The following is a 72,089-nucleotide window of genomic DNA, read 5'->3' as shown; positions in this document are numbered from 1 at the left end:
TGAAATAGGCAGTGATACGTCTCCAATGTATCAATAATTTTTTATTTCCATGCTATTATATTATCAATCTTGGATGTTTTATATACATTTAATAGCAACTTTGTATCATTTTTGGGACTAACCTATTAACTTAGTGCCCAGAGCCAGTTGCTAGTTTTGCTTTTTTTTTACTTTGCAGAATATCAATACCAACAAAGTCCAAATGCCACGGAACTTTTTTGGAGATTTTTTCTGGCAAGAAGAGATCATGGAAGCTTCTGGAGGCCACGAGAAGAGGCATGTGGGGCCCACTAGGCACCAGGGCGCACCAGGGGCCTCTAGCATGCCCAGGTGAGTAGTGGGGCCCACGGGCACCGCCTTGACCTACCTCCGCCTCTATAAATACTCTAAAATTCCCAAAACCCTAGGGGAGTCGACGGAATAATTTTTTCGCCGTCGCAAGTTCCATAACCATGCGATCCAATCTAGAGGTTTTTTTTGACACTCTACCAGAGGGGGCAACGATCATGGAAGGGTTTTCATCATCCTTGCTGCCCCTCTGATGATGCGTGAGTAGTTTATCAAAGACCTATGAGTTCGTAGTTAGTAACAAGATGGCTTCTTCTCTCTTTTTGATCTTCAATACAATGTTCCCCTTAATGTTCTTGGAGATCTATTTGATGTAACTCTTTCTGCGGTGTGTTTGTTGGGATCCAATGAATTGTGAGTTTATGATCAGATCTATCCATGAATATTATTTGGATTTTCTATGAACTCATTTATGCATGATTGCTATAGCCTCGTATTTCTTCTTCGATTAATTGGTTTGGTTTGGCCAACTAGATTGATTTATCTTGCCATGGGAAGAGGTGCTTTGTGATGGGTTCGATCTTGCAGTGCTCAATCTCAGTGATAAAGAAACATGACACGCATGTATCGTTGCTATTAAGGGTAACAAGATGGGGTTTATTCATATGTGATTTTTTCTTGTCTACATCATGTCATCTTTCTTAATGCATTACTCCGTTTTTCCATGAAGTTAACACACTAGATGCATGCTGGATAGCGGTCGATGTGTAGAGTAATAGTAGTAGATGCAAAATCGTTTCGGTCTACTAATCTTGGACGTGATGCCTATATACACGATCATTGCCTTGGATATCGTCATAATTATTTTCTTTTCTATCAATTTCCCAACAGTAATTGTTTTACCCACCGTATGCTATTTTCTCGAGACAAGCCTCTAGTGAAAACTATGGCCCCCGGGTCTATTTCCTATCATATATTAAAACTAAAAATACCTTGCTGCAATTTTATTATATTTTATATTTTTTTAGATCTATTTATCAAAACCTATAAAATTTAATCTATCTCAATACCGTTGAGGGATTGACAACCCCTTTACACGTTGGGTTGCAAGTATTTGTTGTTTGTGTGCAGGTGTTGTTTACATGGTGTTGCTTGGTTCTCCTACTGGATTGATAACCTTGGTTTGATAACTGAGGGAAATACTTACCTTTGCTGTGATGCATCATTCTCTTCTCTTCAGGGAAATACCAACGTAGATTACAAGTAGAAGGAAGAATTTCTTGCGCCGTTGCCGGGGAGACATCATCAACATCTATCAAGTACCTACGCATAAACTCTCATCTCCTTGCAATAACTTTATTTGCCATTTGCCTCTCGTTTTCATCTCTCCCACTTCTAAAAAGTTTTTACAAAAATACAAAAATATTTTTTTCCGTTTCCCTTTTTACGTGTTTTGTGTGTTTGCTTGCTTGCCCGCTTTATCTCTATGGCTAGTTCTTCCCATGCTATGTGCACCCTTGATAATGAAGTTCTCAATTTTAGGCAAAGAGGAGGAGAGAATTTAAAAGATGCATGGTATAGGATTTTCAATGCTCATAATAGATCAACTCATAAGCAATCTACTACTGTTCTTCTTCGGAAATTTTATGTGGAAATTACTACTTGGTATAGATTTGTGCTTGACACTATTACCGAAGAGAATTTCCCGACGTGTCCCTCTATGGATGCTTTCAATGCTATGGGAAATTTAGTGGGTTCACCACCTATTATTGTTAATGAAACGATTTTAACTTTGGAGCATGTTATGCAAAGGTCGGATGCTATTGAAAAGATGATGCCTACCATAGAACATTGATAATATGGACGCTCAAATTGGATCAAAGGTAGGAATTACTCTAAAGATGCTAAAGGATAAAGAACCAATAATTAATAAAAGAGGAGAACAAAGTCAGAGTAGGATCAATAAGTTGGAACAAATTATTAATAATTTGGGTGCTGCTTTTTCTTCCGTTAAAAATATTGAAAAAACTCCTAGCAAGAAGTACAAGTTCATTCATGTTCCTAAAGACAAGGGTGCCACGACTAGCAATAATAACGAAGATCTTAAAATGATTAGTGTTCACCCCAATTTTGTTGATCTAATAAAGGAACCAATATATAAAACAAAGTCTCTTGAGTTTGTTTCTAGGGGTGTGATTATTAAAAATATATATTCCAGAACTCCTAGGAATTATGGTTGTGTAATTGAGGAAATGGAAACCAAAGATGACAATACTTGAATTTATGCATTATGCCTAGCTAGGGGCGTAAAACAATAGCGCTAGTTGGGAGGCAACCCAATAGTTATATTTTATTTTTTTGCTTTCCTTTCTATTTTGCAATAATTATGCAGTTATACTACTGTTATGATTGTGTTTTAATATTTTAATTAGTGTTTGTGCCAAGTAAATCCTTTAGGATTATGTTGGATGACAGTTGATTTGATCTTGTTGAAAAACAGAAACTTTTGCGCCCAGTTCAGGAATTTTGTAAATTCACAGAAACGTGCTTTTGCTCTGAAGTTTTTTTTACATATGATTGATATACAAATTGCACACGTTGTCCTATTTTTTCAGAATTTTTGGAGTTACATAAGTATGGTGAAAGTTCATATTACTACAGATTGTTCTGTTTTTGACAGATTCTGTTTTCATTGCATTGTGTGCTTATTTTGATGACTCTATGGATTGTATCGGGGGGTATAAGCCATGGTACAGTTAGAATATAGTAGGTATAACGCAATAATAATATATGAATGGGTTTGCCATAGTACGTAAAGTAGTGATTTGCTTTATTATACTAACGGTTCTCACGAAGGTTTTTGTTAAGTTTTGTGTGATTGAAGTTTTCAAATTTTGCGTGAGATCACGATGGATGAAGGAATAAGGAGTGGCAAAAGCCTAAGCTTGAGGATGCCCAAGGCACCCCAAGGTAATATTCAAGGATTCACAAAAAACTAAGCTTAGGAATGCCCCAGAAGGCATCCCCTCTTTCTTCTAACTACCATCGGCAATTTTACTTGGAGCTATATTTTTATTCATCACATATCATGAGTTTTTCTTGGAGCATCTCATATTATATGAGTCTTTGCTTGTTTTGCTTTTTAGTTTGTCACAATCATCCTTTCTGAACACACCTATTTGAGAGAGCCATAATGATATTATGATTTGTTAGAATTGCTCTATGTGCTTCACTTAAAAATTTTGAGCTAGGGAATTGCTCTAGTACTTCACTTATATATTTTTGAGCATGGTTGTGGTTTAATTTTTGAAGAAATACTCTCATGCTTCACTCAGACTATTTTGAGAGTTACTAAAATTTTAAAGAAATATGCTCTCATGCTTCCCTTATACCATTTTGAGAGTTGGAAATTTTGAGGAAATATTTATGCTCTCGTGCTTCACTTAAATCTTTTTGAGAGTTAAAAAATAGTAATGCTAATTTGCAAAAGATGTGAATTTTGTCCCGAAGTGATAGATATCCAAAAGGGATATAATAAAAACTTTCATGAAGATCATTCGATATTATGAACTTGATTCCTTGCAGCAGTTTTCCGATATGGAGATAGTCATATGTGAGTCATGTTGGTGAGTAATTATGCTTTAGTAAGAATATTGGTGTTAAGGTTTGTGATTCCCTATACAAGCACGAAGTCAGTAATTATGCAACAAAGTTACATCCTACTTGTGGTGCATTATTAATTGTCTGTTATGTTTAATGCTCGTTTATGATCGTTTGTGTTTATTGGTTGGTCACCTCTCAATCTATTTGTTAGCCTTTCTAACATACCAAATTTTCAATTTGGAATGATTTAAAATTATTAGCTAAGCATCTATGCATTTTGTTTGAATTGAGTGGCATTTAGAAATTTCATAGGCATTTGAGTTTTATTTGAATTTGAATTCAACTTGGCATTTTAAATTCCTTCCAAATATCCCTAACAAATACTTGAGCAAAAGTATGAGAGGAGCTCAAATGACACTCCAAAAATGTCAGAAGAAAATAATGCCAAAAGCTTGAATTCAAATATGGATTTATTTGGATTTTTCAAAAAAAATTATAAAGTTTTTATTTTGCCTCTGAAAATAGTTCATCTTATAGGGTTTATTTTTATGATAATTGTGATATATATATATATGTGTGTGTGTGTGTGTGTGTGTGTTATATAAAACTATATTTTATTTCTCTATATATTTATTTTTCCTCTGTCTTATTTCAAAAAAAGGAAAACCCCGGCGCACCAGGCGCTAGGCCAGCAGGCCCAGCCGCCCGAGCCGCGGCCCGCAGCGCGCCCAGCTAGCCGAGACGACCTGCCCTAGCGCGCCCGCACCCGACCTCCTCTCGTCTTGGTCGCCCGCTCCCTCCTTCCCCTTTTTCCCTCACCGCTAGGTGGACCCCTCCCCCTCTCTTTCCTCTTGCCCACATCTCGCCAAGCCGTAGCACGCCCAGAGCGCCGCCGCGGTTCCGATCTTCTCGGGATCATGATCCCGAGTCGCCCCCTTCTCCACGAACATGCCCTATAAAAATCCCTGCCTCTCCTCCCTCGACCCCCTTAAACCCCGACTCCAAAACCCTACCCACACCTCGCTACCTCCGTTCGGATCTCGTCTTCACCGCCGCCGTCCGCCGCCAGTTCCGACGCTGGCGAGCCACTTCCCATCCTCCCAGCTCCGCCATCCAAATCCCTCTCCCTCCTGTACCTTGCTGACATCACCTCGCCACCCAGGACCTACCGATGCGTCGACCCCAAGCTTGTCCGCTGCCCGCCGGAGCTGCAGAGCACGGGACTCTGCACCTCCTCGCCCTCGTCGTCTCCGAGTTCCACCAACAACACCCCGACGACCCCCTCGCTGATCCCCCTCGCCCCGACGTCTTCGCCGTCTTCCTCGACGACCGGAGCCGCCGCACAGCCGTCACCAAGCCTCCCGCCATCGTCGAACCCCGCTGTAAGCCGCCGGCCTCCTCCCCATCGTTGGGTCCCTAATCTACGGTTTAGATTAGAACTAGTGAAGAGTTAGGTTTTTTAGTACATCGGTTTAGTTACGGTTTATTCTCGGTTGAGTTAATTTAGATCAAACCCATCGGTTTATTTGTTAGCCCGTATGCATTTTATTTGTTTTCCGCCTGAGCATAAATTGCTACAGATCGCACACCCCTAAGCCCAGTAGCGCATGTCTGTTTTTTAGTATTTTCGTTTTTGCTTCTAAAAGAGTTTTGTTTTTATAAAATTCATATCTCTTAGGTTATTTAGAGTTTGTGATTGATTCTTTTTTCTCTAGTTGGGAAATTTCCTGAAGTTTCTGTAGATATAACTTTTGTCCAAGTTTGAACTTCTAAAAATTGCTTTGCATGAATTTCGTTCAAACCACTATTTTTGCAATAACTAGAGCTAGAGTTCATTTTTTAGGCGATTATTTTTGCTACTGTTTTCTTGTGACCTTAGCTATCAGTAGGTTTAGTTTGGGAATTTTAGAAATAATTAAAATTAGTTTAGCAACGAAAACAATACTGTTTTGTTATTTATTGACTTTTGCACTATTTCCTTTGCTTTAAATTGTTTTAAATTAGTTTCTTTAGTTATTTTTGTTTTGTTCAGATTAGTTTCTGTAGAATTAACAGTGGGACTTTTATTTGTAAAAAATAAATAAAATGATTTATTTGTTTATTTCCTTTCTTACAAAAAACTTGTTTTAGGCATAAAAGGAGTTTTATAATAGCTTTGAATGCGATTCTTTTTGCATCAAATTTATTTGCTGTTTTCTTTTCTGTTGTTTAACAAGAACCTTATTTTAGTTATGTTAAAGAAAGTATTAATGGTAGAAAACTATTTTTGTAGTTGGTTTCACTTATAGTAAAAACTTGGTATTGCTTTTGTGAATTTCTTTATTTTTCTCCTTGGATTTCATTGTGTGTTATGTTGTTTGTCATTTACTAAGTTACTTGCTGTTATGTTAGTATATTGTATGATGTATGCTTATTATGCTTTGTTTGTTTCGATAGAACTCCCGGAGTGTGAGGCTTGTTACTGTGAGTCGCTAGCTTTCGAAGATCGTCAGCAAGGCAAGTCTTGATCATGAATTTTAATACCTATGTTTCATTGCATTAGTAGTATTTCCTCCCCATCATGCATGTAGTAGGAGAATTGAATCAAGTCTTGACTAGTATCATGTGGTAGGTTTACCCAAGACCCCTTTGTTACCATTGCCCGGGACGTTGTAGTATTTATGCTATGCTCGTAGACGGGGTTGGTTGAGTGATTCATATGGGAGATGTGAGAGTCATGGTGATGACAACCCCATGATTTCAAGATGCTCAAGATGGACTTCAAACTCACTACTGGGTGGAGGACGGATTGATGGGCACCCTGGAGCAACCAGCGGATGGCCGGGATGCATGGAGAAGCGCCATGACATCTTGCGGAAAGCTTCACCCAGCCACGAAGAGACGGATGGATACCCCTTTACCGGAAGCTTACCTGTGCAGCCACAAGCCATTATGGGCTCTGGCTTGGTCGACCCTAGGCGTGACTCTGGACGGACGGTGCCATCAGATGTAGAAGAACAGTAGGAAATGGATGGGCACCGGCAGTGGCCCATAGGAACTCTATGGAAGACCCTGTTTCATTCGTCCCGTCTTCAAACACCAAACAGTGCGAGGACATAAAGGAGGGCACGATTCTTGCGGGTAAAGTGTACAAACCTCTGTAGAGTGAAAACCTAATATATTAGCCGTGTCCCTGATTACGGACAACTGAGCCTCTAGAATTGGAGTATTTCAAAAATCTCAATACCGAACACAATTAATTAATTGATGGGTTATTATTGATTTCCGGTATGAGACACTGGTTGGCGGAACCATCTCCATAACAACCAACATTTTGTAGTAATTTCAAGCAAGTCCTTTTTGTTGTAGGAAAAAATTGGCTTTTTCGCAAAAACTTAAACTTAGAGCCCCACAGCCAAATTGCATATAGTGTTAGCATTATTATTATTGTTTTCTCTATGAATTGCCGGCATATTCAAAATGCTGGCCTACACGGCTGCAACATCTCATGTTGCAGAGGAGTTTTCCGACCAGGAGTGGCTACGATCTACGCTCGGTGATTGCCCTATGGAGTCAGATGGACTCGCTTATCGTCTACGCTTCCGCAACATTTCATTTTTCTCATGAGTTTGCCTTCGGCCGAATTTATTCTATTGTAATAAAGACTATATGAGAATTGTGTAATAAATCAGGTGTGATTGAACTTTGATTTTTTTCATCAATGTACTGTGTGTGCCAGCATGATCTTGGGATGGTACAGATACACAGAGACTTGACCGATTTCGGGCCGGGTCGCTACAACCTTCACTTGTACTAAGCGGAAATACTACTTGTGGATCCAACTCCATAAACCAAAGTTGTGCCAAATGAGTCCACCATACCTACCTATATATAGTATTTCCATGCCATTCCAAGTACATTTGTATGTGCCAACTCTAATTTTCAAAATGAATTTCCATTTTGTGTACCCGTACCGCTCATGAAGCGGTAAGGGGTGGCCAATATTTCCATGCTAGGTATGTTATTATCAAGAAGAGTGTTTATTCACTTGTCATTGCACGAGAGTGTGGTAGGTAATAGGGATGCTGATACGTCTCCAACGTATCTATAATTTTTGATTGCTCCATGCTATTATATATTCTATTTTGGATGTTTAATGGGCTTATTTATACACTTTTATATTATTTTTGGGACTAACCTACTAACCCAAGGCCGAGTGCAAATTGCTATTTTTTTTGCCTATTTCAGTGTTTCGCAGAAAAGGAATATCAAACGGAGTCCAAACGGAATGAATCCTTCGGGAGAGTTATTTTTGGAACAAACATGATCCAAAGGACTTGGAGTGGACGTCAAGAAACGAACGAGGAGGCCACGAGGCAGGGAGGCGCGCCTGCCCCCTAGGCGCGCCCCCACCCTTGTGGGCCCCTCGTGGCTCCACTGACCTACTTCTTCCTCCTATATATACCTACGTACCCCGAAACCATCCAGGAGCACCACTAAACCCTATTTCCACTGCCGCAACCTTCTGTACCCGTGAGATCCCATCTTGGGGCCTATTCCGGCGCTCCGCCGGAGGGGGCAATGATCACGGAGGGCTTCTACATCAACAGCATAGCCTCTCCGATGATGTGTGAGTAGTTTACCACAGACCTTCGGGTCCATAGTTATTAGCTAGATGACTTCTTCTCTCTCTTTGGATCTCAATACAAAGTTCTCCTCGATCTTCTTTGAGATCTATTCGATGTAACTCTTTTTTGCGGTGTGTTTGTCGAGATCCGATGAATTGTGGGTTTATTGTCAACATTATCTATGAACAATATTTGAATCTTCTCTGAATTCTTTTACGTATGATTGGTTATCTTTGCAAGTCTCTTTGAATTATCAGTTTTGTTTGGCCTACTAGATTGATCTTTCTTGCAATGGGAGAAGTGCTTAGCTTTGGGTTCAATCTTGCGTTGCTCGATCCCAGTGACAGTAGGGGAAATGACATGTATTGTATTGTTGCCATCGAGGATAAAAAGATGGGGTTTATATCATATTGCTTGAGTTTATCCCTCTACATCATGTCATCTTGCCTAATGTGTTACTCTGTTCTTATGAACTTAATACGCTAGATGCATGCTGGATAGCGGTCGATGTGTGGAGTAATAGTCGTAGATGCAGGCAGGAGTCGGTCTACTTGTTGCGGACGTGATGCCTATATACATGATTATGCCTAGATATTCTCATAACTATGCTCAATTCTATCAATTGCTCGACAGTAATTTGTTCACCCACCGTAATACTTATGCTCTTGAGAGAAGCCACTAGTGAAACCTATGGCCCCCGGGTCTATTTTCCATCATATAAGTTTCCAATCTATTTTTACTTTGCAATCTTTACTTTCAATATTTATCATCAAAATACCGAAAATATTATCATCTCTATCAGATCTCACTTTTGCAAGTGGCCGTGAAGGGATTGACAAACCCTTTATCGCGTTGGTTGCAAGGTTCTTATTTGTTTGTGTAGGTACGAGGGACTTGCGTGTGGCCTCCTACTGGATTGATAGAGTCTACGCACAAGTCAAGACATACCAAGTACCCATCACAAACTCTTATCCCTCGCATTACATTATTTGCCATTTGCCTCTCGTTTTCCTCTCCCCCACTTCACCCTTGCCGTTTTATTCGCCCTCTTTTTCCGTTCGCGTTTTCTTTCGCTTGCTTCTTGTTTGCTTGTGTGTTGGGTTGCTTGCTTGTCACGATGGCTCAAGATAATACGAAATTGTGTGACTTTGCCAATACCAACAACAATGATTTTCTTTGCACTCCGACTGCTCCTCTTACCAATGCTGAATCTTGTGAAATTAATGCTGCTTTGCTGAATCTTGTCATGAAAGATCAATTCGCCGGCCTTCCTAGTGAAGATGCCGCTACCCATCTAAATAGCTTTGTTGATTTGTGTGATATGCAAAAGAAGAAAGATGTGGACAATGATATTGTTAAACTGAAGCTATTCCGTTTTCACTTAGAGATCGTGCTAAAACTTGGTTTTCATCTTTGCCTAAAAATAGTATTGATTCTTGGAATAAGTGCAAAGATGCTTTTATCTCTAAGTATTTTCCTCCCGCTAAGATCATCTCTCTTAGAAACGATATTATGAATTTTAAGCAACTTGATCATGAACATGTTGCACAAGCTTGGGAGAGGATGAAATTAATGATACGTAATTTCCCTACACATGGTTTGAATTTATGGATGATTATACAAAAAATTTATGCCGGATTGAATTTTGCTTCTAGAAATCTTTTAGATTCGGCCGCGGGAGGCACTTTTATGGAAATCACTTTAGGAGAAGCTACTAAACTCCTGGATAATATTATGGTTGATTATTCTCAATGGCACACTGAAAGATCTACTAGTAAAAAGGTGCGTGCAATTGAAGAGATTAATGTTTTGAGTGGAAAGATGGATGAACTTATGAAATTGTTTGCTAATAAGAATGTTTCTTCTGATCCCAATGATATGCCTTTGTCTACTTTTATTGAGAGTAGTAATGAATCTATGGATGTGAATTTTGTTGGTAGGAACAATTTTGGTAACAACACTTATAGAGGAAATTTTAATCCTAGGCCGTATCCTAGTAATTCCTCTAATAATTATGGTAATTCCTACAACAACTCTTATGGAAATTTTAATAATATGCTCTCTGATTTTGAGACTAGTGTTAAAGAATTTACGATTTCTCAAATGAATTTCAATGCTTTGCTTGAAGAAAAATTGCCCAAGATTGATGAGTTGGCTAGGAACATGGATAGAATTTCTCTTGATGTTGATTCTTTGAAACTTAGATCTATTCCACCTAAGCATGATATCAATGAGTCTCTCAAATCTATGAGAATTTCCATTGATGAGTGCAAAGAAAGAACCGCTAGGATGCGTGCAAAAAAAGATTGCTTTGTGAAAGCGTGTTCTTCTAGTTTTCATGATAATAAAGATGAAGATCTAAAAGTGATTGATGTGTCCCCTATTAAATCTTTGTTTTGCAGTATGAACCTTGATAATGATGGGACTGGATATGAGTCAACTTTAGTTAAAAGGCGTCCCAATGATTCGGAGTTTTAGATCTTGATGCAAAATTTGGTAAAAGTGGGTTGGAAGAGGTCAAAACTTTAGATAGCAATGAACCCACTATCTTGGATTTCAAGGAATTTAATTATGATAATTGTTCTTTAATAGATTGTATTTCCTTCTTGCAATCCGTGCTAAATTCTCCGCATGCTTATAGTCAAAATAAGGCTTTTACTAAACATATCGTTGATGCTTTAATGCAATCTTATGAAGAAAAGCTTGAATTGGAAGTTTCTATCCCTAGAAAACTTTATGATGAGTGGGAACCTACTATTAAAATTAAAATTAAAGATCATGAATGCTATGCTTTGTGTGATTTGGGTGCTAGTGTTTCCACGATCCCAAAAACTTTGTGTGATTTGCTAGGTTTTCGTGAATTTGATGATTGTTCTTTAAACTCGCACCTTGTGGATTCCACCATTAAGAAACCTATGGGAAGAATTAATGATGTTCTTATTGTTGCAAATAGGAAGTATGTGCCCATTGATTTTATTGTCCTTGATATAGATTGCAATCCTTCATGTCCTATTATTCTTGGTAGACCTTTGCTTAGAACGATTGGTGCAATTATTGATATGAAAGAAGGGAATATTAGATTCCAATTTCCGTTAAGGAAAGGCATGGAACACTTTCCTAGAAATAAAATTAAATTACCTTATGAATCTATTATGAGAGCCACTTATGGATTGCATGCCAAAGATGGCAATACCTAGATCTATCCTTGCCTTTATGCCTAGCTAGGGGCGTTAAACAATAACGCTTGTTGGGAGGCAATCCAATTTTATTTTTGTTTCCTGCTTTTTGGTTCTGTTTAGGAATAAATATTTCATATAGCCTCTGGTTAGATATGTTTTTGTGTTTTAGTTAGTGTTTGTGCCAAGTATAACCTTTGGGAAGACTTGGGTGAAGTCTTTTTGATCTTGCTGTAAAAAACAGAAACTTTAGCGCTCACGAGATTAGCTACAACTTTTTGCTGGAGAGTGATATTTAGTTGATAATTTTTGCAGAATTTTATTAGATAAATTACTCACGTCCAGCAATTTATTTTAGAATTTTTGGAGTTCCAGAAGTTTGCGTTAGATACAGATTACTACAGACTGTTATGTTTTTGACAGATTCTGTTTTTCGTGTGTTGTTTGCTTATTTTGATGAATCTATGGCTAGTAATGGAGTTTATGAACCATAGAGAAGTTGGAATACATTAGGTTTAACACCAATATAAATAAATAATGAGTTCATTACAGTACCTTAAAGTGGTGTTTTGTTTTCTTTCGCTAACGGAGCTCACCAGATTTTCTGTTAAGTTTTGTGTTGTGAAGTTTTCAAGTTTTGGGTAAAGATTTGATGGATTATGGAACAAGGAGTGGCAAGAGCCTAAGTTTGGGGATGAACAAGGCACCCCAAGGTAAAATCCAAGGACAACCAAAAATCCTAAGCTTGGGGATGCCCCGGAAGGCATCCCCTCTTTCGTCTTCGTCCAACGGTAACTTTACTTGGAGCTATATTTTTATTCACCACATGATATGTGTTTTGCTTGGAGCATCTTGTATGATTTGAGTCTTTGATTTTTAGTTTACCATAATCATCCTTGCTGTACACACCTTTTGAGAGAGACACACATGAATCAGAATTCATTAGAATACTCTATGAGCTTCACTTATATCTTTTGAGTTAGATAATTTTGCTCTAGTGCTTCGCTTATATCTTTTTAGAACACGGTGGTGGTTTTATTTTATAGAAATAATTGATCTCTCATGCTTCACTTATATTATTTTGAGAGTCCTTTAGAACAGCATGGTAATTTTCTTTGGTTATAAAATTAGTCCTAATATGATAGGCATCCAAGATAAAAACTTTAAAGTGCATTGAATACTAAGAGAAGTTTGATACTTGATAGTTGTTTTGAGATATAAAGGTGGTAATATTAGAGGTGTGCTAGTTGAGTGATTGTGAAATTGAGAAATACTTGTGTTGAAGTTTGCAAGTCCCGTAGCATGCCCGTATGGTATACGTTGTGTGACAAATTTGAAGCATGGGGTGTTCTTTGATTGCTTTCCTTATGAGTGGCGATCGGGGACGAGCGATGGTCTTTTCCTACCAATCTATCCCCCTAGGAGCATGCGCGTAGTGCTTGGTTTTGATGACTTGTAGATTTTTGCAATAAGTATGTGAGTTCTTTATGACTAATGTTGAGTCCACGGATTATACGCACTCTCACCCTTCCATCATTGCTAGCCTCTTCGGTACCGTGCATTGCCCTTTCTCACCTTGAGAGTTGGTGCAAACTTCGCGGGTGCATCCAAACCCCGTGATATGATACGCTCTATCACACATAAGCCTCCTTATATCTTCCTCAAAACAGCCACCATACCTACCTATATGACATTTCCATAGCCATTCCGAGATATATTGCCATGCAACTTTCCACCGTTCCATTTATTATGACACGCATCATCATTGTCATATTGCCTTGCATGATCATGTAGTTGACATCGTATTTGTGGCAAAGCCACCATGCTTAATTTTTCATACATGTCACTCTTGATTCATTGCATATCCCGGTACACCGCCGGAGGCATTCACATAGAGTCATATTTTGTTCTAAGTATCGAGTTGTAATTCTTGAGTTGTAAGTAAATAAAAGCGTGATGATCATCATTAGAGCATTGTACCATGTGAGGAAAGGATGATGGAGACTATGATTTCCCCATAAGTCGGGATGATACTCCGGACGAAAGAAAAAAAAGAAAAAAAAAGAAAAAAAGGAGGCCAAAAAAAAGAGAAGGCCCAAATAAAAAAAATGAGAGAAAAAGAGAGAAGGGACAATGTTACTATCCTTTTTCCACACTTGTGCTTCAAAGTAGCACCATGATCTTCATGATAGAGAGTCTCTTATTTTGTCACTTTCATATACTAGTGGGAATTTTTTATTATAGAACTTGGCTTGTATATTCCAATGATGGGCTTCCTCAAATGCCCTAGGTCTTCGTGAGCAAGCAAGTTGGATGCACACCCACTTAGTTTCTTTTCTTGAGCTTTCATATATTTATAGCTCTAGTGCATCCGTTGCATGGCAATCCCTACTCCTTGCATTGACATCAATCGGTGGGCTCTCCATAGCCCGTTGTATAGCCGCGTCAATGTGAGACTTTCTCCCTTTTTTGTCTCCTCACACAACCTCAATCATTATATTCTATTCCACCCATAGTGCTATGTCCATGGCTCGCGCTCATATATTGCGTACAAGTTGAAAGAGTTTGAAAAGGCTAAGTATGAAACAATTGCTTGGCTTGTCATCGTGGTTGTGCAAGATGAGAGCACCTTGTGTGACAAAAATGAAGCATGGCCAAATTATATGATTTTGTAGGGATGAGCTTTCTTTGGCTATGTTATTTTGAGAAGACATAATTGCTTGGTTAGTATGCTTGAAGTATTATTATTTTTCTGTCAATATTAAACTTTTATCTTGAATATTTCAGATCTGAACATTCATGCCACAATAAAGAGAATTACATTGAAGAATATGCTAAGTAGCATTCCACATCAAAAATTCTATTTTTATCATTTACCTACTCGAGGACGAGCAGGAATTAAGCTTGGGGATGCTTGATACGTCTTATTTATACACTTTTATATTGTTTTTGGGACTAACCTACTAACCCAAGGCCCAGTGCAAATTGCTGTTTTTTTCCCTATTTCAGTGTTTCACAGAAAACGAATATCAAACGGAGTCCAAACGGAATGAAACCTTCGGTAGAGTTATTTTTGGAACAAACGTGATCCAGAGGACTTGGAGTGGACATCAAGAAACGAACGAGGAGGCCATGAGGCAGGGAGGTGCGCGTGCCCCCTAGGCGCGCCCCCCACCCTCGTGGGCCCCTCGTGGCTCCACCGATCTACTTCGTCCTCCTATATATACCTACGTACCCGAAACCATCCACGAGCACCACGAAACCCTATTTCCACCTCCGCAACCTTCTGTACCCGTGAGATCCCATCTTGGGGCCTTTTCCGGCGCTCCGCCAGAGGGGGCAATGATCACGGAGGGCTTCTACATCAACACCATAGCCTCTCCGATGATGTGTGAGTAGTTTACCACAGACCTTCGGGTCCATAGTTATTAGCTAGATGGCTTCTTCTCTCTCTTTGGATCTCAATACAAAGTTCTCCTCGATCTTCTTGGAGATCTATTCGATGTAACTCTTTTTTGCGGTGTGTTTGTCGAGATCCGATGAATTGTGGGTTTATGATCAAGATTATCTATGAACAATATTTGAATCTTCTCTGAATTCTTTTATGTATGATTGGTTATCTTTGCAAGTCTCTTCAAATTATTAGTTTGGTTTGGCCTACTAGATTGATCTTTCTTGCAATGGGAGAAGTGCTTAGCTTTGGGTTCAATCTTGCATTGCTCGATCCCAGTGACAGTAGGGGACACGACACGTATTGTATTGTTGCCATCGAGGATAAAAAGATGGGGTTTATATCATATTGCTTGAGTTTATCCCTCTACATCATGTCATCTTGCCTAATGCGTTACTCTGTTCTTATGAACTTAATACTCTAGATGCATGCTGGATAGCGGTTGATGTGTGGAGTAATAGTAGTAGATGCAGGCAGGAGTCGGTCTACTTGTTGCGGACGTGATGCCTATATACATGATCATGCCTAGATATTCTCATAACTATGCTCAATTCTATCAATTGCTCGACAGTAATTTGTTCACCCACCGTAATACTTATGCTATCTTGAGAGAAGCCACTAGTGAAACCTATGGCCCCCGGGTCTATTTTCCATCATATAAGTTTCCAATATATTTTTACTTTGCAATCTTTACTTTCAATCTTTATCATAGAAATACCAAAAGTATTATCATCTCTATCAGATCTCACATTTGCAAGTGGCCGTGAAGGGATTGACAACCCCTTTATCGCGCTGGTTGCAAGGTTCTTATTTGTTTGTGTAGGTACGAAGGACTTGCGTGTGGCCTCCTACTGGATTGATACCTTGGTTCTCAAAAACTGAGGGAAATACTTACGCTACTTTGTTGCATCACCCTTTCCTCTTCAAGGGAAAACCAAAGCATGCTCAAGAGGTAGCAGATGCCCAGTCCCGAAATGATTTTTTTACTTATATGTTGCCAATAATAAATTCCTTGGAACGTGTTGGTATGGAAGGCACCGGTGGATACGACTAGCCATGGATTGTGAAAGAATGGTGGAAAGGAAATAAAATTTATTTTATGTTTGGGAACCGCCTATGATTTATCTAGCATGGAAGATATTCAGAATTCTCGGTCGTTTTCATTGATAGGAAAATCATGCCTCCCATAGAAATTTTATCTCTCAATTTTAGCTATGAGCTCTGGCACCTCTACAAATCTCTGCTTCCGTCTGCGAAGAGCCTTTCTATTTACTTTTATGCAATTTTTATTTTTATTGAGTCTCCATCTTCTCTTATAAGGAACCAACTAGGGAACACTATTATCATACTTGTGCATTGGATGTAGCTAATATGTGAGTGTGTTTCATTAATGGATCAATGATTGAGCATAATGAGCTAGGGATAGCTTTCTTTAGCATTGATATTTTGAAAGACATGGTTGCTTGTTGATATGCTTGAGTATTGATGTCTTCACGTCAAATTATAGACTATTTCTTTGAATCATCTAGAGTCCTAATGTCCATACTACAAAAGAAAAGAATATGTGATGAACATGATAGGCAGCATTCCACATCAAAAGTTCTGTTTTTCCCATTTACCTACTCGAGGACGGGCAGGAATTAGGCTTGGGGATGCTTGATACGTCTCCAACGTATCTATAATTTTTTATTGTTCCATGCTGTTATATTATCAATCTTGGATGTTTTATATACATTTACTACCAACTTTATATCATTTTTTGGGACTAACCTATTAACTTAGTGCCTAGTGCCAGTTGTTTTTGCTTGTTTTTTACTTAGCGGAATATCAATACCACACAAATTCCAAATGCCACAAAACTTTTTGGAGATTTTTTTCTAGCAAGAAGAGACCCTGGAAGCTTCTCGAGGCCATGAGAAGAGGCCCGTGGGTCCCACTAGGCACCAGGGTGCGCTAGGGGCCTCTGGCGCGCCCTGGTGGGTAGTGGGTCCCACTAGCACCGCCTTGACCTACCTCCGCCTCTATAAATACTCTAAAATCCCCAAAACCCTAGGGGAGTCGAGAAATACTTTTTCCACCGCCGCAAGTTCCAGAACCATGAGATCCAATCTAGAGGCCTTTTCCAGCACTCTGCCGGAAGGGGCAACAATCACGGAGGGGTTCTTCATCATCCTTGCTGCCCCTCCGATGATGCGTGAGTAGACCTACGGGTCCGTACTTAGTAGCTAGATGGCTTCTTATCTCTTTTTGATCTTCAATACAATGTTCTCCTTGATGTTCTTGGAGATCTATTTGATGTAACTCTTTTTGTGGTGTATTTGTTGGGATCCGGTGAATTGTGAGTTTATGATATGATCTATCCATGAATATTATTTGGGTTTGCTCCAAACTCTTCTATGCATGATTGTTATAGCCCCGTATTTCTTCTTCGATTTATTGGTTTGGTTTGGCCAACTAGATTGATTTATCTTGCCATGGGGAGATGTGCCTTGTGATGGGTTCGATCTTGTAGTGCTCAATCTCAGTGATAGAAAGAGACACGACACACATGTATCGTTGCTATTAAGGGTAACAAGATGGGGTTTATTCATATGTGAGTTTATCTTGTCTCCATCATGTCATCTTTCTGAATGCATTACTCCGTTTTCCATGAACTTAATACACTAGATGCATGCTGGATAGCGGTCGATGTGTGGACTAATAGTAGTAGAAGCAGAATCGTTTTGGTCTACTAATCTTGGACGTGATGCCTATATACATGATCATTGGCTTGGATATCATCATGATTATTTGCTTTCTATCAATTGCCCAACAATAATTTGTTTATCCACCGTATGCTATTTTCTCGAGAGAAGCCTCTAGTGAAAACTATGGCCCCCGGGTCTATTTCCTATCATATACTAAAACCAAAAATACCTTGCTGCAATTTTATTTTCTTTATTTTATTTTGTATGTTAGATCTATTTATCAAAACCTATACAATTTAATCTATCTCAATACCGTTGAGCGATTGACAACCCCTTTACGCGTTGGGTTGCAAGTATTTGTTGTTTGTGTGCAGGTGTTGTTTACATAGTGTTGCTTGGTTCTCCTACCGAATTGATAACCTTGGTATCATAACTGAGGGAAATACTTACCTCTGCTGTGTTGCATCATCCTCTCCTCTTCGGGGAAATACGAACGCTGATTATAAGTAGAAGATGATACGTCTCCAATGTATCTATAATTTTCTATTGTTCCATGCTATTATATTATTTGTTTTGGATGTTTTATATGCATTAATATGCTATTTTATATGATTTTTGGGACTAACCTTGTCGGTGCAACAAACTCTGGGTCTGTTGCCCAGACTGTGCACAGGCACGGGAACAAGATTACGGCACCAAACCAAGTCAAAGCACAAGAAACCAAGACCTTCGAAGAACCAACATGCAGCTCCAGAGGACCAAGATCAAGCCAGAGAAGCAAACGCCACCAGGAGAAAAGCCTCACTTTCCGGGCAGGCGAGCTCGACGAGGGCGGGGTAACCCCCGGAAGAAGATGCCCAAGGCGTCCCGGCAGGGCCTACCGGGACTTGCAGAGACAAAACCACCTCACCCAACTACTCCACCACGACCCACGTCGTCGATCGATGCGGTGTCAAGCCGCAAAGTGACTGAGTGGCAGCCATTCGCCACATGGCGGCCTTTCTCTACAGGGCACGGAGCAAGCAAAACAGCCCGGCAAGGCTTGCCGGGCAAGCGACGACATGACGTTAAGCGGTGCATTTAATGCACCCTGTCAGCCTGCAGAGTTAGGTATGATAGCACTGTTTGCTATCTTATCAGTGTATAATGACTACTTTGCCATTGTGGTGACCCCTTAACCTATAGAAGGAGGCCCATGGCAACCGTAGAAAGGGTTCGAAGGTTGGATACGCACACACCTATACGTAGGGATGAAAACGGAGCGGAAACGGACGGAACCGAGTGCTATCATATTTGTTTTCACATTTTTTGTAGAAGCGGAAACGAATAAAAAAACCCCGAAAATGAATATGGAAACAGATACTACCGGAAACAGACACGGGGCAAATGCAAAGCGGATACGGAAACAGAAATAGGTATTGATGGGAACTTAAAAACCCCTTGAATCATAGAGAAATACACACAAAAACAAACAAATTTAATGATTGTTAACATGGTTACAAAATAATATCATTATGTTAGCAACTTAGCGTAGTATTGTAGTAGTGCCGGACAATTGCATATAGGGTCAAACTGAGTACATGTGTGGTAGTAGAAGTCCGGCCTCAGATCCATTCTACTAATTGTGTCATTGTGTTCTCTTTGGTGGTTGGGCTACAAAGCAGCTATAGGTCTATAGTAAAAACACAAATTCCATATTCACGGAAACGGAAAGTTCAGTTTCCATGCATGTTCCACCGGAAAACACCGTTCCGTTTTGTTTCCATTTCCGCATAAAAAATTTCATTTCCACTTCCGTTTTGCAAATTTCTGTTTCCGTTTTCATATTTCCTCTCCGTTTTCATTTTTCCTCCGGAAAAACGGAAAGTTTCCACTCCATTTTCATCCCTACCCATACGTGAGTAGCCACTGGTGCCTTGAGGTGACCCTGTCGGGCAAAGTGTACTATGCACCACCACCATTCTTCCACCATCAATCCACCAAAGCAGGAGTACGGTTTTACGCCTCACGCGGCCCGAACCTGGGTAAAATTGCTTGTGTGATCTCTGTCGTGATGCCCCACACTCTTCTACTCTTTGTGCAACGTGACACCCCCCCCTGCCGAACCAGCAAGGGAACCTTGGTCCCATAGGTGGCCATGGTTTCCCACGACAAACCTATTAACCTAGAGCCCAGTGACAGTTTCTATTTTTTTCCTTGTTTTAGAGTTTCGCAGAAAAAGAATACCAAACGGAGTCCAAACGGTATGAAACTTTCGCGAAGATTTTTCTTGGACCAGAAGACATCCACAGGACTTGGAGTACACGGCAGGAAAGCCACGAGGCGGCGACAGGGACGGAGGGCGCGCCCAGGGGGTAGGGTGCGCCCCCACCCTTGTGGGCCCCTCGTGACTCCACCGACCTATTTCTTCCGCCTATATATTCTCAAATATTCCAAAAACCTACTAGGAGAGCCACGAAAACACTTTTCCACCGCCGCAACCTTTTGTACCCGTGAGATCCCATCTAGGGGCCTTTTCTGGTGTCATGCCGAAGGGGGGGTCGATCACGGAGGGCTTCTACATCAACACCATTGCCTCTCCGATGAAGCGTGAGTAGTTTACCACAGACCTACGGGTCCATAGCTAGTAGCTAGATGGCTTCTTCCCTCTCTTTGATTCTCAATACCATGTTCTCCTCGATGTTCTTGGAGATCTATTCGATGTAATACCTTTTTGCGGTGTGTTTGCCGAGATCCGATGAATTGTGGATTTATGATCAGCTTATCTATGAATATTATTTGAATCTTCTCTGAATTCTTATATGCATGATTTGATATCTTTGAAAGTCTCTTCGAACTATCGATTTGGTTTTGCCAACTAGAGGTTTTTCTTGCAATAGGAGAAGTGCTTAGCTTTGGGTTCAACCTTGTGGTGCTTGATCCCAGTGATAGAAGGGGAACCGACACGTATTGTATTGTTGCCTTCGAGGATAACAAGATGGGGTTTTCATCATATTGCTTGAGTTTATCCCGCTACCTCATGTCATCTTGCTTAAAGCGTTACTGTGTTCTTATGAACTTAATACTCTAGATGCAGGCAGGAGTCGGTCGATGTGTGGAGTAATAGTAGTAGAGGCAGGCAGGAGTCGGTCTACTTGATACGGACGTGATGCCTATATTCATGATCATTGCCTTAGATATCGTCATAACTTTGCGCTTTTCTATCAATTACTCGGCAGTAATTTATTTACCCACCATAATATTTTCTATCTTGAGAGAAGCCTCTAGTGAAACCTATGGCCCCCGGGTCTACTTTCCATCATATAAGTTTCCAATCTAAAATTTTAGTTTCCTTTTTACTTTCTTTGCAATCTTTTACTTTCCATTCCATAAACCAAAAATACCAAAAACATTACTTTACCGTTTATCCATATCTATCAGATCTCACTTTGCAAATAACCGTGAAGGGATTGACTACCCCTTTATCGCGTTGGGTGCAAGTTGGTGTTTGTTTGTGCAGGTATTCGGTGACTTGTGCGTTGTCTCCTACTGGATTGATACCTTGGTTCTCAAAACTGAGGGAAATACTTACTCTACTTTGCTGCATCGCCCTTTCGTCTTTAAGGGAAAAACCAACGCAAGCTCAAGAAGTAGGAGGAAGAATTTCTGGCGCCATTGCCGGGGAGATCTGTGCCAAGCCAAGACATACCAAGTACCCATCATAATCTCTCATCTCTCGCATTGCATTATTTTCCATTCACCTCTCATTTTCCTCTCCCCCACTTCTAAAATTATTTTTGAAAAGATTTGCCTTTTCTTCGCCCCTCTTCTGTTCGTCTTCTCCGCTGGCTTTTTGTGTGCTCGTGTGTTGGATTGCTTGATTTGTCACGATGACTCAAGAGAATACCAAATTGTGTGACTTTTCCAACACCAATAATAATGATTTTGTTAGTACTCCGATTGCTCCCGCAACTAATGCGGAATCTTGTGAAATCAACACCGCTTTGCTGAATCTTGTTATGAAAGATCAATTTTCCGGCCTTCGCAATGAAGATGCCGCATCCCATCTTAATAATTTCGTTGATTTGTGTGATATGCAAAAGAAAAAATATGTGGATAATGATATTGTTAAATTGAAGCTATTTCCGTTCTCGCTGTGAGATTATGTTAAAACTTGGTTTTCATCTTTGCCTAAAAATATTATTGATTCATGGATTCCAAGTATTTTCCTCCCACTAAGATCATCTCCCTTAGGAACGATATTATGAATCTTAAACAACTAGATCATGAACAAGTTGCACAATGATATGAAATTAATGATACAAAATTGCCCTACGCATGGTTTGAATTTGTGGATGATTATACAAAAAAATTATGCCGGGTTGAATTTTGCTTCTAGAAATCTTTTAGATTCAGCCGCGGGAGGTAATTTTGTGGAAATTACTTTAGGAGAAACTATCAAACTCCTAGATAGTATTATGGTTAATTATTCTCAATGGCATACCGAAAGATCTTCCACTAGTAAAAAAGTGCATGCAATTGCAGAGATTAATGTTTTGAGTGGAAAGATGGATGAGCTTATGAAATTATTTGCTAGCAAGAGTGCTCCTATTGATCCTAATGATATGCCTTGTCTACTTTGATTGAGAATAATAATGAATCTATGGATGTGAATTTTGTTGGTAGGAACAATTTTGGTAATAATGCGTATAGAGGTAATTTTAATCCTTGGACGATTCCTAGTAATTCCTCTAATAATTATGGTAATTCCTACAACAATTCTTATGGAAATTATAATAAGATGCCCTCTGAATTTGAGAATAGTGTTAAAGAATTTATGAGTTCACAAAAGAATTTCAATGCTTTGATTGAAGAAAAAATTGCTTAAGATTGATGATTTGGCTAGGAACATGGATATAATTTCTCTTGATGTTGATTATTTGAAACTTAGATCTATTCAACCCAAGTGTGATATCAATGAGTCTCTCAAAGCCATGAGAATTTCCATTGATGAGTGCAAAGAAAGAACCGCTAAGATGCGTGCTAAAAAAGATTGGTTTATAAAAAGCGTGTTCTTCTAGTTTCTGTGAGATTAATGATGAAGATCTTAAAGTGATTGATGTGACTCCTATTGAATCTTTGTTTTCCAATATAAATTTTGATAAATATGGGACTGGAGATGAGTCAACTTTATTTAAAAGGCGTCCCAATGATTCAGAGTTTTTAGATCTTGATGCAAAAATTGATAAAAGTGGGATTGCTGAGGTCAAAACTTTAGGTAGTAATGAACCCACTCCTCTGGATTTCAAGGAATTTAATTATGACAATTGTTCTTTCATAGATTGTATTTCCTTGTTGCAATCCATGTTGAATTCTCCTCATGCTTATAATCAAAAGAAAGCTTTTACTAAACATATCGTTGATGCTATGATGAAATCCTTTGAAGAAAAGCTTGAATTAGAAGTTTCTATCCATAGAAAACTCTATGATGAGTGGGTACCTACTATTAAGATTAAGATTAAAGATTATGAGTATCATGCTTTGTGTGATTTGGGTGCTAGTGTTTCCACGATTCCAAAAACTCTTTGTGATGTGCTAGGTTTCCGTGAATTTGATCATTGTTCCTTAAATTTGCATCTTGCGGATTCCACTATTAAGAAACCTATGGGAAGGATTAATGATGTTCCTATTGTTGCAAATAGGAATTATGTGCCTGTAGATTTCATTGTTCTTGACATAGATTGCAGTCCTACATGTCCTATTATTCTTGGTTGAACTTTCCTTAGAATGATTGGTGCAATTATTGATATGAAAGAAGGAAACATTAGATTTCAATTTCCGTTCAGGAACTGCATGGAACACTTTCCAAGAAATACAATTAAATTTCCTTATGAATCTATTATGAGAGCCACTTATGGATTGCATACCAAAGATGATAATACTTAGATCTATTCATGTTTTATGCCTAGCTAAGGGCGCTAAACAATAGCGCTTGTTGGGAGGCAACCCAATTTTATTTTTGTTTTCGCTTTTTAGGTTATTTTTTTGCATTAAATAATTCATCTATCCTCTGGTTATATGTGGTTTTGTGTTTTAGTTAGTGTTTGTGCCAAGTAAGACCTTTGGGATAGCTTACGATGATAGTTGATTTGATCTTACTGAAAAACAGAAACTTTTGCGCTCAGGAAAATAATTCTCATTTTAACAGAATAGTGCTTTTGAGTTGATTCATTTTTCAGAAGATTAATAAACAAATTGCTTAGGTCATCCTAATTATTTAGAATTTTTGGAGTTACAGAAGTATTCGAAATATCCAGATTACTACAGACTGTTCTGTTTTTGACAGATTCTGTTTTCTATGTGTTGTTAGCTTATTTCGATGGATGTATGGCTAGTATCGGGGGGTATGAACCATGGAAAATTTAGAATACAGTAGATATTACTCCAATATAAATAAAGAATGAGTTCACAACAGTACCAGCAGTGGTGATTTATTTTCTTATACTAACGGAGCTTATGAGATTTTTTTTTGAGTTTTTTGTTGTGAAGTTTTCAAGTTTTGGGTAAGGAATAAGGAGCGGCAAGAGCCTAAGCTTGGGGATGCCCAAGGCACCCGAAGTTAATATTCAAAGATAACCAAGAGCCTAAGCTTGGGGATGCCCCGAAGGCATCCCCTCTTTCGTCTTCGTCTATCGGTAACTTTACTTGAGGCTATATTTTTATTCACCACATGATATGTATTTTTCTTGGAGCGTCTTGTATGATTTGAGTCTTTTCTTTTTAGTTTGGCACAATCATCCTTGATGTACACATCCTTTGAGATACACACGCATGAATCGTGATTTATTATAATACTCTATGTGTTTCACTTATATCGTTTGAGCTAGGCAATATTGCTCTAGTGCTTCACTTATATCTTTTTAGAGCACGGCGGTGGTTTTATTTTATAGAAATTGATGAACTCTCATGCTTCACTTATATTATTTTGAGAGTCTTTAAAACAGCATTGTAATTTGCTTTGGTTATAAATTTAGTCCTAATATAATAGGTATCCAAGAGGGATATAATAAAAACTTTCATATAAAGTGCATTGAATACTATGAGAAGTTTGATTCCTTATGATTGTTTTTAGATATGAAGATGGTAATATTAGAGTCATGCTAGTGAGTAATTGTGAATTTGATAAATACTTATGTTAAAGTTTGTGACTCCCGTAGCATGCACATATGATGAACCGTTATGTGATGAAGTCGGAGCATGATTTATTTATTGATTGTCTTCCTTATGAGTGGCGGTCGGGACGAGCGATGGTCTTTTCCTACCAATCTATCCCCCTAGGAGCATGCGCGTAGTACTTCGTTTCGATAACTAATAGATTTTTGCAATAAGTATGTGAGTTCTTTATGACCAATGTTGAGTCCATGGATAATACGCACTCTCACCCTTCCACCATTGCTAGCCTCTCTAGTATCGCACAACTTTTTCCGGTACCATAAACCCACCATATACCTTCCTCAAAACAGCCACCATACCTACCTATTATGGCATTTCCATAGCCATTCTGAGATATATTTCCATGCAACTTTCCACCATTCCGTTTATTATGACACGCTTCATCATTGCCATATTGCTTTGCATGATCACGTAGTTGACATCTTATTTGTGGCAAAGCCACCATTCATAATTCTTTCATACATGTCTCTCTTGAGTCATTGCACATCCCGGTACACCGCCGGAGGCATTCATATAGCGTCATATGTTTGTTCTAGTATCGAGTTGGAATTCTTGGGTTGTAAGTAAATAAAAGTGTGATGATCATGATTATTGGAGCATTGTTCCAGTGAGGAAAGGATTATGGAGACTATGATTCCCCCACAAGTCGGGATGAGACTCCAGACGAAAAAAGAGACCAAAAAAAGAGAGGGTCCAAAAAAATGAGATAAAAAGAGAGAAGGGGCAATGCTACTATCCTTTTACCACACTTGTGCTTCAAAGTAGCACCATGATCTTCATGATAAGAGAGTCTCCTATATTGTCACTTTCATATACTAGTGGGAATTTGTCATTATAGAACTTGGCTTGTATATTCCAATGACGGGCTTCCTCATATTGCCCTAGGTCTTCGTGAGCAAGCAAGTTGGATGCACACCCACTTAGTTTCTTTTTGAGCTTTCTTATACTTATAGATCTAGTGCATCTGTTGCATGGCAATCCCTACTCACTAACTTTGATATCTATTAATGGGCATCTCCATAACCCGTTGATACGCCTAGTTGATGTGAGACTGTCTCCTTCTTTTTGTCTTCTCCACAACCACCTTCTATTCCACCTATAGTGCTATGTCCATGGCTCACGCTCATGTATTGCGTGAAAGTTGAAAAAGTTTGAGAAGATCAAAAGTATGAAACAATTGCTTGGCTTGTCATCGGGGTTGTGCATGATTTGAATATTTTGTGTGATGAAGATGGAGTATAGCCGGACTATATGATTTTGTAGGGACACGCTTTCTTTGGCCATGTTATTTCGAGAAGACATAATTTCCTTGTTAGTATGCTTGAAGTACTATTATTTTTATGTCAATATTAAGCTTTTGTTTTGAATCACACGGATCTAAACATTCATGCCACAATAAAGAAAATTACATGGATAAATATGTTAGGTAGCATTCCACATCAATAATTCTATTTTTATCATTTACCTACTCTAGGACGAGCAGGAATTAAGCTTTGGGGTGCTTGATACGTCTCCAACGCATCTATAATTTTTTATTGTTCCATGCTATTACATTATCTGTTTTGGATGTTTTATATGCTATTTTATATGATTTTTGGGACTAACCTATTAATCTAGAGCCCAGTGCCCGTTTATGTCTTTTTCCTTGTTTTAGAGTTTCGCAGAAAAGGAATACCAAACGGAGTCCAAACGGAATGAAACTTTCGCGATGATTTTTCTTGGACCAGAAGACATCCAGAGGACTTAGAGTACACGTCAGGAAAGCCACGAGGCGGCCACAAGGATGGAGGGCGCGCCCAGAGGGGTAGGGCGCGCCCCCACCCTTGTGGGCCCCTCGTGACTCCACTGACCTATTTCTTCCGCCTATATATTCTCAAATATTCCAAAAACCTACTAGGAGAGCCACGAAAACACTTCTCCACCACCGCAACCTTATGTACCCATGAGATCCCATCTAGGGGCCTTTTCCGATGTCCTACCGGAGGGGGAATCGATCACGGAGGGCTTCTACATCAACACCATTGCCTCTCCGATGAAGCGTGAGTAGTTTACCACAGACCTACGGGTCCATAGCTAGTAGCTAGATGGCTTCTTCTCTCTCTTTGATTCTCAATACCATGTTCTCCTCGATGTTCTTGGAGATCTACCCGATGTAATACTCTTTTGCGGTGTGTTTGCCGAGATCCAATGAATTGTGGATTTATGATCAGTTATCTATGAATATTATTTGAATATTCTCTGAATTCTTATATGCATGATTTGATACCTTTGCAAGTCTCTTCGAACTATCGGTTTGGTTTGGCCAACTAGATTGGTTTGTCTTGCAATAGGAGAAGTGCTTAGCTTTGGGTTCAATCTTGCGGTGCTTGATCCCAGTGACAGAAGGGGAACCGACACGTATTGTATTGTTGCCATCGAGGATAACAAGATGGGGTTTTCATCATATTGCTTGAGTTTATCCCGCTACATCATGTCATCTTCCTTAAAGCGTTACTGTGTTCTTTTGTACTTAATACTCTAGATGCAGGCAGGAGTCGGTCGATGTGTGGAGTAATAGTACTAGATGCAGGCAGGAGTCAGTCTACTTGATACGGACGTGATGCCTATATTCATGATCATTGCCTTAGATATCGTCATAACTTTGCGCTTTTCTATCAATTGCTCGGCAGTAATTTGTTTACCCACCGTAATATTTTCTATCTTGGGAGAAGCCTCTAGTGAAACCTATGGCCCCCGGGTCTACTTTCCATCATATAAGTTTCCGATCTACAATTTTAGTTTCCTTTTTACTTTCTTTGCAATATTTTACTTTCCGTTTCATAAAGTAAAAATACCAAAAACATTACTTTACCGTTTATCCATCTCTATCAGATCGCACTTTGCAAATAACCGTGAAGGGATTGACAACCCCTTTATCACGCTGGGTGCAAGTTGATGTTTGTTTGTGCAGGTATTCGGTGAGTTGTGCGTTTCTCCTACTGGATTGATACCTTGGTTCTCAAAACTGAGGGAAATACTTACTCTACTTTGCTCCATCACCCTTTCCTCTTCAAGGGAAAAACCAACGCAAGCTCTAGAAGTAGCAGCAGGCAGTAAAACAGGTTTCCACAGAAGAAATTCATATAAATTTCTTATTTCACATTTTGAGAAAAGCTCATGATAAAGGAATAAGAATATTTGCAACCAGAGAAAGCCTACATGCTGAATTTCATGACGCCATACTGAACTCTCAAATAGTAGTTGAATTTGAAACAAAATGGCCACAAGTGATACAGAAATATGAAGTACAGAATGCGAAGTATTTCAAATCAATGTGGAAGAATAGAAGAAGATGCATACCTGTGTACTACAAGATGAAGTTTTTCCTTGATTCAGACAACTTTAAGAAGTGATGGAAGAAACTCAGTTTTTAAGGCGAATGTAGGATCAACATTCAATATCACAAGCTTCACGACAAAATTCAATAGAGTTTGTGTCAACAGAGTTTCTGAAACAATAGAAGAAAAGAGAAGGCAAAATGATTGCATTATAAAGAACACAGATCCAACATGGTAGATTGATCGGGCATTAAACGACAAGCAGACAAATTCTATAACAGAAGCATGTTCTACAAATTTCAAGACGAACTGATGCTATCAAGGAAATTCCACATGGTTGAAATTGAAAGGCTGATGGCATATAATGTATACAAGGCTCCACTACATTCGCAATATGATTGCAATACTTGAAGCTTCGTAGTGCTGATTGAACCAGAAGAACGAAACATAGGATGCATTTGCTGCAAATTCCAGAAAGATGACATGCTAGGCTGCCACATACTGAAGGTACTACAAGGAATAAACATTGATTAATTATCAGACAAGTATTTCATTGACACATGGAGACCTAAAGAAAAAAGAGTAAATCAAAGTATTATTGAAACAACCAATGGACAATCAAGTACACAAGGAGATTCTTATCGTTGTCAAGAAGGTTGATAGAATTAGCATCAGAGGCTGCAAAGAACATTCAGAGGTATGATGTTCTTGATGTTGAAATTGATAGGGTAGAAAAGCTGGTGCTAGAAACACCTCATGATGAAGCTTCTGAAAAATGAAACAACACTCTCTCAAAGCAATATGAAGGACAACTTGAAAGAACAATAATCCTTGATCCAGAATATATAAAACCTAAAGGCAGAGCAAAGAAGATGGGAAGGCAGAAAGGATTAGTATAAGAAATAATAACGAAGTCAATAGAACTTGCTCAGGCTGTCAGCTTAAAGGTCACAATATACAAACTTGCACAACTATCAAGGAAGGGACTCGACCAGGTAGGCCTATCATAAAAAAGACTCATGCATATAGTAATATTATTTGAATATTAATATATATATAGGGTGGGTCTATTATGATAACACCCCTTAAGAGTCTTATTCTAATAACACCAGCCTTATTCTGCACATCCCCCACCAAATCGCCGCCGCCCCTCCCCTCCCGACCTTCTACTGCGACAATGGCCTGGGAGCGCCGCCGCCCCTCCCAACCTTCTACCGCGGCAGCGGCCTGGGAGCGCCGCCGCCCTCCCCTCCCGGCCCTCTTCCGCGGCAGGGGCCTGGAAGCGCCGTCGCCCCTCCCCTCCCGGCCTTCTTCCGCGACGGCGGCCTGGCAGCGATGCCGCCCCTCCCCGCCCTGCTTTCTCCCGCGGCGGCGGCCTGGGAGCGCCACCGCCCCTCCCCTCCCGGCCTTCTTCCACGGCAACGGCCGGCAGCGACGCTGGCCCTCCCCTCCAGGCCTTCTTCCGCGGCAGCGGCCAAGCAGCGCCGCCGCCCATCGCCGCTCGGCCTTCTTCTGCGGCAGCAACCGAGCAACGCCTCCCCCACCAGCATATCGACCTTCTTCCACGGCAGCAGGTCGGTAGCGCCGTCGCCGAACTCCTCTGGGCCTGCAATTAGCTGTACTTCATCAGATGTGGATTGGTGTTGCCTCGACATCAAACCAATTCGAGCAAGGAGGATTGTGCGCAAGGTTCCTTCATCCATGACAGCTTCTTGGATTAAGTCTGCAACGACCTTCAGAGCAAATCCTCCGTCTCCGTTCACCTTGAGCAACGTCCAGACCGCTCATGAACTTCTGAAGGGCAAGTGGACTGCACGGGCGAACGCGAAAGTTGTGCAGACGGACGAGAAGAGAACTTCCTCCTGCAAACGCAAGAAATCACTGCAACACGAGGTAAGCAGTACACTTCCTCAACCATATCAGTTTAGTTATTCTAGACAAAGCAGTACACGCAGTCCACTACGCCTACATAAACGATGCAGTGCGGTTGCTTCGGTTCGTTGTGGGGGAAAATGCAGTGAACTTGCTCGGTTATGCAGTACGCTTGTGTAGGTTCATTACGGACAACGATGCAGTGCGGTTACTTCAGTTCACATTGCAGGGTGATGCAGTCAGCATGCATTAGTTTCGCAGTACCATTTGTAACACATTGCAGTTCGCATGATTCAGTTCATTTTGCCTGACAATGCAGCTCGGTCATTTTGTGTGCAGGAAATGACGTTCAGCAGATACAAAATGCCGCGCATAATTGACAACCCAGGGAACAACAACTTTCAGAAGAGTAAAGCTTCTTCTGAAAGAGATACTGGCTGGGTTATCCGTGAGATTCCTCGAGGATTCTTCATGACAACAAACAGGGTGCACTACTCTCCGGAAGAGGAATTTTTCCAGGGAGAAGAGGTAGTCGAGGATGACGATGATGTCACCTTTATTTGGGAGGGCACTCACCGATAGGAGGATGAAGATGACGACGATCAAGATGAACCAATAACAGTTCTCAACCCAGAGTATAAGCACAAGTTCACTACATTTGGACAGCATGTCCGAATAGACAATGATGATGCAGTTGAACACGATGTTGCAGCAGATGATGAATATGATTATGTCTATGATGATGTGCCACCGCTCCAAAATTTTCAAACCAATCCACTGAGACATCGTCACAACACTGGATTACCACCACGTCCACCTGCTGCACCCCAAAACAGAGCTCAGCGTCCACCTGCTGCACCGAAAAACAGAGCTCCAAGCAGAGCTGCTGCATCAACTTCGACACTGCGACCACCAACGGTGCCTCGGTCAAAAGTCAACAGCAGGTACAAATCCTCCTCACTATTGCCGCCGTGAGATCCTCAACTACACAGATCTGCTATAACCCCGCCATGTGCAATACAACCCGGCGAGCTGCAAACACCACCGGGTGAATGACTCTACACACATGTAAGTTTATGTTCTGAAAAATAATAATAATAGTTGCAGTCCATTCAGATAACATTGCAGTGCACACTGATATTTCTTGTGAGGTTTGACCTAGCATTTAATACATTGGATTCTTCTGAAAACTTAGGAACATTGCAATGCTTTATTAAACTCGTATGCACTCCTCGTATTTAAAAAACAGAACATAACAAATTATCTCATAGAGCATTGCACTTAATGCAGGATAAAAACATGCCGCTGAACCTCATACCTGTCGTTGGAATGAAGTTCACCACGTACGACAAGGCATGGGACTTTTACAACAATTATGCAAGATGTGCAGGGTTTGGCATACGCAAGAGGGCAAAACACAGGACAAATGACATTGTCTGCTCAAGAGAAGGGACGCACAAGCAGACTGTGTCAGATTATCACCGGAAACGTCAGAAGACATCAAAAAGGATTGACTGCAAGGCAAAGATTAGAGTCAAAAGAGGAAGGATGGAAAATTTGTGATAGAAATGGTTGAACTCAACCACAATCACAAGATGCTGGAAAGCCCCGGGATGCTTTTGCACATGCGATCGCACAAAAAAGACGATCCTTTGATAGACCAGTTACTGAAAGACATGCAACTGGACAACCACACACACGCTCAGATGATGTCAACGCTGTCGCGTATGTCCGGTGGTCTGCAGTACATGGGACATACTAGCCGCGACTGGGTAAACAAGTAAGCACATCACAAACCATATCGCTTGAGCATCCTCTCGTTAATTATTTCCTGTTTGATGAGATGAGTTTGCATTGCGTTTGAAAATGCAGGAAACAGAAGTTTGCCAGAGAAGAGTCCCAAGATGACATCACGAAACTTCTGGATTTCTTCGAGTATATGCAGAAGATAAACCCAGAGTTTTTCTATGATTATGACGTTGATGCAGATAACCATGTAAGAAACGTCTTTTGGGCCAACGCAAGTTGCAAAGGATCGTATGAAGATTTTGGAGACTGCGTTACATTTGACACGACGTATAAAACTAACAAATTCCACATGCCGCTGGGAGTCTTCGTGGGAGTGAACCATCATCTACAGAGCACCATATTTGCTGTTGCACTCGTGCGAGATGAAACAATACCGTCGTTCGAGTGGGTTTTCAAAACATTTCTGAGGTGTATGAACAACAAGCATCCAATCTGCATGCTCACAAGTACAAAAAAACAAACACCTGCATACTTACGTTTGTTTGGTGCACTTATATTTCTTTCATCTATCTTACACACACACAAACAACTTAATAAAAAACACTATTTGTGCCTTCTCAGACCAGTGTTCTTCGATGAAGGCAGCATTAAAAACTATCCTCCCACATACTCTGCATAAGTTGTGTCGGTGGCATATCATGAAGAAGCACAAAGACCACCTCACCTTGCTGTATAAGGCGCACGAGAAACTTAAGGATGACCTCAATGTGGTGCTGAACCACCCACTAATGTCGTCAGAATTTGAACGAGCATGGAAGGACCTCATTCAGAGATAAAACTTGCAAGACGATGAAGTGATGAATTCACTATGGGAAGACAGGCATGAGTGGATCTCGGCTTACTACAAGGAAATTTTGTGTGCTCGGATGACTTCCACACAGAGAAGCGAGAGCATGAACCGCATACTGAAGAAAAAGTTTGTCAAAGAGAAGCATGATCTCCATCTGTTTGCTTAGCAGGTGGACAAGTGCATTCAGACCAGGAAGGCCGTCGAGCACACAGAGACAGTAGCAAATGAGGTAAACTAAATGTCACTAAAAAACTGCTAAAAATATAACTACAAAAGCAAACAATTTTTTCATTTATCTCGTTCGTAACAGTGCATTTCTGATCATGCAGTCAGAGGTAAAGACAACAACCCAGTTTGGGTTTGAAGTTCAGCTATCAAAAGTGTATACAAGGGCAGTGTTTGCAGATTTCAAAGAAACACTCTACCGTAGCACTGCATTCAGAGCAGAATGGTGCCCTGAGAACCCGACAAAGTATCTCGTACACCACTACAACAGATTGGATGCATTTGACTGGGCAAGGCATAATTTCCATGTGGTCGCCGATGAAAAGAAAGGTGTCTACGAATGTGAATGCAAACTCTGGACACACACAGGTGAGACTCCTATCACAAAAAATTCTAGTTTCTGATAGTCATGCACGAAAGCTCACTTACTGGACTTTAAAAGTCCACACGCATGACTAATTCACAAAACCAAATGAAGTTCACTTCTTTAAAATGAACAAATAACAAAAAAAATATGTGTTTATCAATTTCATGTAGTTCACTTACAAAACAAAGAAATAATGTGTTGTCTGCAGGGCTCTTTTGCGTCCATGTGTTATGCATGCTTTCTCATTTGAGAGTACTCAAGATTCCTGAGGTGTACATCATGAAAAGATACACCCATAACGCACGATCAAATGCGACGTTTGACAGAAGAGACTATGAACAAACAGCACCAGATGGAACATCACTTTTTTGTCGTAGAAAATTGCTGACAGAAACAGCAATGGACCTTGCAAACAGAGTGACAAGGTCCGACACTGGGTGCCACAGAGCGTTGTCTGGTATGAGGGCACTGACCGAGGAAGTTGATGTGCTCAACGAAGAAGAAGAAGAAGAAGAAGAAGAAGAAGAAGAAGAAGAAGAAGAAGAAGAAGAAGCAAAACTAAAGCAAGCAGAGAAATCCCAGCATGACAATAATGCCGAGCAAGTAGAAAATACCGAACACAGCGGAACTGGTGCTATAAAAAAAGAAACAATTCTTCCACCTCCTGTTTCAAACACAAGAGGAAGGAAGAAAGGGGGCGACGCAACCCAGAAAAAGGTTGCATGCAAGGAGAAAAATGATGACAAAAACAGTAAGCCACAGCCTGAGCTGGACAGTGATGGTCACCCACTGGGAATAAGAAGGTGCAAGACATGTAATGAAATCAGTGGCCACAATTCCAGGACATGTACAAAAAGACATGAACAAGAAAAACGAGGACATGACGATGCACAACCAAACAGAAATTCCACTCACAACACTAAGAAATGGATGAAACCGAGACGTTGTAGCATTTGCAAAAAGAGGAAGAGACACAATTCAAGAACCTGCCCCAAAAGAACAAGATCAGAAAATGAGGAAGATGAGGAAGATGAAATCAAAGAAGAAGATGGTGACACAACTGAAGAAGAAATGGCTTATGAAGAAGCAGATGAAGAAGAGGAGGAAGAAGAGAGTGAAGAGGACGAAGAACATGAAGAAACTGAAGAAGAAGTGGCTTATGAAGAAACAGATGATGAAGATGAGGAAGAGCAAGAAGAGGAGGAAGAAGAGAGTGAAGAGGACGAAGAACATGAAGAAACAATGCCAACAAGAACACCACAAGGGAATGCTGCTGTACAGAAACAACCGAGAACGACACCACTTTCAAAAAACAAGGTAGGATCACGAAAGGATGCAGTTCACAGCACTAAAAAACAAAAGCAGCCATCAACCAGCACGCGGGGAGCAAAGAAGGATGCAATTCACAGCACTGGAAAACGAAAGCAGCCATCAACCAGCACGCGGGGAGCAAAGAAGGGTGCAGTTCACAGCACTCAAAATCAAAAGCAGCCATCAACCAGCACACGGGGAGCAAAGAAGGATGCAGTTCACATCACTGGAAAACGAAAGCAGCCATCAACAAGCACGCGGGGAGCAAAGAAGGATGCAGTTCACAGCACTCAAAAAAAAAGCCACCATCAACCAGTACGCGAGGGACTACAAACACAACGGTGCAGAGACAAGAACCAGCAACACCGCCACGGAAAACAAAAGGAAGTGCGACATTAGACACGCTCCAGTCACCGCGGAGAAGCAGCAGTTTAACGACCAAATAGATGAACTTCAATAAATTAATCATATGCATAGCAGTTTGCTTACCTATATGACTTATGTATCAGTTTAAATTTCGTGTAAACACAAATTTACCACTGACTATGAGTTATTCAACTAAACCATCTAAAGACAAATGGTGTATATAGTATACCATATATATAGCAGTCTAGAGTAAAACTTTGACACATATTAATCCAAAAACGATGTAAAAAATGCAGTTAGCTCACTGGCAGCACGAGGTTCGGAATAATAATTGAAGCGGTTCAGATCACACAAGTGCTTATTACAAAACACATCAAAAAGATGAAGCCTTCGACACGCAGAAGTACTTATTACAAATCAACCTCGTAACCTTAACCAATCACGTCAAACGTGATTCTAACCGTACGATCCTCGAGTTCAAAGAAGTTGAGGACAACAACTTGCTCAGACTTCAGACCACTATCAATGACAAATTCCTTCCACCCTTTCTGCAGACACATCCGCCCGTCAACGCCTACACGGTACTTGGCTGGTTTAAGGTGTCCATTACCAAGAACAACTTGGAGAATTCCCTTCTTCTTGAGCCGGAGATACCTAACAGCTCGTTGGGGAATTTTCTGCAAAAAAGCAGTACAGATTAAACGCAATCTAATGTGCAGTGCGGAACATGCAAACAAGAAGTACGCTTACAACTATTATGAAGTTCTTGAGACTACCTGCATGTAGTGAAAAACGTACAAGCGGGGAAAATTGTGGAAACTATTACTTCTCATCTAGTATCTAAACAGTTAACATATTGTAACCATGCAAAATAAAACACGAGCTCCATGCACACAAGCAAAAAAAATAAAAACAAGATATAAGTACAAAGTGCAGTACACTTCAATAAAACAAAATAAGTGCATTCCTAAAAAACTAGAAGTTCAGACTAGTATGGAATTATACAAAAAATAGAAAACACAAAGAAAAAATCAGATCAAGCGAAAAATACCATCTTGTAGTGAGTCTCAACATCTGTTGGCGTAAGCTGATGGACAAAAGGACTTGTGCGGCCAAGGCCACGACGAAGCAGGGCGGAATAGAACGCAGAAACGTTGATGTGGCCCATATCAAATCCTTCTGTGAATACTGTGCCATATGCAAGCTGCTCCGCTTGCCCAGCTCGGCACAATACCTTCCCCCCACGACGAGCACGACGGGCATGCGAGCAAGCTGAGAAATCGCAGTGCGTCGGCACACCACAACCATGCCCGTAGCAGGAGAGATTCGCGCAGGGGCCTGGAGCCATCGCAACAAAAACCTAGAAAAGGAAGAAAATAAAGAGAGGCTCGAGAAAGGAGAGAAGTTGCGGCTAGAGGAGAAATGAACTGCAAAGGAAGGGTAGAAGTTGGCCTACATTTATAGGAGAGGAATGCAAAAAGGTCAAAACTGGAAATTAAAGGGGAGTTAATGAAAATTACGTTACCAAGAATGAAGGACAATCAATAAAGGTTTATGTTACCAAAGAAAAAAGTCTTACCAGGAAGTTCTACAAAGACTTTGACTGCAGAAATTCCCACGAACTAACCGCAGATCATTAAATAATAATTCTCTGAAAAATTATAATCCACAGACCATTTTATGTGTGCAGTTCTCCAAAGTCTTACCAGGAAGTTCACTATACGTGTGCATGAAGTGCAGTACATGCTCAAAATGAAGCACAAAGAAAAGCACTTTCGCGCAGTGCACAAAGGCAGAATTAGTGCACCTGATGTAGTCCTTAACTGTAAGCCATGTAGTCCGCAGCGTTGGCATAACCAGTCACAACTTTAGCAGAAAGAAGCATGCACAAAGTGCAAAATGTGTACACCTGAAGCACAGGACCATGACGAATGCAGTGCACATAGAGGCAACAAAGCAGTGCACACCCGTACACTAGAAAAAATGCTACGTAAGAGGGAAAAACAATAAAGATAAATGCTACCAATGCAGTGCACAAAAATGTAGCGCAAACATGAGTAGTACGGAATGCGTGCACATGCAGTACAGAACCCTGATCAATGCAGTGCACGGATGATTTGCTAAGCAGTGCACGCCCCTACATTAAAAAAACCTTAAGATAGAAAATACAAAGAAAAAAAATTGACCACCAAAGGTGCATCCGGCCCCAGCCAGTCTCGTAGTAGGTCTGCGCCCACCGTAGGCGAGCCGTTCTGAGCCATAATGCATGGGGCCGGGTGCACATGGGCCCACAGGTCAGAGAGCATAGAGCATCGAGCGCCGTGTATAAGCGCCCAAATAAGTAACCAGAGGAGTTCGATACGGCTGCCTCGCCAGCACTTATAAACAGGTCGGGCGCGCCTTCCGCGGGCGAGGTGGGACTAAACATTAGGCCGCACACAACGCACTGGGAACCAGTCGTGCTCACAGGCCGACTTGGGCCCAATGCGTCTTCACTCCACGAACACAGGCCCAACAAGGCCCACTAAGAAAAAACAATAACTTTAAAAAATGGGGGCCCCCCCAACCCCCCTACTCCTCCCGTACAGGGACTGCAGTAATTACAGGCAAAAAAAGATGCAGTATGCAGCACTAGAAAAATGCAGTGCATTTCGTTACACGAAGCAGTACGGTTTAGCAAATCCAGTTCCGGAGTACCTACATGAATAAATACACGGTATAGAACACAGCGAAAAACTCGTAAAATTGCGGATTACATTGTACATTATTCAGGGGCTGCAGCAAGGACACGCAAAAAATACTGTGAAGTAAGCACCTGTACATAGAATGTAGTTCTCCATTGCACATGATGCAGTGCGGAACTATAATCAATGCAGTTTCATTATCATGCAGGATACATATAAACATGACAAAATGCCCATTCGCACAAATAGTGGTGGTTAAAAAAATCTACTGATCAAAAATAAAAAACCACGTTAAAAAACACCACGTTCGCATACAACCACCCAATAGGAGCGGTTCCGTTGCCACAAGCCCACGATCACAGACGTAACACCAACCCACAATCTGCACAAACCGCATCGTCAGCGAGATCGTGCAGTTCATCCGATGTGGCCATCCCACCCCACGCCCTCCCCTTAAATTCAGACCCCTGCCATAGGCCTTCTCATCCACAACAACACAAGTGTCCATTGTGCTGCCACCAAATCGCTCCATCACATCCATCTCCACGCAAAACACCAAGCCCTACTACCGGCCATGGCGTTCGCCAACGAGTACAAGGACGTGGAGGCCCACGGCAACACCAAGTTGTACGTCATCCACACCAACGACAAGAAGCAGATGGCGATCACCCTTGCGCGGTACGAGCGCCACCTCAGCGTCCAGCGCCACAAGATCGTCGGCAGTGATCTCGAGTACAACAACGAGCCTGAAGCGACGCAGAAACCCGCCCTCTGCCAACTCTCCATCGGCAAGAAACACCCGGTGCTGCTCTTCCAACTGAGCGCTGCTGAAAGGTGCACCGTCTTCGACAACTTCCTCGCCGACCCCAGGTGCACCTTTGCAGGCTTCTCCATCGACGGCGACAAAACCAGGCTAGAGCGCGTCAATCTGGTGGTCGCCAACTTCGTCGACATCAAGAAGGAGTGGAGGGTGCCCGAGGCAACCAAGGAGTTGGACTCCCTTGGAGACGTCTCCGGCATGCTCATCGACGACTACTACAACAACATGAAGAAGAAGATCACCGACGACGAGCACAAGCGCTGGGCCACCCTGCCTCTGTCCATGAGGCACATCGAGTACGCGGCAAAGGACGCCTACGCAGCGTACGTGATATGGAACCGCATCACCCTCACCCAGGACGGGCTTCGCCGTGCAAAGCTGGAGAAGGAGGAGCCCCCCAAGAAGCGCGCCAGGAGCAGCTGGGGATGGGCAGACGCTAACTGGTGAAGAAGAAGATGGTGCCGGCCAAAGAGCCACCAATGCCAGCGTCGTTTTAGAATTATCATCAAATTTGCTTTATGTTGTTTGCTATGTATCGTTAGTTTGCTTGTGATCATTTGCTTTTGCTGAACTTAGTTTGCTTGCCATGCAGAATCACTTGTAATGACGAACTTTGATTATGTTAGATTGCTTTCTGTTGAAATTAGTTTGCTCATGATGAACTTGTCGTACAGAATGCCTGTGATAATTTGTTTTCTGTTGTTTGCTTATGTACCATTAGATTCGAGTAGTGTGCAAAACGAAATAAGATGCAGTGTGCAAATAGGAAGCATGCAGTGCAAGTTGTGTACCAATGCAGTATAGACTCTATCAAATGAAGTTTACACATACCCAACGAAGCAGTGCATGCCCCTAAATTTGGAAAAAACGAATACATAAGAGAAAAACACAAAAAGAAAAATGCGATATGTATATGTAGTGCGGAAATATATGAACGTGCAGTACGGAAATGTAATCAATGCAGTACACACATGATTTTATAAGAAGTTCACTCCCCTACATTGGAAAAAAGATTACATAAGAGCAAAAACACGAAAAAAATGAGAACTATGCATGTAGTACGGACTGCGTGCACATGCAGTACAGAACCCTCATCAGTGCAGTGCACGGATGATTTACAAAGCAGTGCACGCCCCTACATTGAAAAAAAATGTAGTGCAGAAATATATGAACCTGCAGTACAGAAACATAATCAATGCAGTACACGTATGTTTACTAAGTAGTGCACTCCCCTACATTGGAAAAAAGATTACGTAAGAGCAAAAACATGAAAACAAAAAATGAGACCTGAACATGTAGTACGGAATGCGTGCACATGCAGTACAGAACCCTGAACAATGCAGTGCGCAAGTGGTTTGATAACCAGTGCACGCCCCTACGTTGAATAAAATACTTAAGATAAAAAATACAAAGAAAAAAATTGACCACCACAGGTGCATCCGGCCCCAGCCAGTCTTGTAGCAGGTCCGCGCCCACCGTAGGCGAGCCGTTCTGAGCCACAATGCATGGGGCCGGGCGCACATGGGCCCACAGGTCATAGAGCATAGAGCAGCGAGCGCCGTGTATAGGCGCCCAAATAAGTAACCAGAGGAGTTTGATACGGCTGCCTCGCCAGCGCTTATAAACAGGTCGGGCGCGCCTTCCGCGGGCGAGGTGGGACTAAAAATTAGGCCGCACACAATGCGCCGGGAACCAGCCGTGCTCACAGGCCGACTTGGGCCCAATGCGTCTTCACTACCCGAACACAGGCCCAACAAGGCCCACTAAGAAAAAACAATAACTTCAAAAAATAAAACATCAAAGAAAAATGAGAAACATTTTTTAAATGAATAACAACAACAAAAGAAAATGTGCGTGGGCACTGCCAGAAACTACAGTTCGCTATTAATAAAGAAAATGCAGAAAGCCCGAAGTAAACGCACAAATGCAGTCCGCGACGCCAAACAATGCAATTCTCCACGTGGAAGCACGAAGTATTCTTTTTTCTGAAATGCAGTTCTCCTTCTACTGCATTGCAGTATCGCTAAAATGAAGAATGTAGCCCTGTTAGTTAAGCAAAGCAGTCCGTTATAGAATAAAGAACTGCATGAAAGAACTCCATCAAGAAACTAAATGTGCGTACATCTGTATCAATCCTAATCCGATATAATTCAGTGCACGAAGAATAAATTTCACTTCCATGCAGTACACTATGTGGACGTACGCGGTTCTGTTCCGATAGCAAAGAAGTGCACTTAATAGGAAAATTCACCGAAAACACAATCATCACATTTTCTGACAGTTGCGTGCATACCTGAACAAGTCACGAAAAAAGAGGACACGATGTTGCGGATTTCCAACGCACTAACAGAGCCTCCTCATAGCAGAACCTCTCTATAGTTGCCACGTAACTAAAAACAGAGCCCCACCACGCTACCACCCTGCTCCACCTCTCCCACGTCCTGTCAAGGAGAGCAGAGGAGAGCAGAGGAGAAAACACAACTGCTTCGTACCCCAAAAAACCCCATTGCATCTTCTTCTCCACACTTCCTTTCACCAACCTCTTCTCTCCAGAACAAACACGAGAGAGCAGAGGAGAGTCATGGCGGATGCACCTCTTTACAAGCAGCGCCGCAGGTACACCAGGGAGCTCCACGACGTCGACCTCCACGGCAACCACAAGCTCCAAGTCGTTTGCACAAGCAAGGGTGAAGACGTGGACAGGATGTTGTCCACGCTCAGGAGGAAGCTCGGCGTAATGCCCGTCAAACTAGTCGGCGTTGATGTCGAGTACACGCACTACGTGAAGCCACAGCGGGCAGCAGTGCTCCAGCTATGCGTAGAAAAAGAATGCCTTGTCTACCACATCTCTGCAGCTAAAGACAGGTCAGAATAACTATCAATCTGTACTATTGATTGTCAATATTGATTTTAAATTTTCTTCACTTCAATCGCCAATATTTAAACTTTGGTTTTCATTTTTGAAAAGCATGGCATATGAATTCATTGACAGTTTTCATCTGGCTCCATGTATGTCACTCATGTGCTCAATTCTTAAATTATATGATCTAGCAATACACGCAGTTTTATTTTGTTTTACCAAATACAAACTATTTGACTGAACAATAGAAAACTGCAACATTACTATACAAAACATGTATGAAATTTAGTTCAAGAATACAATCATGCACAAAACATGCATTTTTTATGCAATATATTATCAGATTTACTAGTTATGCTGAACAAAGTATTAGCAACTACTCAATGCAACAGATTCAGGTATTCATATTGCAGTTCAGTTTCAGACAAAACAAAAATATTGGTACTTCTAAGAAAATAAACTATATTCACTCTATACAAACATCTTGTAGGCCAATGGAACTAGACAAATTCGTCATGAATGGTGAGTACACCTTCGTCGGATTCGCCATTAAAGGAGACAAAAGCAAGCTGAAGCTATCTGGTTTGGAGATCAACTCCGACAACTACATTGATATTCAGGTGGAATGGAGAGACCCATACAATAAAAAGAAGTTTGACTCTTTAGCTGATGTTGTCGGCAGGATGATAGACATTCACTACCATGACATGAAGAAAAAATTAACCGCAAGGAGGACCATACTCTGTGGGGATTTTGCCCACTGCCAGAAAAGCTTATCAAGTATGCAGCAATAGATGCATTCACAACATATGAGTCATGGATAATCATCTACGATGTCATCATGGGACTGGACATGCAAAAAATAGACAAAGAAGCAAAGCAGAAGAAGAACAAGGCTGTAATCCAATACAGCAACTAGAAATAATTCAGGGCTATGTTTTAGTTTCACTTTACTTTAGTCGTTGTGTTGTTCTTTGTTTCATCTATGCAAGCTTTTGATTATGTCCATTGCTTCATATCGAACATTTCTTTTGTAAAAACAATGTCGTTTTAGAATTATCATTAAATTTTATTTCTGTTGTTTGCTTATGTATCACAGTTTGCTTCTGATCAATTGCTTTCGCTGAAATTAGTTTGTGTTAGAACAAGTATCCAGAAAACTTTGAAAAATTTAATGTGTGATACCAAAACGTGAATACAGTTCACATAACAAATATAAGGCAGTTCACAGAGTGTATACATGAAGTGCAGTACATGCATAAATGCAGAACAAAGGGGCTGCAGCAACTTTTGTTCAGTGCACAACATACATACTTGGTACGCGCAGTGCAGTACTCAACGTTGGTGCAAGCAGTACAAATGACATCATTTGTACTACCACGAAATATATATACTCCAAAAGAAAAAAATGCTTCAGATAAGGAAAAAAATTGACCACCCAGCTACAACAAGGCCCCAGCCAGTCCCATAATAGGTATGTAAAAAATGTGTGCAGTTCTCCAAAGTCTTACAAGGAAGTTCACTATATGTGTGCATGAAGTGCGGTACATAATCAAAATGAACCACAAGATAAGCACTTTCGCACAGTGCACAACACAGAATTAGTGCACCTGATGCAGTACTTAAATGTAAGTCATGCAGTCCGCAGCGTTCGCATAACCAGTCACAACTTTGGCACAAAGAAGCATGCACGCAGTGCAAAATGTGTACACGTGCAGCACATGACTATGACGAATGCAGTGCACATAGAAGCAACAAAGCAATGCACACCCGTACACTAGAAAAAATGATACGTAAGAGGGAAAAACAATAAAGAAAAATGCTACCCATGCAGTGCACAAAAATGTAGCGCAAACATGTGTAGTACGGAATGCGTGCACATGAAGTACAGAACCCTGATCAATGTAGTGCAAGGATGGTTTGCTAAGCAGTGCACGCCCCCGCATTGAAAAAAATACTTAAGATAGAAAATACATAGAAAAAAAATTGACCACCACAGGTGCACCGGTCCCCAGCCAGTCTCGTAGTAGGTCTGCGCCCACAGAAGGCGAGTCGTTCTGAGTCACAATGCATGGGGGCAGGCACATATGGGCCCACAGGTCATAGAGCATAGAGCAGCGAGCGCCGTGTATAAGCGCCCAAATAAGTAACCAGAGGAGTTCGATACGGCTGCCTCGCCAGCGATTATAAACAGGTCGGGCGCGCCCTCCGCGGGCGAGGTGGGACTAAACATTAGGCCGCACACAACGCACTAGGAACCAACCGTGCTCTCAGGCCGACTTGGGCCCAATGCATCTTCACTCCCCGAACACAGGCCCAACAAATTCTCACAGCCCAAAAACAAACAAAGCCCAACAACGCATAACTAGCAAGTTACTCCAGTACCCCCTCACCTTAAAAAAATGCAGTCCGTTGTGCAGTCCGGTATGGGACGGAAGATGTGCTGTCAATAAATCATTGCAGTTCGCTTAGACAAATATTTTTTCCAGCAAATCAAAAACACTACCACGACGAATCTTTTAACTTGGCTACAACGGCAAATCCCACGTCACATCCTGACTTGGTTGACAGGCGCACGGGGTGTGACGGACTCGCCTGCGCATGCGGTGCCGCGGCACGCCGTGTCGCTGCCTGCTCCGGCTCGTTGCAGGCTCGGCCTCGCAGGGGGTGGGGAGGGGGGTCACGACCCCCCCTCCCACCCCCTGCTCGGCCTCGTGCTAACGCACGCAGTGCGCTTGGTTGACAGGCACAGTGCAGACATTCTGTTTTTCCAACAGTAGGACGCACGCAACCCCAGAGCCACACCCCTAAGATAGACAAGGAGGCGACGGGGTGTGAGGGACTGGCCTGCGCATGCAGCGCCGCGGCACGCCGCGTCGCCGCCTGCTCCGGCTCGTTCCAGGCTCGGCCTGGTAGGGGGTGGGGAGGGGGGTCACGACCCCCCTCCCACCCCCCTGCTCGGCCTCGCGCTAACGCACGCAGTGCGCTTGGTTGACAGGCGCAGTGCGGACATTTTGTTTTTCCTACAATAGGACGCACGCAACCACAGAGCCACACCCCTAAGATAGATAGGGAGGCGATGGGGTATGACGGACTCGCCTGCGCATGCGGCACCGCGGCACGCCGCGTCGCCGCCTGCTCCGGCTCGTTCCAGGCTCGGCCTCGCAGGGGGGGTGGGGAGGGGGGCTCACGACCCCCTCCCACCCCCCTGCTCGGCCTCGCGCTAACGCATGCAGTGCGCTTGGTTGACAGGCGCAGTGTGGACATTCTGTTTTTCCAACAATAGGACGCACGCCACCCAGAGCCACATCCCTAAGATAGACAGGGAGGTGACGGGGTGTGATGGACTCGCCTGCGCATGCGGCGCCGCGGCACGCCGCGTCGCCGCCTGCTCCGGCTCGTTCCAGGCTCGGCCTCGCAGGGGGTGGGGAGGGGGGTCACGACCCTCTCCCATCCCCCTGCTCGGCCTCACGCTAACGCATGCAGTGCGCTTGGTTGACAGGCGCAGTGCGGACATTCTGTTTTTCCAACAATAGGACGCACGCAACCCCAGAGCCACACCCCTAAGATAGACAGGGAGGCGACGGGGTGTGACGGACTCACCTGCGCATGCGGCGCCGCGGCACGCCATGTCGCCGCCTGCTCCGGCTCGTTCCAGGCTCGGCCTCGCAGGGGGGTGGGGAGGGGGGTCACGACCCCCCTCCCACCCCCCTGCTCGGCCTCGCGCTAATGCACGCAGTACGTTAAGTACAGGGAATACAAAGAGCAAAATACAAATCTATAGACAACCAAAAAATTGGGGGGGGGGGCCAACCTCCCCCTACCTTACAATACAAACAATAAAAAATAACCAACTGAAGGACGCATCTTTAGGTAAAAGCAGTGCACTTGGTTAGGCAAAGTAGTGCAGTATCATAAAAGCAACGCAGTTCCAGGATACACATATGAATGCAGGGTCTGCGGCAAAAGGTGCAGAAAAAAACAGGTGCAGCACAAACTTGTAGACAAATGCAGTGCTTTTGTGTTGGACGAAGAAGTTCGGCATCACATGCAATGCAGTTTATGGGACACATAAGATACATATAAGTGTGACAAAATGCCAGTTCACACATAACGTGTAAGTCAACAAAAATAAAAATATACACATATATATATACTGTATGAATTATTTATATAAAATACACATACAGATACAAATTCGTCCATAAAACACTACTGCAAAAAAGCAGACGAAAATCACAACAACAGAAAACAAAAGTCTTTTCATACATCATATATCTTAGACACCACACAGTACACAACATGAACCCTAGTTCTTGTCCATACACATGGTTTTTACCAAGTAGATTGTTACTGCGTCTGCGACTGCGTCTGCGATTGCGACAGGGAAGTAAGCCCGAGGTCCGCAATCAGTTCTCGTAGCTCAAGCGGCATGTCTTCATAACACAACATGTTCGAAGAATTGAACAGCAGCTGGAACATGTACTCCACCTTCCAATCTTCAACAACAGGGTGAAAAAGAAAATTAAAAAAATGTAGACAGTGATTAAATAAAAGGTTGTCATAACAAACAAAAAGTGAAAAGGTAAAATAATAAAAAAAGAAACAAGAAAAAGAAGAAAACAGAGAAGGTGTTACATCGGTTTTGATAATTTTCTCAACTAGACGTTGGCCTTCATACAACTGCGTCACCCTCAGAACATAGATTCCGCACTCGTTTGCTCCCTGCGCTGGCATGACCGGGTAAGAGGGCTTCTCTGCCAATTTAACCCAGTCACGGTGGTTCTTAGATTTATACACTTTTTCACCATAAGTCGCCTTCAGCAATTGAGTCATCCTCCTCATCTGGCAAAAAAAGGAAGCACAATGTAAAAATAACACACACCACAGATCAAATTACGATTCAGACGAACCAAAAAATACAAAAGTTGTTTTCAACGTCTAGACACTCCATCTTTTAAATGCACGTGAGGTCATTTCCTTTTATCTCCTTTTTACAAGGATTATGGGGGGTCTGAGAAAAATGCAGTTCTGTCACGCATATGTTGTAGTGCACTACATAAACAAGTGTGGTCGTATGTGTGCTAACATTGCATGTGCAGTTTATAAAAAAATGCAGTAGGAGAAACACAAAAAAGCTTTGCACTTGGCAAGAAAAAATGACATACCAGTTCAGTGCAATCTGAGTGGTAATCACTCCTGCGCCACTTTGTCATGACATCAGCATGACCAGTGTACTTCCTAGTGTCATTGATATCAAACGTCTGGCGATGCTGGTTCATCATGTATAAGGAATAATGACCATCCTTGGAGCGCGGCATCATAATCTGTTCACATAAAAAAACAAAAAATTAAATGAAAACTTATTTCGACACGTAGCACTAGAACCATTGTTCCAAAAATTAACTATAAAAAGAAATGCAACAAACCAGAAAATAAACGATGGGAAACAATGAACTTACCAGTTTTGCATCCAACAGGTTTACGTCGTCACTCACAAAAACCTTGAACTGGTTAACTGCATCTTGTAAAACAAACGGGCTATGCACAACTGGCAACACAGGGTTTCCTTCATCATCTCTCGTCACAAAGGTTTCCATCTGAAGAACATACTGCAAAGAAAAAAGAACAAAGAAAGGACATGAAAAAAAGAATAAACAATGCATGCAGGCATGGACATAAAAAAACCAGTACAATAGAAAAAATGACAGCACACGTTTACCGTGATAAATAAGGGTGAAAGTAGCACACGTTCACCAGAATGATAAAATAAACCCATTTCAGGGTCTTGCTTCCAGTACTTGATGACAAAATCCATGAGATACGAATCCATTAAAGCTCCTTTGCCAAATGTATTATAGATATAGTCAACAGTGTAAGTATCAAGATCACCAAAAGGACTGTTCACCATAAAGAACGCATTCCTGCAGTAAACATACAGAGATGGGATCAATAAAATTAAAATTAAAAACAAAACACACAAAAAGGATCAAGGGCACACACATAAAACTTGTGGTATTTGGTTACAAAATCTTTGCTGAGAACAAGATCCTTTATTTTCCTCACCTCATCAATATATTTGAACCTCGGAGGCTTCAATTTCTCTATAGAGCATCTCAACTTAAAAGCCCTCTCACCTGCCCTCTTGTTCAAAAAAACTTCAATGTCATCCACAGGAGGACGATTAATTGCTGCACTCCAAGTCCTCGTGACGCGAGGACACGGCGTAACAAAATCATCATCATCAACATCAAATACATCGCGTGGAGAGCTAGGTCGAGAAACACTTCCACCATCAGGTTCAGACGCCACAACTATGTTCAAACCATCTCCAGCCAAAGAACCAGAATTATCCAGAGAGATTTCAATGGCGCAATCCTCCATAACCATATCAGAAGCCTGGGACTCGAACAGTGACGTACAGCCTTCATGAAGCCCCCATCAAAACCTAAAACCGTTTAGAAAAAACATGGAAACACTGAGCACAAAATACAAAACCAAAAAACATGTAATACATCTCATTAAAAATAAAAAAATGTAGTTCACTAAAGAATAGAATGCAGCACAATTGTCTACAGCAATGCAGTCCACTTGTCTACATCAATGCAGAATAAAAAAAATATACCCACTTGTATACAACAATGCAGCCCACTTATAAAGAACAATGCAGCTCACTTGCCCAAAAAATAAAACGCATCTCATTAACACAACAAATAAATATACACATGCATTCTAAATCATGAACTTAACTAAACAAACTATTAAAAAAACCGTAAGAACCGGAAGCATGCAGTAGACAAAACATAAAAAAGGAAGGATAAAGAAGTTCACTAAAACAACCTTTATCTGCAAAAATTAAAAGTGATGTTAAATCAAGGGAACACTTTCTCGATATGAGCCAACTATAGAGCATGGCCTTTCTGATGTAGCCAATGTGCTCCACCCCAAACTGAGCAACTCGAACACCATCCCAAGTCTGCAGGAATTGAAACATATAGAATCCACAATCATGCCTGCAATAAAAGAATAAAAAACATTAGTTTCATAAAATGAAAATTAAAAAAACTTGAGCAGTATGGTGAAGAGGGGCTGTACGGAACACACCCATTAGGCTGCATTGGGACAATGACATGTTTCAACACAAATCCATCAAGCGCAGGAGGATTTAGCGGCTCATCAGAACTTGAGCTTCCTTCTTTCCATGCACGCTTGATATTTTTAACCATCCTCCTAAAAACCCTGATCGCATCAGGGCTGCCAGGTTTATTGAGCGAGTCAAGAAATTCAAACCGCCTTTCTTTCACATTTAATGCAACTACACAATAATGGCCAACGCCATCCCTCGTATCTGGCGGATTAAAAGTTGCAAAAAGGACCTGTTCGAAGCACGAAAAAATAAATAAAATTATTATAAGAAGAAGAAACAGAACACTATAAAAAAACACGCAAAATATAGTTTTCGACACATAAAAACGTTACTCACCATATCCTTTTTATCAACACGCTCCTCGGCTTTTGAAGAGAACATCATTTTAACACTCCTGCCTACAGTACCACCATTCCAAATATTTGTCTGCCAATACAAAACCCAAAATCAAACAGTGCTCAAGAAAACATGTCGTCGCACGAAATCAGAAAAGAAAATCAAAAAAATAAAACAAAAATTTCTGCATTCTTACACAAATATGGTACGGGACAACCATTGTCGGAGATCCCTTAAACTTATCTACCAGCAAAGAAACCCCAAGATCTACAAGTCTTGTAGTGAGCATCCCTTTATCCCAAAAGGATTGACCAACTTCGCTAATGGTAATATCACCCATCTCAGTTTTAAAAGCAATCATGTCCCTGAATTTTTATGAAAAACTGAAACATAAGATACTAAAAAAATAACAACAAAGAAAAAGGGCTAAAAACCAAAATTAGAAAATACATATGAACAAAACAATTTCTAAAAAACCATACTTCTTCTTCTTGTCCTTCCGAACCCTCATAACAGCAGCGTACAACTCATTGTATCTTTTCAGAAGAGCTGGATCAATGCTCGACGGTGTCACAACAGGAAGTTCGTCATCTGTAATAAAAAGATGAAGTTCACTTATCCAAAATAATGAAGTTCAAAAATTAAGATAAGGAAATTCTGCTAGCTATTTTGAAAATCACAAACAAAAGATCAAGTTTCACTTATCATTAAACATCTAATACAGATACCATAGTAATTAAACAAAAAATGAAATGAGAAAAACTTCAACTGCACTGTTCGAAACAAAACTCTTGCCTTCAGTGTCAGAGTCTTCATGCTGTTGTTCTTCAGAGCTGACCAAAACATTTTCTTGGATAGGTTGTGACGAATCCACCACAACCTCACTGGACTGCGCTTCTGCAGCAACATCAGCATTCTCTGGATTTACAACAGTCTGGTCAACCGCGACGTCCTTAGATACTTCAGCTACATGAGGCTCCACTCTCGATACTTCAGGAACATCGTTGGCCGCCAGACAAATAGGGGAAGCAACAACACTAACAGCAGGGACGACATTCTCCAGCGGCTTTTCAATGCCAAAATCAGAATCTTCATGCCGACTGGGGGAAAGAGCATCATGGGATTCTTGAGCTACAGAAGGGTCTGCACAGTCGACAGGTACCGATGCAAAAGCACCAACACTGCCACCACCATCAACAGCACAACCGCCCTGATTCAGATCAACGTGAAGTTCCACGTTTTCTTCTCGAGGCTGTGGAAAGATTAAAAAACACACAATAACACAAAAATGAGCATGGGGATAATTAACACAACAACAACTGCAACCCACATGTATCAAAAAACTACAACTTCAACCCACATATACGTAAAAAAGAACTGCAGTTCACTTTGTCAAACGCTGCAGTTCAGTTATGTTAAATATTGAAGCTTACGTATGTAAAACATTATGGACCACGCATGCAAAATGGAAGCAGTTCACTTCTGTCAAACACTAAAGCTCACACATGTAAAACTATTGCAGCTAACATATGTAAATGAAAATGCATATGAGTGAACATAACAGCGTGCATCAAGTTTACAACAACAACAACAAAAAAATTAGATTACAACACACTAACAGAACAAGTAATACAACTATACCTTATCAGCTACAACATCCGGAGGGGACGATGCATCAGCCAAGACCCCATCCTTCCCAGAGCCGTCGTAGGTCTCTTTGTGCACATCACAAGCAGCAACACCAGTCTACAGGCATAGAACAAACCAAAAACAAAAATAAGATGGTAACGAACAAAAAAGAAAAAACTTCAACTATGCACAAGCAGTACACACTTTACAACCGTGAAGTACACAAAAAATACAATAAAAATGGAAAGCAACATACGCAAGTTTAAGAAGAGGGACGCATGGCAGAATAGACATGGCAAAAGTACTTGTACCTGACCAATTCCATCGTCCCTGGTTCCATGGACACCAGAAGATTCCACTCCAGCCTATCACAAAAAACAAAAATAGTGAGGAGCAGTCCACATAATACACAAAAGAGGTTCAAAGCCACAAAAAACCCAGAACATACATTATCAGCGCCAACACCAGCGTCCTGACGGTTCGTTTCATCCAAAATATGCCCAACATCCTTCTCATACCGACCGCACTTTTCCTCTTGTGAATGTCTCAATTGAGCATACGAAGACCGAACATTCGTCACTGCAATCTTCAGGCTTTCAATCACGCCACAATCAAAATTGTGAGCAGCAACAATATCTTCATCTCGTGGGCCATGGCCAATAGGGGAAAAACCAGCAACTGTCCTCAACCTGTCACCAGAGGTTGGCAAATCTTCATTCAACTTCAAAACCTTCAGAAGAAGCTCATCAATCTCCTCGTGTTTTTGGCCGCCAACAAATGTCTGTTTAGAAGAGCTTCTATTATCAAACATCTGTCGAGCCATGAAACCACGAGTACGCGGCACCTCATCATCATAGGCAGGAAGCTGGCTACATATAGGCTCATAAAACCTAGCATGAGTGCTAGGTCCCGCATCAGAGCTGCCGCATACAACTGCAACATGACAGTTGTACACAATATCACCTGACGCCTTCCACTGCAAAAAAAGACAAGAGGCAAACAGAAGTACACATGTGAGTACTAGAAAAGTTCAGATTTATAATGGTGCACCTTTTTAAAAAAACTGATATTAAAAACTCAGATGCACTAACCGACAGCTTCCCAAATTTGTAAGTTTCCAAGTAAATCTTTCCCTTCACAAGCACATCCTCATTGTATAACTTCATCAGGTCCTTGGTCGTCAGGTATGACGCACGTGGCGTCAACATGTGCATGACTGAAAATTTGCGAAGCTTCAAGCAGTCAAGATACATAATCAGGGGGACAATGGCACAACCCTCTGCACAATTCTGCTTGCTGCCTTCTGTTTGACACCTCACCACAGCTGCCTGCAACTCATCAACAACAAGCTGGCAAAAGTCCATCTGAGCCATAGCCGCATAATCCATGTTCTCTACCATTGCAGCAACTCTACCCAAACGAACTGCAGGCCCAGGGCATAGCAAATTCTGGTAGAGTATCAGGAAGAACACCTTCACAGCAAGGTCAACAGTCACATGATCATCTTCCTCCACCAACACCTTCAACTTCTGAAGCAAGTCCTTGACACCTATACTTTTTGAACGGTCAAAGCCAAGCTCATCCTTGAGGGCACTCAACGAGTCATCATGGCCGTAGGCAGCAGGCATGGGTGCATTGTGACGTCCCATGGGTAAATAAAAAATGTGATGAACTGCATCACGATTGATTCGAAGAACCCTGCCATTCCCAAAGTCCATTATCATGGTGGCAGGGTCAATCACTCCCATCAAATAGCACATAAGAATGCGCGACACATTTTTCTTTACTGTCAGTTCAAAGACAACACCAAATCCAGCATCCCGAACACGACTACAGTGTGCCTCTTTCAACAAGGCAGCAGCCTTGCAAACAGTGGGAAGCGACAAATGTACGGTCTTGTTAAATCGAGAATCATCTCCCTCAGCATCATCTTCAGCTGCATTGCTCTTACTAGACTTCTTCCTCTTTGTAAAGGTAAATGCAATCCACATTAGAAGACTAGCCATAAAAAAAGAGACAGAGAAAACACAGATAGAATAACAATGAAGGAAAAAAATGCAGTCCACTTCGACAAACCTTTGGAAAAACATCCACCTCCTCGCCAGAGTCACCACAAACATCTTCATCAACATCATCACGGGAACGCTTGGGTAGACTCTTAGATGAACCACAGTCATTGCGTCTACCACTATGAACATCCCTCACAAAATCAGCAAGCACAAAGTCATCATCATCAGAGTTGGGACCTTCAGTGACATGTAGTCGCTTGCACTGAGGATCATCCTTTCCACCAGCTTCAGCAGTTCTCTTGCCAAGATTCTTGTTCATGCCAGCAACACGTGGACTCCGCCGAGGTGTGCCACCTTCCTCAGCAACAGTACTCAGCCTCTTCTTCTGCAAAGAAGGCTTCTTCACCTTGGCAAATTTGGCACCCTTGGCACCATCTGCAGCTCTCCTCTGCTTCTCCTTCTCCACAAACACTTTTGAGTCACTTTCAAACCTCAACTTCTTCTTGCTTTGCTTCAACTCATATTCACGAAGCTGTTCCGAGACCATCCAATCCTGTGTAACTTCCTCTGTACCATCAACAGACTGTGATTGTGTCTCAGACAAAACGGGACGTCTCTGGTCAAAGCTCACACCAACATTACCCTCTGCAAAATAATGGTCAATCAATTGAGTAACCTCCTCAAACCCAGGCGCCCCAGCATGGAAAACAGACACTGCGTCAAAATGAAGTTTGACTATGGTCGTTAAAAAGTGCACAAAAAGAACAAATGCAGTACACTTAGACATATAGAATGCAGTGCTCCAACCATAAGCTAAAAATAAAAAATAATGCATTGCACAAAAAACTTGAATAAAACAACAATGCAGTTCACACATACATATAGTGGAGTTCACATGTACAAAATAAATACAGTACTGCATACACTAACTTCATGTTTGTTCCCAACAAAATGCCGGACTAGATACAACAAGGCAACACCAATTGGTACAACATCAAAGTAACCAGCATACACAAAATAAACAAATCAATCACATACCAGAAGGAGGGGCCACACTTATGGGAGAAGTTTCAATCAGCGAATTCAATTGATGTCCTCCCTCGACACCATGATCCTTACCACCAGGACAACGAGAGCCAATTGGTGTATCATTATGAGAACCGCAATCACCTACTTGATTCAAAAAGAACCAGAAACAGAAATTACAAAACATCACGTGACAAAATAATGCAAACGAACGCTGACAACTAACAGAGCATAAACCAATGTGCAGGATGATTTAGGAAACTAGATAAACATCAAACGAAATAAACAAAAGCCTAAAATAAGCACTCCACATACCCTGAACTCCTCCTCCCATTCTGCTCGGCGAAGACATGGCGTTTCCCTGCAGCACAACGACGAAGTGACAGATATAAGCAACAAAATCGGCGAAAATCTCACGTAACCCTAGATCCACCGTGCTACACACGAGTATCGACTCCAAATCGAGATAAAATCGACTGCCTACGGAAAAATTACACAAGCAAAAACAGCAACAGCAACTACGAGATAACAAAACAAGACGAGGGGACGATCAACACCGAGAACAAGCGGAACGTACCACAAAAAAGGTGCGGCGACGGCGGGGAGGGGGAGGGTGCGGCGACGGGAACGGACAGGAAAGGGCTGCGGGAGCGCAGCGGCAAGGGCTCGCGGAGCGGACGACGACGCGGAATGCAGGAATAAGAACCTCTTGAGGTCGGCGGTTCCTCGGGCGACGGCGGTTGCTGCGGGCGATGGCGGTTTTGCTCGAGGGAGGAACTGCAAGAGAGGAGAGGGGATTGTTCTCGGTCTCTCTTCTTGTGAGCGGAGCGGTGGGATCGCCTGGAACGGACACGTAGGAGGCCCGCGTGTGGCAAAGGGCAACATAAAACGGGCCGGCCCAAAAACGGCCCGGCTAAAATAAAAAAGACCACATCAAAACGCACATGATGCAGTTCTCTGTGAAGAACATTGAAGTTCGATCGGTAAAACAGAATAAAATAAACGCAGTTCGTAAAAAAAGTTAAAATCAAAAACTGCACGCATGTTAAGAAAACGCATCCGAAAAGAAAAAGTCTACCTTAAAATAAGTGCCACACAAAAAAATGGGGGCCCCCAACCCCCCTACCCCTCCCGTACCAGGGACTGCAGTAAGTACAGGCGAAAAAACAGATGCAGTACACAGCACTAGAAAAATGCAGTGCATTTCATTACACGAAGCAGTACAGTTTAGCAAATCCAGTTCCTACTTACCTACATGAATAAATACACGGTATAGAACACAGCGAAAAACTCATAAAATTGCGGAATACATTGTACTTTCTTCAGGCGCTGCAGCAAGGACACGCAAAATACTGTGAAGTATGCACCTATACACAGAATGCAGTTCTCTACTGTAGGCGATGCAGTGCAGAACTGTAATCAATGCAGTTTCATTATCACGCAGGATACATATAAACGTGACAAAATGCCCGTTCGCACAAATAGTGGTGGCTAAAAAAAATTTACTAATCAAAAATAAAATAAAAACCACGTTAAAAAACACCACGTTCGCATACAACCACCCAATCGGAGCGGTTCCATCGCCACAAGCCCACGATCACAGACGCAACACCAACCCACGATCTGCACAAACCGCATCGTGAACGAGATCGTGCAGTTCATCCGATGCGGCCATCCCACCCCGCGCCCTCCCCTTAAATTCAAACCCCTGCCATAGGCCTTCTCATCCACAACAACACAAGTATCCATTACGCTGCCACCAAATCGCTCCATCACATCCATCTCCACGCAAAACACCAAGCCCTACTACCGGCCATGGCGTTCGCCGACGAGTACAAGGACGTGGAGGCCCACGGCAACACCAAGTTACACTTCATCCACACCAACGACAAGAAGCAGATGGCGATCACCCTCGCGCGGTACGAGCGCCACCTCAGCCTCCAGCGCCAGAAGATTGTCGGCATTGATCTCGAGTACTACAACGAGCCTGAAGCGACGCAGAAACCCGCCCTCTGCCAACTCTCCATCGGCAAGAAACACCCGGTGCTGCTCTTCCAACTGAGCGCCGCTGAAAGGTGCACCATCTTCAACAACTTCCTCGCCGACCCCAGGTACACCTTTGCAGGCTTCTCCATCGACGGCGACAAAACCAGGCTAGAGCGCATCAATCTAGAGGTTGCCAACTTCGTCGGCATCCAGAAGGAGTGGAGGGTGCCCGAGGCAACCAAGGAGTTAGACTCCCTTGGAGACGTCTCCGGCATGCTCATCGACGACTACTACAACAACATGAAGAAGAAGATCACCGACGACGAGCACAAGCGCTGGGACACCCTGCCTCTGTCCATGAGGCACATCGAGTACGCGGCAAAGGACACCTACGCAGCGTACGAGATATGGAACCGCATCACCCTCACCCAGGACAGGCTTCGTCGTGCAAAGCTGGAGAAGGAGGAGCCCCCCAAGAAGCGGGCCAGGAGCAGCTGGGGATGGGGAGACGCTAACTGGTGAAGAAGAAGATGGTGCCGGCCAAAGAGATACCAATGAAGGAAGTGAGCCTAGCTCACTTGGCTAGTGGAGTGGATGTACAACCCAGCCACCCAGGTTCAAGTCCTCACGGGCGTGAATTTGGGTTCTTATTATTTAAAAAAAACTTGCTGTGGGGGGCTTCCCCTACCGCTTTCCTTTCAAAAAAAAGAGCCACCAATGACAGCGTCATTTTAGAATTATCATCAAATTTGCTTTATGTTGTTTGCTTGTGATCATTTGCTTTTGCTAAACTTAGTTTGCTTGCCATGCAGAATCACTTGTAATGGCTAACTTTGATTATGTTAGATTGCTTTCTGTTGAAATTAGTTTGCTCATGATGAACTTGTCGTACAAAATGCCTGTGATAATTTGTTTTCTGTTGTTTGCTTATGTACCATTAGATTCGAGCAGTGTGCAAAACGAAATAAGATGCAGTGTGCAAATAGGACGCATGTAGTGCAAGTTGTGTACCAATGCAGTACAGACTTTGTCAAATGAAGTTTACACATACCCAACGAAGTAGTGCACGCCCCTAAATTTGGAAAAACGAATACATAAGAGAAAAAACACAAAAAGAAAAATGCGATCTGTATGTAGTGCGGAAATATATGAACGTGCAGTATGGAAACGTAATCAATGCAGTACACGCATGATTTACTAAGCAGTTCACTCCCCTACATTGGAAAAAAGATTACATAAGAGCAAAAACACAAAAACAAAAATGAGAACTGTGCATGTAGTACGGACTGCGTGCACATGCAGTACAGAACCCTCATCAGTGCAGTGCACGGATGATTTACAAAGCAGTGCACGCCCCTACATTGAAAAAAATGTGTGCGGAAATATATGAACGTGCAGTACAGAAACATAATCAATGCAGTACACGTGTGTTTACTAAGCAGTGCACTCCCCTACATTGGAAAAAAGATTACGTAAGAGCAAAAACATGAAAACAAAAAAATGAGAAATGTACATATAGTATGGAATGCATGCACATGAAGTACAGAACCCTGATCAATGCAGCGCAAGGATGGTTTGCTAAGCAGTGCACGCCCTTACATTGAAAAAAAATACATGACAGAAAATACAAAGAAAAAAATTGACCACCACAGGTGCATCCAACCCCAGCCAGTCTCGTAGTAGGTCTGCGCCCACCGTAGGCGAGCCATTCTAAGCCACAATGCATGGGGCCGGGCGCACCTGGGCCCACAGGTCATAGAGCATAGAGCATCGAGCGCCATGTATAAGTGCCCAAATAAGTAAACAGAGGAGTTCGATACGGCTGCCTCGCCAGCGCTTATAAAGAGGTCAGGCGCGCCTTCCGCGGGCGAGGTGGGACTAAACATTAGGCCGCACACAACGCGGTGGGAACCAGCCGTGCTCACATGCCGACTTGGGCCCAATGCGTCTACACTACCCGAACACAGGCCGAATGCGTATTCACTCCCTAAACACAGTCCCAACAAGCAAAGAGAAAGCCTTCTGAATATTAAAAAAATTACCACATACCACTCCACAAACACAGGCCCAACCACGTGTTCCGCAGTTCGTTGTGATACGACAATGCAGTTCTCTATTTTCAAGTAAGCAGTCATGTTGCTTCTCAAATGCATTCGCGTACACTGAATCAGAATCAATCCACCAACTAAGACCAACCACAAACATTTATTACTCCCGTTGCTCAATTGGTTGCATAAAAAACCTATCCATTCGTGCTCCAGACTGACACAACTCCTCCCCCGTTCCTCTTTTTCTTCAAATCGTAGATCTAGGGTTCATCCCATCACTAGCTGTTCTCTGAAATTCAACTGAACCCGCCATGGACTGTAAGTGCGGGCATTTGGCAAGGATGGCGCCGGTAGCGGATACATGCGTTTACGTAGAGGGGCTAGAGCTCACCAACACAGAGTGGCGCAGCATGCTCGGGTGCCTGATGATATCCAATAGGGGGTTTCGGGCACCATTTCTTCATCGCCTCACACCCGTAGATCTGCAGGAAAGTTGTGTATGTTGTTCCCCTCACAATTTTCGACATAATTTAGGCTGCAAATTCACATCTGAATGTATAGTTCCATCAATTTGTTCAGTAGTGTCAACAAATACAAACAGAATTTGTATTGTTGCTCAGATTTCTTACCTATTGCGACTAGATGGTTCCACCTATTTTTTTCAGTACCACAACACACGAACAAAAAAGAGGGTCAGTAGATCAGTATTGCAGTTCTCTTAACATGCTACCGAAGTACACTGTAAATGACCTTGCAGTACAAACATGTTACGATATAATATATATCCTAGTAAAACTAGAGGTCAATTCCGTATATAAGTTCGTTCATACATTGCAACTACTTTATAAAAAATAGTAGTCATATATATGTACATATTTAACTCAACATAAAATAGATCATCCTAAGTATAAAGAATGGGTATATATATGTTCATACATTGTTATTTACTTTGGAGACAGAACACAAGAATGCAGAAACTGCCATCCACAATAAAATTTCCTGCTCCGAGTTCAGGGAAGGTTACTTTGGAGACAGAACACAAGAATGGGTATGGAGACATGCAAGCTGACTACCACATCGACTCTGAAGAATGCATCAAAATAACTACTGCTTGGAAAGAATTTGTCTCCCACAATGGCTTTGAGGTCGGAGAAGTGGCCATGTTGTTTTTCTACAAAGAAGAAGACTCCCTGAAGTTTACAATATTTGCACTGTAGGCAGTCTAAATATGAAGCAAGCCATCGGTGGCATATTTCTAATGCTTTGCTAATGCTATACACTTTTAAAATTATGTCCACCAGACACTTTGAACGGTGCCTATTTAAAGTATGCAACCTCATCTGCATCATTTTATCACCCGTTTTTAGACAAGTTGCTGCTGGCAGTAATGCAGTTCTCTCAAACACATAGTTGGTCCTAAATATAAAAAAGCAGTCATTTGAACAGTAACAATGTAATGCGAATGGTCGAAACTTTGCGGTTAACATATGATGTTCAAAAGAATTCTCATAGTATGCAGTTCAAAAAAATTGTCATAATAACTATTCAGCTACCAAAAGCATATAATGGACCATCTATTCTAATAGCCCAATAGAAGATTAACCATACTGCTAATGCAGTACGAAAGTGCATATTATGCGGTCCTCTAAAACACAGAATGCAGTTTAAGAAAATAGAAATCTCATAATCTGCCATGACCACTGTAATACAGCTATAACAAAGTACACTGCTAACGAAAATACAGTGCACTACATTGTATGCCAGAACAACAACAATAAAATTGAAGTAGTAGAAATACAGATATGTTGTAGACTACAGAGGTGCCAATTCAATCGCACTTACATAACTCGCCTAAAAATTGTCCAACAACTAAACTATCAAAAAATACCCCGCAAAAAACTACATCAAACACATGGCAACTGGACGAACAGCATCAGCTTTTATTTAAAAATTGCAAATCAAAGAATGAGAATTATACCCGCAATACAATGAATTAAAACCAACAGCGACAGTAATTACAAGATTCAAAAACACATCGAGGCGCAAAATCCATAAAATCAACAAGAAGAGAGGAGCGGACGAAGCTCACCCGCCCACACAACCAAATTCATGGGAACTGAAAACTAACTCCTAAAAATTACACAATTTCTAGAGTAAAAGGTGCGAATAAATGAATGATATCAAACAATTCCGACTAACAAACAGCATCCGAGCGCCAAAAAGTCGATTCCGACACGAACACGAACGAACAGAGCAAAACTCATCCGCCAAATCCCTCGATTTACCAAGATTTTAGTCGTTTTTCCTATAAATTACAAAGTATAAAGGTCAAGTGACATCCATAAACAAATTAAATCATCCCGCAACACCCGATTCCACACAGAATACGCGAGCGGATCGCCAGAAAATGAAGCAGTTGTCCCGTGTAGCATTGCAGTGCGCAGCATAAAGAACATGCAGTTCGCTTCTGTTGAGCGTGCAATGCGGAAGTGTTATCAGAATAGTTATTCTGCTAATATTAGCAGAATAGACTGGCTGTGTATATATATATATATATATATATATATATATATATATATATATATATATATATATATATATATATATATATATCGTGATTCTATTTTAGGAGACCAAATGAATATAACAAAGAAACCCAAGGAGGTCAATACGGAAACAAAGCAATGTAGCAGACAAGCAAAGCAAAGACGGAAGAGGAGTAAAGACCCTCAATTGACACTCAACTTGTGAAGCCAATTGTTGCGACAAATACTACAAAATGCAAGGCACAGACAGAAGTGCAATAGCAATAGAATGTCTCAAATAGTTTCAAAAGGAGACTAAAGTTCATAGGCATAATAATGTAATAATTTTAAGACATTTGCATTTGCACTTCTTTGTTTTCAATAGATACATTAGATTATATGCCAGACAAAATTTTCATGTGATCATAAATGGTTTTTTGAATACAGTCCATTTGTTCAAAATGATAGACTACATTTTTATGTCATCATAAAAGAATGACAATAAGCTTGACAAAAACTACAAAACAAACTGAAAACTATAAAATAAATTCAACCAAATAAAACAACAATGATATTGACAAACATAATCTTTCAACAACATACTGATAAACCAAATTAAAGATACAACATAATCTTTCGACTACATACTAAACTAAGAAAATCAATTTCCGATCCTAAAATAACTACAATCACTAATCCTGAAAGTTCAAGGAGTATTGCATTCACTACCAACAACTGAACCACCACCACCAATAGAACCACGATCAACATCCTCAAGGACATCAACATCACCAGCACCAACAATAATAGTCTTTGGCTGATCATAATAAGCCTAACAGGAACGCAACAAATGAGCTCACATACATTCAAAAGTAAATAAATAAAATTAACTAGACACAGGGGAAAATAAAAAACAATGATAAAACAGTGTCCTTGATGAAATGGTCTACAATCCTGAAATTCATGTTGCCCACAAAATCAAACATAGTATGCTGATACGTCCATTTTGCATCATGTTTTCTTACTGTTATTTATAATGTTTTTATCCATAATAATGCTTTTTGGAGTAATTCTAATGCCTTTTCTCTCATAATTTACATGGTACACACCAAGAGGGAGAATTCCGGCAGCTGGAAATCTGAACCTAAAAAAAGCTACGTCAGGCCACCTATTCTGCACAACTCCAAATGGGCTGAAACTTCATGGAGATTTTGATGGAATATATAAGAAATATTGGAGCCAATAAGTACCAGAGGGGAGCCACCAGGTGGGCACAACCCACCTGGGCTTGCTAGGCCCCCCTAGCGCGCCCTGGTGGGTTGTGGCCTCCTCGGCCCACCTCCGGTGCCCATCTTTTGGTATATAAGTCATATTGACCTAGAAGAAATGAGAGGAGGCTTTCGGGACAAAGCGTCACCGTCTCGAGGCGGAACTTGGGCAAGGAGCACTTTTGCCCTCCGACGGAGCGATTCTGCCGAGGGAACCTCCCTCCCGGAGGGGGAAATCATCGTCATCATCATCACCAACAACTCTCCCATCTTGGGGAGGGCAATCTACATCAACATCTTCACCAGCACCATCTCATCTCAAACCCTAGTTCATATCTTGTATTCAATCTTGTTACCGAAACTATAGATTGGTGCTAGGGGGTGACTAGTAGTGTTGATTACATCTTGTAGTTCATTACTATATGGTTTATTTGGTGGAAGATTATATGTTCAGATCCATTATGCATATTAATACCCCTCTGATCATGAGTATGTTTATTGTTTGTGAGTAGTTGCCTTTGTTCTTGAGGTCACGGGATAAATCATGTTGCAAGTAATCATGTGAATTTGATATGTGTTCGATATTTTGATAGTATGTATGTTGTGATTCCCTTAGTGGTGTCATGTGAACATCGACTACATGACACTTCACCATATTTGGGCCTAAGGGAATGCATTGTGGAGTAGTAACAGAAACTTAAACCCCAGTTTATGCAGTATTCCGTAAGGGACCGATTGGATCCTAGAGTTTAATGCTATGGTTAGAATTTATTCTTAATACTTTTCTCGTAGTTGCGGATGCTTGCGGGAGGGTTAATCATAAGTAGGAGGTTTGTTCAAGTAATAACAACACTTAAGCACCGGTCCACCCACATATCAAATTATTAAAGCAGCGAACACAAATCAAACCAACATGATGAAAGTGACTAGATGAAATTCCCGTGTACCCTCAAGAACGCTTTGCTTATCATAAGAGACCGTTTTGGCCTGTCCTTTGCCTCAAAAGGATTGGGCTACCTTGCTGCATACTTGTCACTATTATTGTTACTTGCTCGTTACAAATTATCTTGCTATCAAACTACTCGCTACTTACAATTTCAGCACTTGCAGACATTACCTTACTGAAAGCTACTTGTCATTTCCTTCTGCTCCTCGTTGGGTTCGACACTCTTACTTATCGAAAAGAGCTACAATCGATCCCCTATACTTGTGGGTCATCAAGGCTATTTTCTGGTGCCGTTGCCGGGGAGTAAAGCGCCTTTGGTAGGTGGAATTCGGTAAGGAAACATTTATATAGTGTGCTGAAATTTACTGTCACTTATTACTATGGAAAAGAATCCTTTGAGGGGTTTGTTCGGGGTATCTTCACCTCATCCGGAACCACAATTAGCTACCCCTCAACCTACTGCAACTACTGAAAATATTGAATATGAAATTCCTTCAGGTATGATAGAACAACTGCTAGCTAATCCTTATGCACGAGATGGAACCGAACATCCTGACATGCACTGGATACATGTAGAACAAATTTGTGGATTGTTTAAGCTTGCAGGTTTACCCAAGAATGAAGTTATCAAAAACGTTTTCCCTTTATCTTTGAAGGTAAAAGCATTGGCATGGTATAGGCTATGCGATGATATTGAATCATGGAATTGGAATCGTTTAAAAATGGAGTTTCACCAAAAAATTATCCTATGCATCTAGTTCATCGTGATCGAAATTATATATATAATTTTTGGCCTCGTGAAGGAGAAAGCATCGCTCTAGCTTGGGGGAGGCTTAAGTCAATGTTATATTCATGCCCCAATCATGAGCTCTCAACAGAAATTATTATTCAGAACTTTTATGCTCGGCTTTCTCGTAATGATCAAACCATGCTAGATACTTCTTGTGCCGGTTCTTTTATGAAGAAAACTATTGAATTCTGATGGGATCTTCTGGAAAGAATTAAACGTAATTCTGAAGATTGGGAACTCGACGAAGGTAAAGAGTTAGGTATAAAGCTTAAGTATGATTGTGTTAAATCTTTTATGGATACTGATGCTTTTCAAAAGTTTAGCACTAAATATGGACTTGACTCTGAGATAGTAGCCTCCTTTTGTGAATCATTTGCTACTCATGTTGAACTCCCCAAAGATAAATGGCCTAAATATCACCCACCTATTAAAGAAGAAATTAAGGAACCGGTACCAGTTAAAGAAGAAACTATTCTCTATAAAGGAACATGCTAAATTTTCAACTGTGGTTAACAAAAGCTCTGTTAGAACACCTAAACCAGATGAACAAATTAGAGTTGAACCTAATATTGCTATGGTTAAAGATCTCTTAGAAGAAGATGTGGATGGGCATGTTATATACTTCTGTGCAGATGCTGCTAGAATTGCCAAAGCTGATAAAAGGGATAAACATAGACCTGTTGTGTACATGCCTGTTATTTCGGTTAAAATAGGAGACCAGTGTTATCATGGTTTATGTGACATGGGTGCTAGTGTGAGTGCTATTCCTTAGAAGTTATATCAAGAAATTAGGGAAGACATATCACCTACAGAGTTAGAAGACATAGATGTCACTATTAAACTTGCTAACAGAGACACCATATCACCGTGTGGGATTATTAGAGATGTTGAAGTCTTGTGTGGGAAGATAAAATATCCTACTGATTTTCTTGTTCTTGGTACCCCGCAAGATGACTTCTGTCCCATCATCTTTGGAAGACCTTCCCTGAACACAGTTAATGCTAGGATAGATTGCCAGAAACAAAACTGTGGGTGTTAGCTTTGGTGATGAGTCTCATGAGTTTTTCCAAGTTTAGTAGAAACCATCATGAAAAAGAATTGCCTAGTAAGGATGAATTAATTGGTCTTGCTTCTATTGCTGTGCCACCTACTGATCCTTTAGAACAATACTTGCTAGACCATGAAAATGATTTACATACGCATGAAAGAAATGAAATAGATAATATTTTCTTTGAACAACGTCCTCTGCTTAAACACAAATTGCCTATTGAAACTCTTGGAGGTCCTCCTCCACCTAAGGGTGATCCTGTGTTTGAATTAAAACAATTGCCAGACACTTTGAAATATGCTTATCTTGATGAAAAGAAGATATATCCTGTTATTATTAGTGCTAACCTTTCAGAACATGAAGAAGAAAGATTATTGAAGGTTCTAAGGAAGCACCGAGCTGCTATTGGATATACTCTTGATGATTTAAAGGGAATTAGTCCCACTCTATGTCAGCGCAAAATTAATATGGAACCTGATGCTAAACCAGTTGTTGATCACCAATATCGGTTAAATCCGAAAATGAAAGAAGTGGTAAGAACGGTAATATTAAAACTTCTGGAAGCATGTATAATCTATCCCATAGCTGATAGTAGATGGGTAAGTCATGTTCATTGTGTTCCTAAGAAAGGAGGTATTACTGTTATTCCTAATGATAAGAATGAACCTATTCCACAAAGAATTGTTACAGGCTATAGAATGGTAATTGATTTCAGAAAATTAAATAAAGCTACTAGAAAAGATCATTATCCTTTGCTTTTATTGATGCTTCCTTGGGTCCATAGTTAGTAGCTAGATGGCTTCTTCTCTCTTTTTGGATCTCAATACAATGTTCTCCCCCTCTCTCGTGGAGATCTATTCGATGTAATCTTGTTTTTGCGGTGTGTTTGTTGAGACCGATGAATTGTGGGTTTATGACCAAGATTATCTATGAACAATATTTGAATCTTCTCTGAATTCTTTTATGTATGATTGGTTATCTTTGCAAGTCTCTTCGAATTATCAGTTTGGTTTGGACTACTAGATTGATCTTTCTTGCAATGGGAGAAGTGCTTAGCTTTGGCTTCAATCTTGCGGTGTCCTTTCCCAGTGACAGTAGGGCCAGCAAGGCACGTATTGTATTGTTGCCATTGAGGATAACAAGATGGGGTTTTTATCATATTGCATGAATTTATCCCTCTACATCATGTCATCTTGCTTAAGGCGTTACTCTGTTTTCATGAACTTAATACTCTAGATGCATGCTGGATAGCGGTCGATGAGTGGAGTAATAGTAGTAGATGCAGGCAGGAGTCGGTCTACTTGTCTCGGACGTGATGCCTATATACATGATCATACCTAGATATTCTCATAACTATGCTCAATTCTGTCAATTACTCAACAGTAATTCATTCACCCACCGTAAAATACTTATGCTCTTGAGAGAAGCCACTAGTGAAACCTATGGCCCCCGGGTCTATCTTCATCATATTAATCTTCCAACACTTAGTTATTTTCCTTTGCTTTTATTTTACTTTGCATCTTTACCATAAAAATACCAAAAATATTATCCTATCATATCTATCAAATCTCACTCCCGTAAGTGACTGTGAAGGGATTGACAACCCCTTATCACGTTGGTTGTGAGGATTTATTTGTATTGTGCAGGTGCGAGGGACTCACGCGTAGCCTCCTACTGGATTGATACCTTGGTTCTCAAAAACTGAGGGAAATACTTACGCTACTTTGCTGCATCACCCTTTCCTCTTCAAGGGAAAACCAACACAGTGCTCAAGAGGTAGCACATACTTGTCACTATTATCGTTACTTGCTCGTTACAAATTATCTTGCTATCAAACTACTCGCTACTTACAATTTCAGCACTTGCAGACATTACCTTACTGAAAGCTACTTGTCATTTCCTTCTGCTCCTCGTTGGGTTCGACACTCTTACTTATCGAAAAGAGCTACAATTGATTCCCTATACTTGTGGGTCATCATATGCGCAACGAAAATCATGCACTTGGAGTGTTACCACTAAACTACACAATGACGATGTTATCTACTTCTCCAAAAGGAACATCAAGGAGAGCTCTGGAAACAATAGGAATGTTGACAACTGCACCTTCCTATAAAAAAGGATAACAAACAATCAAAATTACACATTGAACAAACAAAAATTGCATACTACAAATAATATCAAGAACATAGATATGACTATGCAAACAAGACACAAGAAAAACACTACATCCATCCAATCTTTGTCATGAACCTTGGAACTCCCAAAATAAGATCCACCGTCAGAACGCTTGGGCTTGACACTAGAAGAACGGTCCATAGCAATCTGAGCAACAAACAGAAAAATACTATAAATCAACAAAAAGAATAATCATTAGAAAGGATGAAAACAATATCACTTATACAAAAGTAAAATTACTTATGAATCACGGATCAAATTATAAATTGAGGACCAAAAGGCAACAAGCAAAAGAAAACATGGAGAATAAGAAAAGGAAACCGTGCAACAGGGGAGTTAGAAACAAGAAAGACAGAAGGCCGAAAGCAAGAAAAAGAGGGGCAACACACTTGGAATTTAGGGAAGTGGACACACAAACGTGGGGGAAGTGGTGTGCGTTGAGAAAGTTAGTGGGCTAACACAGTTGCTCTGACTGAAAAGAAAAATAATTGCTCACACTCCAAAACATAGAAGTGTTAAAGGAAAAAACTAAACCAAAAAGTAAACATAAATTAAAATAATATAAGATACAACAGAAATTTCATTAATTTCATGAATAATTAAAAAACATGCGGGGGTCAAAAAATTTCAATTTTTGATTGCTCCATAAATATTGAAGCAAACGAAAATAGTGAACCCCCAAAATAGCTTAAAATAATAAAATAAATTTAAAAACAATAAGAAAAGACCAGACTCAACGATATATAAAGATCACTAACCATTACAAAACAGTCATTTATAAAACATTACGAATAACAAACTAAAGTTTGACACATAGACCAGATACCTGACGAAAGATAAAAGGATATCAGACAAATACACCAACTGATAGTTGACTATGACATCGATACAAAAAACTTCAAAAGCTAAATATCATCAATACAAATACTCCTAACGACATGAGCAATTCTTCAGGCAGAACCACCAGGAACATTAGTTGAACCATTAGGGCATGCACTACAGTGTTAGGATCATCTTCAACAACTGAACTACTAGGCAGAGGGCGCATGATTTGAGTCTTCCTGAACCCAAACCAGTCACATTTGCAAGGCTTCAAGTCAGACACTTTAGTAGCCATCATCGGTTCATAATTTTCGCTGCCAAGGCCTTGCTTGAAATTGCGGCGATGTATAGTATCAACCTAGAAACGGTTGTCAAACTTAACCAGAACCTATTCTTTGATGTAATCCTTAAAATATTAATCTCCAAAATAGTCAAACAATGCATACACAACACTAAATGATGCTACAAACATGATGTGAGACAAAGTGAACACAACTACATTGGCAACCACACCATAACTTAAACCAAGCTGCTCCTTAGTTCGAACAACAATGTCAATAACTTCAGGTGATAGATCATACAACTACAAAAAAAGTAAAAACTTAACAAAAATTTTGAGTGAACTGTAAACCTAATGACGGTGTCCTAGCCTAGGGGGTCCTAGCCCAGCTGGACTAATGTATGGGTGGACTGCCAACCCGCTAAGGAAGGAGGACTCCAGAGGCCTTCAAAGTGTTGCGACAAGAGACTTGGCGTGTACTTCAAGCATATGTGATTAGATTCGAAATGTAAATCCTTAGATGACAACTGACCATGTGTAACCCTAGATACCCCTGGTGCCTATTTAAACCAGAGGGTTTAATCCGTAGAGGCCATCTATACACCCATTCATACATTCATCATACCCCTAGGGTTTAGACCACAAGTCATGATCTCGTAGTAGATCTATTCTGTACCTTGATACTTCCATAATATAAGCAAGAGCAGGACGTAGGGTTTTACCACCATGGAGAGGGCCGGAACTTGGGTAAACTTCGTGTGTGTTCTCTCTTGTTATCCATCGATGAGATCTAACAGCCCGGGCCCCCTACCCGAGATCTACCGGTTTTGACACCGACATTGGTGCTTTCATCGAGAGCTCGATGTTTGATCACCTAGGGTCGATGGCTCGTCTATAGATCGACTATAGTATTGGTTGCAGTGGCATCTTTCTCCCTGGACAGCTTTTCCCCTTCGGCAGCATGGTGTTGCATGCCGATCCAACCGGCCATCTAGGCCGTGTGGAAAATTTCGCCCCAAACCAAGTCATCATGTTCGGAAGTCTGGAGTACACCGCGGATGCTCGTGGAGATCTGGTCCTCTCGGGGTGCACCTTGGATCAGTACGAACCCTCCGGTGCCATATCCCTGGAGCCGGCCTATGATGGGATCCTCGGATCCACCCTCCTCCCAGAGCCCACCCCGGAGATAGTCCCGATGATTAGTACGTCCGGCTTGAATACTAGGTCCTTGGATGTTTCCTTTGTGCCAAGCTTGTCTTCGGACCCAGCAACACAGAGCGCGCCACCAGCAATCGATGTAGTAACTACTCCCACTACCCAGGGATCGACCCTGAGCGAGCAAGAGGTCGGCGCCACGTCAAGTGGCCCCGGACAAATTGTTCCAGATCAGTCCGGCATACACACAGGTCCTGGATACCGAGGTGCTCTTGCAAATCAATGATGTGCTAGATAGAATCCAAAACATGGCGATCTCCTCCATCGTTTACGATCAGATTGGATGTAAGCCAACGATCGGGAAATTTTTATCCCACCCACCACCCATCTAGTTGCCACGGTGGAGGACCTGACTGATACGCTCGACTACGGCTCCGACGAGGCCACCGACGTGGACGAAGACGTCGGTAGCGATTCCAGAGCAGATACACTCATGATCATGCCCCATATAGGAATTGGGTCGCAATGTCCACATACGACGTCTACATGGTTGATACTTCGAAAGAAAAGTCTAAGGAGAAGCCTAATGAAAACCCTAAGCGTCACCGCCCTAAAAGGCGATCCAAGGGTCACAAGGGAAGTAGCAACATGACCAGCACCTTGGGTGCCGCAGATAATGGTGCTGCCCTTGAGGCCCTTTAGAACCTAGCCGAGGACATTCAAGCCTCACCTTCCTAGTTGAACGGGCCCGCTGGAACGCCCGCGGAGGAAAACCTCGAGGACATGGGCACTTTCGACGATGAGTCGGACAAGGACTATATGCCAGAGTCCTAAAACGATGTAGGCCTTGGACCCGAAGACTTTGTCGTGCCCATAAACCCATCTGAGCGAGTGCGGTTTCAGCGATAGCTAATTGCAACTGCGCGGAGCATGAAAAATAAGCAACAGGAGGTGCACACTCACAAGAATGCACTAAACAACAAATGGATGCAAATCCTGGCACTTGAAGCAGACCTCGAGACCCAAGGCGCGGCCCCCAGGTCATTCCCAAAAGGCGGTTGTTACTTGATTTCGACGATGAGACTACGGATAACGAGCCACTCATGCACGACCATGTAGGCCAAGACGACCGACCCCCCTAGAGGGCGAAATCGGACAACAGGGGCAGCTAAGGCACCCCTTGTTAAAACCCACCCTCACGGCAAGATTACGATCAAGCACCCGGAGACCTTCGATCTGCGTGATAAGCTACAGGCCAATAAGGCCCCTTCTCGATCCATTATGGGTCACGGAGGCGCGCACCAGCTAGTCTGGACGGTTATGATGCTTGGCTGGACATGCACGAAAGGACCTGGGAACAAGTTTGACCTACAACAATGGCTCATGCTCAACGAGAGCGGCTCGTTTTTTAGGGCCCGTGCATCCTGTATGTTTTACAGATGAGATCATGGAGCACCAATTCCCAGAAGATTTCAAGCCCACTCAACGTCGATCAATATGATGGAACAACCAACTCGCTTATCTGGATAGAGGATTTCCTTATCCAGATCCACACAACACGAGGATATGACCTCCATGCCATAAAATATTTACCCCGCAAGCTCAAAGGACCAGCAAGGTATTGGCTTCACATCCTCCCTAGAAATTCTATCAGAAGCTAGGAGGAGCTCGAGGAGGCTTTTAGGGCAAATTTCCAGGGTACCTATGTTCGGCCCCCGGATGTCAATGACATTAGCCATGTAGTCCAGAAGGAGGGCGAATGAGCTCAGAAGTTCTGGAATTGGTTCTTAACTAATAAGAACCAGATCGATAGATCGGAGAGACATAGAAAGCTATCTTAATCATGCATAAAAGAGTTCAGAGAAGACTCAAATAATGTTCATAGATAATTTGATCATAAATCCACAATTCATCGGATCTCAACAAATGCACCGCAAAAGAAGATTACATCAAATAGATCTCCAAGAACATCGAGGAGAACATTGTATGAAGATCAAAGAGAGAGAAGAAGCCATCTAGCTACTAGCTATGGACCCGTAGGTCTGTGGTAAACTACTCGCACATCATCAGAAGGTCTGCAAGGTTGGTGTAGAGGCCCTCCGGGATCGAATCCCCCTCCAGCAGAGTACCAAAAAGGCCCCAAGATGGGATCTCATGAAAGCAGAAGCTTGCGGTGGCAGAAAAGTATTTTTGGTGTGCCCTCTGGTATAGGGGGAATATTTGGGTATTTAAGGAGCTGGAGTTAGGATTAGGAGAGCCACGGGGGGCCACAAGCCCCCTGGCAGTGCTCCACCTAGGGCGCGCCCCCAGGGCTTGTGGCCCCCTCGTGGGTCTTATGTCCTCTTCCCAAAGCTTCGTGGGTGTCTTGTTGTCCAAGAAAAATTATCAAAAAGGTTCGTTCTGTTGGGACTCCATTCGGTATTGATTTTCTGTAAAAGTCGAAAACAAGGAAAAAACAGCAACTGGCACTGGGCACTAGCTTAATAGGTTAGTCCCAAAAAATGATATAAAATAGCATATAAATGCATATAAAACATCCAAGATAGATAATATAATAGCATGGAACAATAAAAAATTATAGATACGTTGGAGACGTATCAAGTATCCCCAAGCTTAATCCATGCTCGTCCTCGAGTAGGTAAATGATAAAAACAATGTGGAATGCTACCTAACATATTTATCAATGCAATTTTCCTTATTGTAGCATGAACATTAAGATCCAAAACAAAAGTTTAATATTGACATAAAAACAATAATACTTCAAGCATACTAATAAAGCAATCATGTCTTCTCAAAATATCATGGCTAAAGAGAGTTATCCCTACAAAATCATATAATCTTGTCATGCTCTATCTTCATCACATAAAGTATTTATCATGCACAACCCCGATGACAAGCCAAGCAATTGTTTCATACTTTTAGTGTTCTCAAGCTTTTTTAACTTTCACGCAATACATGAGCGTGAGCCATGCATATAGCACTATGGGTGTAATAGAGTATGGTGGAGGTTTTGAGGAGAAGACAAAAGGGAGGAAGTCTCACATCAACTGGGTGAATTAATGGGCTATGGAGATGCCCATCAATTCATATCGATGCAAGTGAGTAAGGGTTGCCATGCAACGGATGCACTAGAGCTATAAGTGTATGAAATCTCAAAATAAAACTAGTGGGTGTGCATCCAACTTGCTTGCTCACGAAGACCTAGGGCATTTTGAGGAAGCCCATCATTGGAATATACAAGCCAAGTTCTATAATGAAAAATTCCCACTAGTATATGAAAGTGATAAAATAGGAGACTCTCTATCATGAAGAACATGGTGCTACTTTGAAGCACAAGTGTGGAAAAAAGATAGTAACATTGTCCCTTCTCTCTTTTTCTCACATTTTCCTTTTCTTTTTTTCTTTTTGTTTCTTTTGGGATCTTTGGCCTCTTTTTTTATTTTCTCTTTTTTTC

The 72,089-nt window shown here is 41.6% G+C and overlaps 3 protein-coding genes across 3 annotated transcripts; all 3 read left to right on the top strand.

Moving 5' to 3' along the window:
- Positions 1-38,339: 38,339 nt before the first annotated feature.
- LOC141042827 (uncharacterized) lies at positions 38,340-39,032 on the top strand. Its single transcript, XM_073511722.1, has one exon. The coding sequence runs from the start codon at positions 38,340-38,342 to the stop codon at positions 39,030-39,032; it is 693 nt and encodes a 230-aa protein (XP_073367823.1).
- A 2,134-nt stretch (positions 39,033-41,166) lies between these two features.
- LOC141042826 (uncharacterized) lies at positions 41,167-42,239 on the top strand. Its single transcript, XM_073511721.1, has 2 exons — positions 41,167-41,450; positions 41,936-42,239. The coding sequence occupies exons 1-2, from the start codon at positions 41,167-41,169 to the stop codon at positions 42,237-42,239; spliced, it is 588 nt and encodes a 195-aa protein (XP_073367822.1).
- Positions 42,240-55,407: 13,168 nt separating this feature from the next.
- LOC141042825 (uncharacterized) lies at positions 55,408-56,100 on the top strand. Its single transcript, XM_073511720.1, has one exon. The coding sequence runs from the start codon at positions 55,408-55,410 to the stop codon at positions 56,098-56,100; it is 693 nt and encodes a 230-aa protein (XP_073367821.1).
- Positions 56,101-72,089: the final 15,989 nt, after the last annotated feature.

Source organism: Aegilops tauschii, chromosome 3 (assembly GCF_002575655.3).
Source record: "Aegilops tauschii subsp. strangulata cultivar AL8/78 chromosome 3, Aet v6.0, whole genome shotgun sequence".
NCBI lineage: Eukaryota > Viridiplantae > Streptophyta > Magnoliopsida > Poales > Poaceae > Aegilops > Aegilops tauschii.
Note: the sequence above shows the minus strand (reverse complement) of the source record. Positions and strands in the feature narration are given on the sequence as shown.

Bases quoted from the DNA above. Each gene is read 5' to 3' on its own strand.
- LOC141042825 (XM_073511720.1), top strand. From the start codon at position 55,408: ATGGCGTTCGCCGACGAGTACAAGGACGTGGAGGCCCACGGCAACACC.
- LOC141042826 (XM_073511721.1), top strand. From the start codon at position 41,167: ATGGCGGATGCACCTCTTTACAAGCAGCGCCGCAGGTACACCAGGGAG. The intron at 41,451-41,935 runs GTCAGAATAACT...AACATCTTGTAG, and splicing joins ATCTCTGCAGCTAAAGACAG to GCCAATGGAACTAGACAAAT.
- LOC141042827 (XM_073511722.1), top strand. From the start codon at position 38,340: ATGGCGTTCGCCAACGAGTACAAGGACGTGGAGGCCCACGGCAACACC.